We start from the raw sequence: 72,089 nt of genomic DNA on the forward strand, positions 1-72,089 counted from the left end.
GCTTCAATATGTTTCAGTATGAAACCCACTGAGTACAGACTGCTGTACATTGTGCAGGCCCCCTTTATTTTTATATTTAAATGTTTTGAAAATAAACTTAATGTGGAGGTGGTCAGTCTGTTTAATCAAAGCTCTTTGAGGCAGCTGAAGTCGCATTTGTGTAAAATGTGTATGAATGTAAGTTCTTCACTCTAATTCACACTGTTTATTATTTTTCCGATCAAATAAATCTACAAATAATATTGCTTCCTGTTATTAAGCTTTAAAAAGCCCGAAGCCCCTGGTAATTGGTTGAAAGGTAGCAGGAAATTCATTAGGCTGCCATAGACAGCTTTCTCCCTTCATTTGTATTGCTAATATGAACAACTGAGGATGGTGTGTCTTCATTTCATAATGCTCTTTCATGTATGTTACTTAATTGGTATGTTTCTTGACTCCAGAACTCTGTATGGAATAATAATACGACAAGGATATGCAGAAAGAATGATGAAAGCAAAGAGATGAGGTAAATGATAGCATCATGGCAGAAGGTCACGTCTCTGAGGTGTAAGATAATGCGGAAAGATCTGAAATAAAAATGAATTTGGAGGCTGAAGGAGAGAGAAGGCATCAGCCCTTGCCAAGAGCATGGGAACAAAAAGCTTCTGTGGATGTATTTGTACTCTGAAGATGAAAGGAGGTGGGACACGTGCTTGCCTGGGGAGATGGAAAGCGGGCAAAAAAATATCCTGTAGGAAAAGTGGTGGTGACCACGGACCAGGACTCCCAGGACCCTGGCTGGCTCTTCTGTAGTCCGTGTGGATGGCCTACACAAGCTGAGTCTTGAAGAGTGGCTTAAGGACAGTGATACGGGTCTGCAGACAGTGATGGGGAGCAGCATGAGAGAGAGAGCACAGAGGTGCCTCTGGTAAAGTAAATCAAAGTATTTCTTTTCTGCAGGAGTTTGGGGATTTGATTTCCCCCATTATTCTCAGTTCCAGCAGACTCTCAAAACCAGTAGTCCCAGCAGACTTGCTGGCATCTCTCCAAATCCAAAGCACAAGTCTTACATAGTGCTCTAGTATTAAGTATATGTGATAAGGGTGTCTTGACATCTGGCGGCATTCCTGCTTAGCCTAGCTGAATGATAATTCTTGTGCATGTCATTATAGCTACCTTTTAATGATTTCCATGAAGGTGTAGGCTTAATTTATCTCATACTGGGCTTTTCTGAACTATTACTCTTCGTGCAGCTTCTATAAATTACTAATGATACTTTCTTTAGCACAGGAATGTCAATGAACTGGTTATTGAAACCAGTGTGATTAGGAATGTTTTTTTTTTAGGAAAATATATATTCTGCAGGGCTATAAGAAATGCCATGTGTCTCTTTGATTGGCTCCATAGAACTGATGAATAGTCTGCATTCTGTATTAATTTGGATATTAAATGTTGTAGGAATCTGACATGGAAGTGAAGCTGTACATCACCATAATCAAAATGTGGGGGTGTGTATTGGGTCTCAGAGATTTAACTAAAAGTGTGGCTAGGCTGTATCCTCAAGGTAACCAAGTGAAATCTTAGATGCGTGAGCGCTGTGATTTGATTTTTCCCTTTCCCATACTATGGGCTGTGAAGCACATGTTGTTGCAGCTGTTTCTGTAGGTGATGAGCTGTAAAACCTTTGTTTTCCTTGCCCAACAGGCAAGACCTGGGAAGATTTCCCTCTTGTTGCAAGTTAATTAAAGCATTGAGCTTCAAGCTGCAACACAAATCCACGTGTGGGCTTTGTGTCTGTTTGCTCTCTGGGTTGTGCCCTGTCCATGGCAAAGAGTTCAGGGAGTAAAATTAAGTAAAAGCCTGAAACTTGTTAAGGATAAAGAAATCTGGGTAGGCTCTGCCTGCTCCATATGTCACTGAGGGCAGGGACTGCTCCACCTCACGTGTGAGCTGGGATGATGGGTGCCACTCTGGGAGCTGTTCCGCAGCTTCGGCCTAAGGCTCAGCGTCCTGCCAGGTAGAACTTAGAGTGTATGGCTTGTGAAAATTGCATAAAAGGTTTGGTACCTTGGAGACTGCTCCAATAGCCACCATAAGCTAACTGTGAAAAAGAGAGCACTAAGTTTCTACAGATAAAAGCACCCAAAATGAGGAAATGCAGTTGTGTATATGCCAAAAGCAATATTGTCTTGGCAGTGCTGAGCATGGTGTATATTTTATATTACGCACAACATACCACCTAAGGTACAACATACTGGGGCATATTTAACTGGATCCTACAGTAAGTGTTCTGGCTCTTACCTACTTACCAAGAAGAAATGGGGAAGATCTGTGCCATTTTCTTCCATTTCTCTTATCCCAGTTTTATTTGAAACTAATCAGTAATTTGAACAGTTTGAATTCTGGAGACAGTTCTGCAGAGGCTCAGTGTGCAGGATACCACCTTACCTGTTTGTGTTGTCCTGAAACATTTTTCCCATGCCCACCTCCACCCCCAAGATCAAATAAAAATACATGTTTGAGCTAAGCTAGTACTATTTCCCATTTATATTCAATACAAAGTTTCATTTCGCTGTTCAAAAATGATCGTGGGGAGACTGAAAATGTGTCATCTTGACTGCAGAGAGCAGCAGGATTTTATTGTATTGTCCTAAAAGCAGCTGAGTGAAAGAGCTGTAAATTGCACCCTGTTCTACTTGCTCTTTTTCTTTCTCTGCCTTCAAACCCCACCCTGAACTCCAAGGCCTCCAGTCCGTGGTCATTCTTGTCTCCAGAAGCAAGTTGTTTCCATCTCTACTGTGGTGGATGCATTACATTAAGCCCTTACACTTTTTATTGGCAGTTGCAGATAGGACAGGCTGCAGAGGGTCCGAAGACCCCTTCAATCCTCCTGGCTGTCCAGCCCAGGCAAATACAGGCTGGGACTTTGTAATCCATGGAAAAGATGGGAGAATTTTTTTCAGCACTTACCATTTGTGGCAGACCTGTGGTACCCTGGGCTCCTGAATCCAGGGCTGGGTGCTGCTGAGAAACACCATAGGGGAATGTCTTCTGGAGCAGCCGTGTGCCTCCCAGGCCCCTGGGCATTCACCGGCACATTGGTGCATCTGTGGGCGTTGCCCAAGTTTCATGTGAGCAGCAGTATATAAATGCATTAGATCAATAAGATGGGGAGAAAGTAGATGTTTCTCTTTTATCCAGCCTTTGCTGAGGGTCTGGAGCTAGTGTGTGGTGGGCAGCCTGCAGCTGTGCTTGGGCAGCTCTGTCCATGCTGCTGGTAGCTGTGAAGGGTGGAGGGAGTACCCTGGGCTTTGGAGGAATTAGCAATAACTTGTTCAGGTGCATCTGGAGTGTTCTCTTCCCTTTAATTCTGTTTGAAAGGTCATAAACCAGAAGAGAGACTGAATGTATGCTTTAATAATGGCCTTGTTCTCGTGTGTTACCAGTGGACGTTGGCGTGTAGCTGTGCTGAATTGATGTAGTTTAATGTGCTGTTTACCTCTGGCTTAGAACCACTGTCACTACTGTATGGGGCTTAAATCAGGTCTATATGTTTGCAATACTGAGGCTGTGACAAGTGAGGGACTCCAAAGCACCTTGGCTTGGTGGGAGCAGAAAGGCAGCTGTACCTTATAGACTGGGTGGCCAGGGACTGGCTCGTGACCAGAGGCACCTGGGGGCCAGTTCGCTGCTCTCTGTACCTGGGCCGACCCACTGCTCACATCACCCCAGCACCCCTGATTTACCTCTTCTGTCACTAAATAAACTTTGAATTGCAGTTACACCTAGGGAGACCTAAGAGTGTAATGCTTAACGTCGTTGTTTGTGTCTTGTATTCTGTGCCTTCTTTCTTTATGGAAGAGATGAAAGCTTTTCTCTCAACTTCTGTGGAGCAGTAATAATAAGCTGCAGTAAGTTTGGCTAACCCGAGCCCCACTGTTAGCTCAAGAAAGTGAGATAAAGGATATAAATCCACCCCCTCTGAGTTTTACAGCAAGGGTTGCTTTGGTTTCCTCTCTGACTTTCCTCCTCCTGCGTGGTGGCATGCAGCAGCTGTGGTTTTCTAATTAATGCCCAATGTCTTCTCTATTTTTTAACTAATAGATATAGATATAGAAAATGAGAGTGGTTTATCATTAAAAAGCCAGAAGTGTTTTGTTGAATCATTCCTGTCAGGGTGACTGTTCTGGTGCAGTGGCAGTTCTAATGACAGCAGATCCTTTTTTCACTGAGACTCTTCCCAGGAGGGGATGCCAGGAGGTAGATAATTGGACATATTGGAACAACTTAGAAACTTTAATACCATTTTCAATTTATTGAGAAGATAATGACTGTTTCTGTCTTTAAGTGACTGAAAAGCTGTAGAAAGGCAATATGCAAAAGTACATTAAAGTTGGGTCCTGTGCACCTCCTGCGTGAACGGGCAGCCATTTGCCAGAGGCTTCCATGTAAATTTGGGATAAATCTAAATGCAGTCCTAGTTGCATCCTAATTTTGTGTATTAATGCCTGTGGCAGCCCAGGTTGCATGCAGAGTGAAAGCTTATCCCTTATATTCTGAGCAGGAGCATTGCATTTCACCAAAAATAGAATTAAAAAACAAAATAAATTAAAAAGTCACGATCTGGAGTGGCTCAAGAGCAAACCAGAGCCTTGGTCAGTGGTCAGACCCAAACTCCCTGGGCATGTGGGCCTATGATACAGGACAGTGCCGAATAACTGAATATCCTGACTCCATCATGGGACTGCATCGAACACTCATTGCCCCCTTTCTCCCAGCTGTGTTGGTTTTATGCTTGTCCCCTCCTTTCTGGTTGCAGTTACTGAATTAGGAGTTATTTGCCATCTGGCACATTTTTCATTCACTTTCTTGTAGTGTTCATGTTAGCAGCCAAAAGCAGAATGATTTTTCTTTTGTCAGGGAGAAGTGAAAGGTAAGAAGAACATGCTGCTGAAGACAGGGATGCTGTGGAAGTGAGGTCTGAGGAGATCTGAGTGGATCTGCTCCAACACATTTGATATAATTATTTGCTTTGCTCTGCCTGCAGAGCTGTGGACAAATGCCATTCCAGGCAGCCACTGGTTTACTGGCATTAAGCTAGCCTCTAGTGAATATTTTTTCTCTATCTCTAAAATGACATTTTCTTGGAAATGCCAAGGACTGAGCTGTGCAAGACTGCGGCCGAGATAGTGGACAGCCTCGCAAATCAAAGCTCAGGTTCATTAGGCAGCGGGTGCCCTTGAATTACACCAGTTATTTTGGTAGCCAGGCACCATAGCGCTTCTGCCTGGTGTCAGGTTGAGCTTTTGTTTGACTTTTATAAATGCAAGAATTCCACCAGATCGCAGATCTGTCCGTGAAGTTTTCCTTGGAGATCCATCATGATCAAAATGCCCTGGCTTCCTACCTCAGTCAGCTGAAAAACCTTACTGTCAGGGATCTATATAAATCCCAATCGAGGCTGTTTCCAGAACGGTGCAGCTCTGCTAGTTCCTTTGTGTAAGTTCCCAATACTGTGTTCAGTGGGAATTCTTGTACATTTTTTTATTTATCTCTAGGTTTGGGGTTTTTTACTTACACATTTATGGGGATGAAAAGATTTTTAATTGACAGTGTAGTTAAATGTCTTGTAAGTGCTGTAATGAAACTTTATGACTCACCTCGGCTGGGGAGTTTGCTGGTCATTTGTCTCCGGGAGATGTTAATTGCTGATGTGCTTTTCAGTTACAGTCCTGTCTATTACGGGTCTCGCTTCCAGTGTAGGCTCATTTTTGTTCCCTATTTTCACAGTAATTGTAATGACTTTTTTTCCCATAAAAAGTCAGTTTGTACCTAGGGCATTGAAGCTTAATGATATTTGTACATTCTAGCTCTTTGTTTGAAATGCCAACTTCATAGATAATGTTTAGTTCTTTTTGTGATTTTTAGATGTTACTTAAGACAAAACTTGGTAGAAGTATCGCACGGAAAGCTTCTATAGAAGCAACAATATGGTTTTGAATTTGTATGTGAGGTTATGTGCATACACAGCGATACATAAATGCATATGAAAAGTTGTTTGTCTTCTCAGATTGTGGATTTTCTTACATGCTGATCATTAAACATTTGAAGATACCGTTACATCTGCTTTTCTCTTGGTGGTATGTCTCTCTGCTCTGGGGACTTCTTTGTCTTTGCCCAAGCTAGCCATTAAATTAGACTTAGGTAATATATATTACAGTTCTATATTCTGTAGCACTATATTCTATGTATAAGTATATAGTCCTATAAGTAGTGTATGTATATAGTGCTAAGCTATATATATTATATATAAAAAATACACATGGTGTATCATCTAGTACGGTATGTGTACCTTTAGTAATGTCCTGTTCTCTTGTCGCTCCACACACATCTGCAGATAATAGTACACTGAGTAAGAAATCTGCCTGCACGTCTTAAAAACCTGGTAGCTCTGAGGCTGTGGATGATACGATCACATGAAATAGAATGAGATAATGGAGTGCAGATGATGACCAGGAGTATATCACATGGTGTAGAGAGGCTTTCCTTCTGCATAGATTTAGCTGGAAGTAGAGACCTTTGTAGATGATAATAAAAGGCTGTGACAAAGGTAATTTTTTTTTCCTCTGGAGAGGGATTTAAAAGGAAAGAAGTTGTATAGAAGATGTGTGGATAATATCAGTGGATGGCTTTACAAAATGTTATGGAGCCTCTGTAAATAGTTCTGTCAGGGCTTCACAGAAAAATGTGGCTCTCAGCATTTCTAAAACACTTTATAGATTATAGGAACAAATGACTTTGCTATGGGAGAACTGGCTCATGATCCATCCAGTCTCCTGTCTTTCATGGTGGTCAGCCCTGGTAGAGCAGCTTCTCTGGTAGCATGTGGGTTTAGGCAGCTGTTTAGAGGTCAGGGAGCTACACCAGTGATCCCAAGTGACTGGTGGCAGTAAGCCGGGTTCCCCCCCTTCTCTAATGTCAGTATTATTTCTTCCTCCTCTTCCATATTTTCATTTTTTAATATACAGAAAAGATATTGTTAGAAATTAATTCAACTAATTTGTTATAATGTATTTTTTTCAGTAACTTTGTCACTTTGTCTTGGGACTTTAATTTCCAGTTTTGTTTCTGCGTTGGTTATCTGTGCCATTATTTCCCTCTTCAGCTATATCTAAACCTAACCTAGTTGAAGATGTCCCTGCTCATTACAGGAGGGTTGGACTAGATGACCTTGGAAGGTCCTTTCCAATCTAAACTATTCTATGATTCTATAAAAGGGGAGTGAGCTCTTCAGGGCATGGACCACTTCTGTCTGTGCCTTGCCTAGTGTATGGCAAATACAGGACTGTGGCCTTTCGCTTCGGTTCCAGTCATTACGTGAGTAGAAAGGAAGGATGAATTAGGCCACGGATGTGAAGGAAGGAACGGTTATTAATTTCTGCATGTCAGCTAATGGCTAATGCTGTCATTCTCATTTCTGCAAGTGCTGTTTAATAAGCCAACATGCTAACTTTCTCCATTTTTCTTTTCCATTTTTTCATTGTGTAAGTGGCACATACAAGAGAGGAAGAAAAATAGGCAAAGTCAAACCAGTCCTATTGTACTGGGAGTGCTTTTCCACCTGACTCCCATGACAGGAATACGTATGTGTGATTTATTGCTATTTTGCATGGAAGAACACCATCTTCCTGGGTAGAACTGCAATTAAAGCAGAAGGAATCTCATCAGTCATCCAGCCATGTTTCTATGACATGTACAACTTGCAAGTCAAACATTGAAATCTTTATTTAAGCAAAATTGTCCTTTGTCACAGTGAAAACTGTGTATTAGCAAGGAGTTAATTTCACAGTTACTGATTCTAATGAGGTGCCATATTAGGATAGAAGCTGTCACAGTAGCAGTGGCATCAGCCTGATTTTACATTTTGGTGTTTGGTGTTTGATTTATAGCAAGCATGTTGGCATTCGTCGCTGACATGGACAGTGGGATTGAGTGTGCCCTCAGCAAGTTTGCCAATGACACCAAGCTGTGTGGTTCAGTTGATACCCTGGAGGGAAGGGATGCCATCCAGAGGGACCTTGACACGCTTGTGAGGTGGGCTGATGCCAACCTTATGAAGTTCAACCACGACAAGTGCAAGGTCCTACACCTGGGTCGGAGCAATCCCAGGCACAGCTACAGACTGGGCAAAGAAGAGATTCAGAAGATGTTAAACAAGACCGGTCCCAACACCGAACCCTGAGGGATACCGCTCGTTACCGGTCTCCAGCCGGACATGGAGCCATTGACCACAACTCTTTGCATGCGGCCATCCAGCCAGTTCTTTATCCACCGAGTGGTCCATCCATCAAATTGATGTCTCTCCAATTTAGAGAGAAGGATGTGGGGTGGGACAGTGTCAAATGCTTTGCACAAGTCCAGGTAGATGACATCAGCTGCTTTACCCCTGTCCATCAGTTCTGTAGCCCCATCATAGAAGGCCACCAAATTGGTCAGGCAGGATTTCCCCTTAGTGAAGCCATGCTGGCTGTCACCAAGCACCTTGTTGTTTTTCATGTGCCTTACCATGTTGTCCTCAGGGGAAGTTTAAATTGGATATAAGGAGGAAATTCTTTCCTGTTAGGGTGGTGAGACACTGGAGTCGGTTGCCCAGGGAGGTTGTGAGTGCTCCATCACTGGCGGTGTTCAAGGCCAGGTTGGATGAAGCCTTGTGTTGGATGGTTTAGTGAGAGGTGTCCCTGTCCATGGCAGGGGGGTTGGAACTTGGTGATCTTGAGGTCCTTTCCAACTCTAACTATTCTATGATTCTATGATTCTGCACATACAGATGCACAGCCCGCTCTGCCGTGAGTTTGTTACAGTAAATTTACATTAACAAAATCTGAACAGAGGAAAAACATGGGAAATGTAAAGTTACAAATGAAATTTATTACTCATGGACATTAAAAAATGTACATGGAACTGCTTCGTCAGGGACACCAGCATTTGTCTGTGATGCGTACCTTCTAATCCAGGTGTTAATTCTTCGTAAAGTTTCTTTAAGCCTTGCTTAGTTGTGCTTTATTGAACTTAATACAGCAAGAGTGGCTGAACTTTATTCCTGCTGCTGTGGGAAGACAGACACGGTCCTAGGCTCTGGTCCTAATTTCCACCAGTGTATATTAATGTGTTCTTCATGTGCTGTTAATGCCCAGAAAAATCAGTACCTATTCCTCCCTTATGTTGTTACTCTTAGCACTGGAGTTAACACAACCCACTTGAATGTCTTTGGCCTCAGTCTGTTCCCTTTCCGTAGTCTTTCTTTCTCACCATGTTCTCTCCTCCTTTGCTTGTTTTGATACCTTAATGAGAAAGAGGCTCAGGTTGACTTACATATTTTTACTTGAGGGATCAAAACTGTGATGACTCCAGGTACATACACAGGGATAGATACAGGCTGCTGAAATTTAATGTACTCCTAAGCACTTGTGTTGATTTTTTTATTCACCTTGACCCACGGTTCTTTTTCTGTGACTGCTTCTGTCTCTGAAATCCCTTCTGTCTTTCCAAAATGCTCTAAGTGTTTTCAAGGCCTATCAGGGTGTCTGGGAATTATAGCATATAGAATGTTATATTTTGTTTTATATTATATGATACTAATATATGAGTGGGATTTGAAAAGCTTTTAGATGTCTTAAGTCTGTGGGCTATTAATGCAAGGGGACAAGAATTAGGCCAGTGGTTTGTTCTTGAGTCCACTCTTATGAGATGCCTCCTCATCCTCACGTGTGATAAATTCCAGGATCACAGGATGAGTAAACACAGGCTTGATAACTCCTCAGCTTTTGGTGTTTCATTGTCTTCATAGCCCTTACAGTGACGTGCCAAGCCAGCAGTACAAGCACTCTGTATTACATTCCTTAGTCATAGAAATGTGTCTTCCTCCCCTTGTGCTCTGTGCAGACAGGTGTCTGCAGGCAAGTGGCAAGACTTAAGCCAGTATCCATATTTAATTTTCTTTGTGATCCCATTTCTGACATATATAGCATATACTGAATCTTCAAAGAAAGATGCTGTTTAGACATACAGTTCTGCTCATTAATAATTCAGCTACAGGAAATGCTGTTGTCTCGTCGGTGGTCACGTTACTCTTGAATGGTGAATGGTTCGGGCAGAAATCCCCTCCTGTTTATATATTAATTGGTAGGTGAACAAAGAGTATTTTCCTTGTGCGCTGCCCAATTTTGGTAGCATTACCAAACCCTGGGTCAGTCCTAATTGGTTTTGCTGCAGAGCATGTCATGGTGTATAAACCATGCCATGAAAATACAGTGTTTTCTCCCAAAACTCTGTCTGCATAGATGTGGCAGTAGAAAACAGTTGAAATCAGCTTTGTCTTTTTGTTTGTGTGCCAACTGCTTATCTGAAGAGATTAAAGAGAAAAAAGAGGTGAGCACTGGGGAAGCAAAGCTGTTGAAGAGCTCAGTCTGTCTAACAAGAAGATCAAGATGTGATTAGGTTGCAGTGTATGTCTGCAGAGGGGAAGGTGTTGGACGCTGAAGGACTCTTTTAGTCTACGGGGTTTAACCTGCAGAGAGGGAGGGAAGACGACCCTGAACATGCTTGTTGCACACACTCTGCTGTTTCATACTTGAGGTGTAAGATGGCAGAAAAGGCCCCAGCAGAGCCTGCTTTGGCAGTTCAAGGACAGGGGAGCAGTGAGTGATGCAGTCACTTTGCACCCACAGGGACAAGGATAAAGCCCATTGTCCAAGATGCTTAAACAAAAACACTGTCATTTTTCCACGCTGCTGTGTTATTGACTGTCTCCTATATGTAATCAATCTGGAAATTGTCAATTTTTCACATCATGTAACTTTGCTCCCTAATGGCAGCTTGACTCCTCTCTTCTCAATGCACACTGAGCCTATTTATGTTGTGTGCTGCTAAGACTTTATTTCTACTAAATGGGGAGGTGGTGGTCATTATGAGACAGCCCTGGTTCTTCACCAGCAGAACTGTAGATCATACTGTTACAATATAAGCTTATGCTCCCCATCTATCAGTCAGTTAGCTTTTCAAATAAAATGCTAAGGAATCTGTTTAGCTCAAGGTAATTGAAGTAAATCAGGGACATGTATGCACTTGCTGAAGATTGAGAGGCTGGAGGTTTTCCAGACTTCATCGCCTGGATGAATTGTTGAGGATTTATTTGCCCTTTTGTTTCTTGACAGCTATTGCTTTCATTCGTGGCAGAGGTTAGAACAACCACACAGACCTATTTGAAAAATATTAATGATTTTAAGTGTAAACTGTTTTCCCCACTCAGAACATTAAGGAATAAGAAAATGAAGAAGCTCTTCTCTTTGAGGAAATGAGACCTCGGAGGTCTTGCCTGTCTCTCTTCAAAAGAAAAATGGAGGTGGTTTCCAGAAGAACCGAGGGTCTGAATCAACTTGCGAGAATTGTAAATGGTTGTGTTGTAGGAGCTTCAGAAGGAAAATAAGCTCGCATGCTTGCCTCTGGGGTCATGGAAAAGTACGTGCAGCAGAAGAAAGTAAGACTTAAAAGTGCTAGAAAATATTAGGGTTCTTTTGATGAGGAGACCTGAAATACTATTAACACTTTAATACCATTTTGGCCAGGTTGGATGAAGCCTTGTGTTGGATGGTTTAGTGAGAGGTGTCCCTGTCCATGGCAGGGGGGTTGGAACTAGATGATCTTGAGGTCCTTTCCAACCCTAACCATTCTATGATTCTATGATTCTATGATTTATTCAGTGTCTTCTATCAACCAGTGCTGATAGTTTCTATGCAGACTTCACTATATAGATAAGAAAACTTGATATTATATATACTACTTTTGTTTTGCATATGATTGAATTATTAAATAGATTTCTGATGACTAGCTGCAGGCAAAATAGTCAAAGTGTGTGTTTTATCTCTGGTGATCATTTGACCTGTGCTATTAGGCTTGTGTTTGCTTACTGGATAAATGTGAAAGTAGAATCAAGAGAAAGATTTGTGAAGCTGCTCTGATTTCAGTGTGTCAGAGGAGAAAAAGGTTCCTTGCCTTTATTGACACAAGGTCCTGTTCTTTATGCCGGGATAACTGGAGTGTTTGCCTTGCTGCGGATCTTTAATAGAGACAAGGCAACAGCCCTTTCTACCACAGCAGCACAGGGAAGGGCAGAGCTGTGCCTTAGCCTGATGCTCACCCATGTTTACCTTGAAGAAGAGTTGTGTACTCTTTTTTACAGAGAGGCTAAGTCAGTGTGCAGTGTCTGTCCAGGATATCAAAATATACTTTAATCAAACAGAGGGAATGGGGCAATTGACAGAAGGAGGGAATGATACAATGAATTTGTTCTCACAGCCTTTCTCTGAGGCTTATATTCAGAATGCTTGTATAGAACTTCTTTGCTCAGAGTACGAATTTTTATCATAATTCCATTTAAAAACTAGGCTATCAGCATGACTGAGTTACACATGATGTTTTCATTTAGCTTTAGATAGTCAAACATCAGCTTAGATCTCGACAGAACAAAAACCAGGCAGTGGTTTCTCCCAGGAAAAATAAAACAAAGTTTTGTTAAAATTTTGGAAAGGGGAGAAAGATACTGGAAAGGCAACAGGAAGGGACTAGAAGGAAATAATGTGCACTTGTACGTGGTTTGTAATGGGGTTTTCCCAGTCTCACTCTGTCAAGGCAGTTTCCCATATGAATTCTTGAAGACAGCTCAGGAAGGCTGTAGAAATGAACTCTTACCTATGGAAGTCATACAGTTGTTACTGACCTTAAGATAAGGATTTGAGACCTTGTGTAAATTCAGTTCATACAGTGACATGAAGGAGAATGAATCACTGGGGAAAGCAAATTAACTGGAAACTCTTTTGAGATAGGATTTTCAAATTGCTCCAAAGGAAATTAGGTGTCTGGGTTCCATTAACATCTAACTGAAGCTGGAGTGTAACTCACCCAGTCTTTTCTGATAAACTTAGTGCAGAAAGGTAAAAAGCTCATGGTGGCTGATAACCTTGAACGTTCATAGTGCCACTCTCAGCTTCAGCCTTGACATGAGAGAGCTTGGAAGCCACAGAAACCACTTCTCTGACATTAGTCGCGTGTGATGTGCGACAGCAAAACTTCACGCTGGGGGAGGATAGGAGTGGTACAATAACTGCTAACGACATCGTTTTCCACAAAACCAATTTTAATCTGCTGCTTAGGGACTTGCAAATGGCCTTAAATAGCTCTTGCCATTGAAGAAGCTCATTGGAAGTGCTGTTCAGCAACGCAGTTAAACATCTGCACCTTGGTTTAATTGTTCTCCAAGATATGTTTAGGTCAATCTTCAGAAGTTGCTGCGTCTGATATTTCTGCTCCCCGTTCAGCAGTAGTGGAACAGGGGGAGGAACAGCTGTGTGCTCTCCCGGGCTTCACTCTCACACTAAGCGTTGTTCAGTAGCTGCACAAATGTGAGGCTGTGCAGATGCTCCTGCTGTGATTCTCCTATTTTCTTGTGTATTTTGATCAGCAGAATATTAGGCTGTGGTTTAGACTGCAGTGTACATGGATTATGACACAGTCTCCTGGATTATGTATTGGGGTTCAACTCTGTTTCCTACAAAAAGTGGCAGAATTTTGCTGAACCGATGAGTCAAAGCAGTAAGATGATATTGTCAGTAATATTTATCAATGCCTATTTCTACAAAGCCATGTCAAAACAACCACATTTTTGTTTCAGTAAAGGAAGAGCAGCAGTAAAATTGATAACCTGCTGTATGCATGTAATCCGTTCTGGGGAGATACAAACGGCTAAGGCAGAGTGCAAGTAGAAATGTTCCCCCACTTGCTTTTTGATTTTCCTGCCAGTGGCACAGTGGTGGAAGACATCTCTGCTGCCGCTGCTGTATGTTCTTTAATTTCTGCTGATTTCTGTCAGAATGGATTTTTGCCTACACAAGCAGAGATATCCTCATAGGTCCTAAAGGGCTTTTTATAAAGCAGTTACAACCCAGGGTTACCTCTGTGTGTCACAAATGGCTACAATGTACTAAGGTATTGCTGTAGATACTGTTTTGGTTTAGCACCAGCTCCTTGAAGAGAAGTTTGTTCTTTCTTTAAAACAAACCTACCAGGAATATCTAATATATTTTTCTAGAAATCATGGAAGATTTCTTGCAGAGACATTTTCTTCCTAGAAATCAGGAGCATTTTGCTATTCCATTTATGGAATGTTAAATGCTGAATCCACATTTTATGACCTTAATCTTCAGATTATTGCCAGGCTTGGTAACTGAATACTTGTGGTGCAGGAGCCACATCCTTCTGGCTAGCTCCTCAACAGGGTAACATTAGCAGTATTCCCATCTTGCTCTCATTTAAACAAGAGAAATATTTCTCTTATACCAGTCATGCTAGAGAGAGAGGGCACAGAGCACAGGAGGGAGGACAGAGAAGGGGAAACTGTGAATGGTTGTCTGAGAGGACCTGAGTAAAAAGCAGTGGGGTAGGTGAGCAGAGTGGACCTGGCTCTGGGCGGGGTGACTGTGACTTGGGAGTGTTACGAGAGAACAGGAAAAGCTCTGTAAGGACAGGAGTGGACTGTGGCCAGGATGGGGGAGTATGTAAAAGCACTCCCTAAAGCAAACTTGTGAAGTCCAGAACCTGGCATTGCTTCATGGTGATGGTTTTCTGCCATTTCTGTCTGTGAGACCAGCTGCCCAGCACCCCATCTCTACTCAGTGCTTGTCTGGTGTGAGCAGGTACTGCCACAGCTTTTGTAGAAGGGTTGATGTCTCAGTTCTGCTGATTCCTGTCAGCACCAATGGAGATGGAAAGTCTGCTTTGCAATTTTTGATAAGCCATTGTGTGTGTAATGCATATAAGCCATGTAGTACACAGAAATCAAAGAGTTATTAAATCACCAAAGTTGCACTGGAGGAAAATGCTAATGGCAGTCTGTCTAAGCATTGTCTCTCCACTGCTCACTGTCACATCCATGTTGCATGGGACCATCCCATTACAGCACTGCGTCACAACTTTTCAGATGGGTTCTTTCCCAGTAAACCTGCCCAAGGTATAAATAAAGCCTGCATGGAGAAGGGGGCTGCTGTTGTCATCTGGGCCTCTGCTTCGTGTCTCAGAGCTGAAGATGTGCAGGGAGTGAGGCTGGAAAATGCAGGACAAGGACATTGCCAAGTTTCAGGAGGGTGAATGCTGCTCCCTAGAAATGGGCCCTGACCTCCCACCAACAAGAGCTCCTCTGGGGTGTGAGGCAACTCAGTAAAACTTGGCCTTTGTTTATGAACAGTGTGAATTATATCCTCCTCATTGGCTACATAGAGGTGCTATGGCAGCTGTGTTTGCACATAAAATACTCTGGAAAGCTCAGGATTCAGAGAAATTAGATTAGGCACCCAAACCTCTTGGCCTTAATCTACTTGTATCGTTCTCCTTTTCCTGCAGCAGTATTTTATAGTTAAATTCAGTTGCGTGTTTGCAGAGTGTTTTAATAGGTAGCATACACTGAAGAGCACCATCCCCTTGAGGGATGGTTTGCTGCAAATGAGGCACTGGAGAGCTCTGCAGAACAGCAAGGAGAGAACAAAATATTAAGCAGTTGACTCCTGAAGCTCCTCAGAGCTCTTCCTCTGGAAAATGTCAGCTAAGGACTGTGCCAGCACATGGAATGCAGCAGGTATATCCACGTTTGTTGAAGGCCAGGGTCATGCCACACTGAGGACATACACAGCCTCCTGACTAAGACATTGTGTTGTATGGAGAGAGGTGCTGTGCAGCTTTTGCTGTTAGTGTGGCTGCATCCAGCCCTATTCACAGGGGACTGTTATTAGTGTGCTTCTGATCAAATTCAGAGGAAATTAGGTAATTCTTCTGTTTTGGTGATAGAACAGAGGTGATGGCTGAGGATGTTGTGTTGCTCTGTTAGGAGGAAGGTCTCTTTCCTCCCATGGGAGTGCTCAGAGTTGAGGCACTGCTTTGCATGACTGATGAAGCAACTGAGATTTTTAGCAGTTACCAGTATATTTAGCATCTGGGCACAGCACAGATCTCCAAGAGCCACCCCAACAAAAACTGCTGTACCTTTTTGACAGAAATAGGGTACAATGTGTAACATCCATCCATCATCTGTTACTGGTTAGGGACTGTGACTTCAGAGGTGCATGGCATAGCAGCTGCACGGCTATGTGAATGATGTGTCACAGTTTAAACCTCAGGTGTGTGGATTGGGGTGGTTTCTTCCTGGCCTGGCTGAAAGCACTCATTCCAGGCTGCAGCAGCTGGCTGTACATCTGTATTCTCTGGGTGTGCTTTGATTTGCAGTGAAAGACAAATGTGTAATTGAGTATAGGAGGTAGAATCTTTTTTTTTTCCTTTATTTTTATAATTATTATTATTATAGAGAGCTGTCCAAATGGAATATGAAGGATAAAAGGATAATTTCATACCTGAAACAAAAAAAAAGTTTAGCTATGAACACTTGTTCATGTTTTAGAGCAATGGGTTTGTAAATGACTGCATTATTAGTCCTTAAACACACTGCAGTCTTTGGGGTTGTGCACATTAAATCACCTCGTTCAAAACTGAAAGCCATCGAAGCTTCAAGTGATGTTTCATCTTTATTCCCCACCCTGATCTTTTCTGATACATTAATTCTTGCTTGGAATTAAGTCCAGAACAGGCCACAGTAGGAAATGCTGCTGTTAAAGAATTTTCACTCCAGCTGTGAGCAGTAACCTGGAACTGCCGTTTTTAAAGATGCAGGCCTTGTTTAGATCACTGCAAATCAGAACAGGATTTACATCCCCTTCCCCCCCATCCCCCTCACTGAAATAAAAAGTGTGATTTTGAGTGATTTTTGGAGGGAAAGAAAATCCACAGAAAGCCTTTTACAGCTGCTCAATGTTTCAGGAAAGTGAATCCAGATGCACCTGAGATAAATCTCATTTACCTGATTTTGAACCTAACGTACCACTCAAATTAATGAAGCTCTTAAGTCATGTAGTTGCTTTTGAAAATTTCACTTACTGATCAGTTCCAGATTTTCCAAAGTATTTATTTTCATGTATTTCAAAACCTGTTGTTATGATGCTTTTATTATGACTCAGCATTCCTTTGGTCTACTTGACATAAATATACAATAGTACAAATTATAGGGTAAATCTTTACCTTACTTAAAAGAAAACTTAGTCTTTTGTTGTTTTCATACCAGTAGAAAACAGGGTCATCATGTGCTCAGGAATAAGGGTGGACAGATAACTGAAGCAGAGACATGGGAAGACATTCATGGGCTTTACTAAGTGGAAGCACTGTGCCACAGCAGTGAGTGGGGAGGCAGCAGGGACCCGCTGCCTGCTGAATCGCATCCCTGATCTGACTCTTACTGACAGCCAACAGCAGCTGAGGTCTCCAAAGGGAAATGGCTGAAAGAAAAACAGGGTAAGAATCAGGTGAAGGAGAAAAGGTTGGTAGAGAAAACAGGTAGCTGTGAAGTTAAATACAAATTAAGGCTTTTAGTGTAATCTCTTGAGATCTCACGATGACCAAGGCTGCAGAGGATTTGCCCTTGAACAGGCAAGTTCAAGGTGTGGGGCAGGGTGAGACCAGGGTAGGGCTGACTGAAGAGCAGATGTACGGAAGAGAGGGTGGATACAAGCTCTCAACTGTAAGAAACTGCAATAGTTGGAACGAACAGAAAAGGAGAAGATAAAAAGGTGGATGGTTCAGGGGAAACAGAAAACATTCCCTTCTGTGTGACACTGCAAAGAAATGTTACCTAGGGGGGTTGGCAGCAGTAGGTAGTATCTTCTTTTGCCGGTATTTTAAGGTCTCTGTGTTAACAGCATTTGATATCCCCAGCGCAGGCACTCCGGGTTTTCCTGAACAAAGTTCAATGGTAGCACGTTCACCTGCCCTTCAGCCTTGTGCTTTCTATAGCTGCTGGGGCTGCAGCAGTTGTGCTCTCAGCACGGTGAGCATGGGAAGACAAATTCCAGTTGCAGCAGAAATTCATGGCATTCGATTCGGTTGTGGCAACAGGGTCACAGTGTAACAAACAGCTACTCCTGGTGTGTTGGGTGAATTGTGAAACGGCTCCTTCCAGCACTGGTCCCAGGTGCCTGTGTGCTTTTCCACCATGATTTGCCCTCTGTGCATGTGTCCATCACGATGCTTTCCAGGATGGTGAGGTGTTTAGGAGATATGCTCCAAGTGAACCCTGTTTCCATACAGGGTGCATTGGCAGTACTGCAGTAGTCCCAGCTGCTTATCCCACTTTATTTCAGGAGTTTCGTTGCAGTGGTTTGTCCTCAGTCTTATTTTCAAAGTTGCCAGCACAAAGCAAATGGAGTTACCTGATTTGGACAAAAAGATGCTCTTTTTATCACTTAGATCCCACCTGGCCAGTGGCAATAGGGCAAGTTTATGCCCTTCTCACTGGATCTCCGCTGACCTGTTTCCAGTTTTAACCCATTTGTGAAACCAGTGGTTCAAACTGTTGGCCTTTTCTATTCATAACCTTCTTTTAGTAGCTAAATGAGCATATATTCAGGAGGCAGGGCTGGAGGGCAGACCATAGGTCTATGAAAGCATCAGTGTATTTGTGCACTTTATTCCAAGACCATGACTAATATTAGTCTTGGTTCATGGGTGAAAATATCCTCTCTCAATCCAATAGGATATTATGACTTTGGTGAGGAAATGAAAAGTGAATTTAGCTGGAATACTGCATACCACATTTGAGTGAGCTGTTTACTCTTCAGGGGACTGAAATATTTTATTATTGGGCAACCAAGTGGAAGTAACACTGCAGAAGTTTAGTTGGGTATGAAATATCTACTCTTACACAGCATTTCTAAACTGTTAGTCAAATGAAAGATAACAGTGGGTTTTCCCCTACTGTTTTTAAAGTGGTCAATCTCAGTCTCTGATTCTCAGCAAACCAGGGATGTTATTTTGTCTTCAGTGAGTAGCAGATGCAAATACATCTTGAAGGCAATTAGAGTAGTTTTATTTTTGCTTACAATGAACTGCAAGCACAAAATGGGCAGCCCAAGGTTGAAGGTTATTTGCTAAGATTATATGCCACATGTGATTCATCTCTGGCCCACTTCTTTTGATTTTATTAGCAAAACTTTAAATTTCCAGGGGATCTCTACAGTATTCTCAGGGGTCAGATGACAGGGCTGAAAATACTTCTCACTGGTGGCTGTGTGCGCAGAATACACTGTGTTAACTAGGCACTGTTCAGGTAACCTGCATCCCTCTCCTGGAGTCCCAGCAACATCAGCTACCCTGACATACACTGCACATCAGCACATCCTGGAGAAGTGCATGGCAGGCCATTTCCTCCTGCTGTTCTTCAACAGCATTGCTCTAAACAGATAACAAACGACATAAAGCCCCCAGACAGGTCTGCAGGGAACAAAAGGCCTGTTATTTCCCCAGTGGAAAGGAACATGTTAAACACTGCTTTCCTTCCCATACCCCCCAGCTGCTGTTGATGATTGCTGATCAAACTCAGGAGTGCTGCTTTGTTCTCCTTCTCAGTGTCCTTTACTCTGGAAAAGCAGAGTGAATCTTCACTGCAAAGGAGATCTCAGTTTTAATTCAGCATGCCTGCTGTAATAATAAAGGCAGTTTTAAGGATAGATAGCATATAGACAAGATTATAGTTATTGCTCTGAAGCTCTTCTGGAGAAGAGGAGGAAATTTCCCATTGACATTAAAAACAAATACAGGAGAAGGTGACAGATAAATGCTTCCACTATGGTACTTCTCCATGATCAAGACACTTGCCTAATCCCAACATCTAATTGTCATATGATTAAAAATGTATTTGATCTCATGAATATATAAAAGATTGTGTGTAGCAGCATAAAGTACTTGATTTAAATGCATAATTAATAGCTTCATTTAGCTTTATATTGAAATGCAAGATCAACAAGGCATGTATCCAAGAGATGTACTGAAGTTTTTGCACCAAAGCAGCTTATTAGTGAAACTGTGCTGATAACTTTTTCACTTTTAGACAGTTATCTGAAGGGGAAAAAGAAGTCTGAAGCTATCTGTAAGTTTGGGGGGGGGGGTGGAATCTTTGATATATTTGAGAAGCCAGTGAGATAAAAACTTCAAACAATCCCAAAGCACATCCATTACTTTAACGATTAACTTTTACTTACCAAGAAGGTACTTGGGATGTAAAAACATTTTAAAAGTTGCCACTGACAGTGGTCATAGAGCATAGAAAAATCTGTGCTTGCTGATTAGTATTTAGCATAAGTGTAACTCAGGAGAAACCCACCCTGCCTGTGGCTCGTGTGCAGTCTCTGGAGAACTTCATGGGTTCAGAAAAGACAACGTACAAAGCTTCTGTAAATTATGCCTTTATATTATACCCAGTGCACACATAGAAACACCACCACTTTCTGAGTTCTGCACTCTGACCATATTAATTCCATAAAATATCTAGAGTACTGGTTAATTTTAAGCCTGTAAAAAATACAGTTCAGTAGTGGAGCCAAATGTAATACTTTTTGTTAGTTTTAACCATCTTGATTTCTACTTTTGAAGGAATATTAATCCAATTCACTTTTTCTTTTTTAACGTATATTCCAGGATTCAACTGTTTTATTTCAGTTTGGTAGCACTGAGTTGTTTCCCTTGTCCTCACTGATTGTAATGACAGCTAAATGTCAGCTTCATTTTTATCTTAGCTCAGAATATAAACAGAAAAGTGTACAAAAGGAAGATGTTTTGTTACACACTTCTGGAATGATTTTTGATGTGTACCTTATGCCAAACAGTTTTGATTCTGCATGTGATTTAGAGCCCAAAAGCCATACAGATACATATGTCTGATTAAACTATTTTCAGCATTTTGCATCTAGTGTAGAGGAAACACTGCCATTAAAATAAATGCATACAAAAACCAATTGGAACTTTGTTGAAATGTAATTCCATCAAGAAAAAACCCCCACAATATTTTTATATAACATTTTGGATATATTTGATGTCAAAACATGATCACCAGTCAAACCAGTGACAGCTAAACCCAGTACATTGTTGTGACTTCTAAAATAAAAAACCAGAACAAAACTAAATTTATTATAGCTCTGCCTTCATTCAACACCATGTGTTGGTGATTTAAACACAACAAAACTCTAGTATTCTTCAAAAGTGTCTACTAAATAGAATAAAAAGAATAAGAGAACAATTAACATTTAGTCTGTTACATTAAAAAATTGGATGTACATATTCCTATTGCCTGTTAGCTTGACCTAAGCTTTTCTCAACTACTACAAAAATAAGAATAAAAAAAGAAAACCCATTGTTCAAAGTCAAAAACATTCAAATCAGTTGATACAACATTACAGTACAGTCAACTAACATCATTCAAGGTCTCATTTTCTCAGTGTATGAGTCCTTAGACCAGTGTTACAAACCTAGTTCAATGCATTTTCCAAACTGTATGTTAGCGTTGCAAGATACTGTACTCTACTGATGGCTTCGGAGGAATGGGGTTGTGCTACTTTTGGATCACAGGGTAACCCCAGCCTCTCATTAATTGTATTCAGCACTGTAGTTAGACCAGCATTAAGTTTAGCACAATAACTAAAAAAGAAAAGGAGGAAAAAGAAAGGAAACCAGGATTGGAAGCCAGGTGAAACTGCCATTTGTGTCAGACAATTGCGATACGCTATACTAAAAAATCCTGAAATATCCACCTGTCCTCACTGCTCTGCCACGAACTAGCAAAGTCAAAAATACAAAAGTCTTCAACTTCTCGTTTTTGCAGAATAAAGCAAAAAAGTCTTTGTGCTCCTTACTACCAGAAGCAAAATATCCTCTGAGTTACCACATGTAATAGCTTCTGGATGTGTCGACTTGGGTTGGCTTGGTCTCTGCAGAACCATCCTTGTCTTTTTCACTGTCGCCTTCCCAGAGATTAATAAGTGGAGGGTAGAGCTCATTCAGGGGGATTGAAGAGGTCTTTTGCATATATTTTTTCAATGAGTGGTGGTAGTTTTTTCTCTTAAATCGTTTTGCAATATAAACAGAAATGGAGGCGAGGCTGATGACAGCAAACATGGACCCCATTACTGCTGCGAGGGCAGTGCTGGTCTCTTGGTCTGAAATATCTAGCGCAAAAGCTGCGTTTTTTGTTGTAACATTAACACAGGATTTCTGTGTTTGCTGATGGATGTTTGACACAGTTAGACACACTTCATAATCTGTAGATGGTTGTAAATGTGTGAGGTTATATTCATGTACATCAACTGGGACCCTAGCAGTGTATGTGATGTGAGGGTTGTCAATCTTCATAGTGGCTGATGACCACTTTAAATTGGAAGTCATGACGTTGGAATTAACTTTCCAAGAAACTAAGATGGAATGCGATTCTGCTTGCTTGACAAAGATTTTCAGAACCTGGGTACCATCCAGAAGTGTTCCGTTCACCCGGATAGTAGCGACCCTCGTGTCAGCCCCTTCTATGTTTTGGGCAACGCAGGTGTATCTCCCGGAGTCTTCAACCTGGATGTTAGAGATTTCCAAGGTGCCTTCACTGCTCAGCTTGTATTTGTCAGACAGACTTTCGACAGTTACTTTATTGCCGAGAGGAGTGACCCAGTAAATTTCTGGCTCAGGTTCCGCCATGGCCCGACAGTCTAAAAACACTGTCATGCCAATGTCCAAGTTTAAGTGATTTGGAAAGGTCTCATGAGAGATCATTGGAAGACATTGTTCATTTGAATCCTGTATTAACACTTCCTTCACCTGCTGCCCTCTGTATTCTGGGGGCATAGCACAAAACATGGATAGAGGTTCCATGAAACGGATATTGGTTTTGTTTGAGTTGATCCAGTGAATGACACAGTCGCACCTGAGCGGGTTACTGTGGATACTGATCTCACGCAGGTTTGGAAGGGATTCCACTGTCTTTTGGTAGACTGCATTCAAGGCATTGTTGTTCAGCATCAAGCTTTCCAGGGCAGGAACGTTGCGAAATGCCAAACGATGTATGTAAGACAGCTTTGGATTGTTGGTGGCTTCAAGCTTTGTAAGTTCAGGCAAGTTGTCAAGTGCGTACCTATCAACAGAAACAAGCTCTCCCATGTTATTGATTCCAAGCTCTTTCAATCTGAGCATGTTCTTAAAATCACCTTCCTGAATTTTATGAATCGGATTTTTGTTGAGATCCAGGAATTTTAAATTTGGGACTTTCTCAAGTGCAAGCTGAGGAACTTTTACCAATTTGTTGTCATAGAAGGAAAGACTTTCAAGACTATCCAAGCCTACCAAGGCATTGCCAGGAATGTCTGTGAGATACATACCTGCCAAAACTAAACTCCTTAAATTTGAGAGTGGTTTGAAATTCATATCTAGTATTCCAATCACTGGATTTTCTCCAATCATGAGAATCTCAAGGTTAGGAGTAGAATCAAACCAACGGCTGTCAATAACCTTTAATTTGTTGGAGTTGAGATGTAATCTCAAAAGGTTCTTCAGGCCAGAGAATGCGTTTGCAGAAATGCTGCTGATCTGGTTGTGATTTATATATAGCTCCTGAAGATTGCAAAGGTCTTGCAAGCAGTAGTCAGTCATCTCCGTTATCTGGTTTTCCTCCAGGTGCAAAGTAGTAAGTTGACTGAGATTCGAGAGCCCCACATCTCTGATACTTGTGAAGTTATTTTGTGAAAAATCCAGTTCTGTTAAATTAAACAGCTGTTGGAGTTCATCTGTGGTCTTTGCAATGTTGTTGCTTTGTAGGAGAAGGACTTGAGTGTCACTGGAAAGATTGCTGGGTATTTTTGTTAACCGAAGGTCATTGCAGTCAACTGTTGTGGCTTCCCTGTACGTCGACTGTGGTGTAAACCATGGCCTGATTTCACATACACAAAGCTGTGGACATTCGTTACTCTGCATGGAAGACTCAGCTAATGAATTCATTAGCAATTCTAGCACCAACTGGCAAACAGTTAAAGCAACTCTAACCTTCGCCATGCTGGTCAGTGAGTGAGTTCAGTTCGCCAGCCCCTTTAAACAGCAAGAGATTGAGAGGGTAATTGGTTTTCAGGCAGCAAATGTAAAGCTTAACGTGAAAGGCTTGGACATCCGGAAGGTGAAAAGATTGTTTTGTGAGTTTAGAGAAGACAAGAAATAGTCTTGGGGACTTTCAGCTGCTCCTCTGTGTTCCAGAATCTTCTGCAAATCAGTGTCTGAAGATGTTCCTGAAAACAGATCAGGGTATATGTTATGGTCATGTCACGTACGGTTTATGTATTATTTAATGTCTTCTTCCTTTAAAGAAAAATATCTGAAAACAATCATTATTACCACATTTGTCTCTCTTACAAAAATCCTGACCTGGTGTGGTTAAGTTATGTAGGGTTTGGAACTATCTTCTACTTGGGATTCACATGAGAAAACTCTCATCTCAAGTGAATGACTGTAACAATGTATGCAATGAGCTGAAAAGAAAACTTTTGGGTATCTTTCAATTCTACTCTGCCATATTTGTTTGAATGGCATGAGAAATGCTAAAGATGGAGGATACGCTGGTGACTGCAGCCTAGGTCTCAAAGGACTGCTCAGAGCATCATCCTGATGGGAGGCAGGGTGCCAGAGCTGTCTCAAGGCTCAGATTTCATGTGAGTGGAATTAAGTAAGGCTCAGGAAGATGTTGGCTTATAAGTTTCAAGCTAAATACATACAAACTTTGCCAAAATTCATCCGAGTTAATCAAATCAGTTCCAAATAACAGCTTAGATTTAATCCAGCTAAGCACCAAACAATAACAGTGAATTTGATTAAATTAATGTACTGTCCTTATTTTAGCTTTGTCCTTCATTGTGCATCATGTGAATTGTTCACCACAACTCATATCATTTTAACCTGAAGTTATTCATGCAAGTGTAACTCAACAGTTGTCCAGTGTCCGAAAATCTGTTGTGTCATGGGTCTTTAAACGTGGATTCAGTCTAAGCTCTCATCACAGAATGGTTTGTGTTGGAAGGGACCTCAAAGCTTGTCCAGTTCCAACCCCCTGCCACAAGCGGAGACACTTTCCCCTAGAGCAAGTTCCTCCAAACTCCATCCAGCCCGGCCTTGAGCACTGCCAGGGATGGGGCAGCCACAGCTTCTCTGGGCACCCTGTGCCAGTGCCTCAGCACTCTCACAGGGAGGAACTGCCTAATGCCTAATCCAAATCTCCCCTCTGTCAGGTTAAAGCCATTCCCCCTTGCCCTGTCCCTACATGCCCTTGTACAAAGTCCCTCCAGGTTTCTTGTAGGCCCCCTTTAGGTACTGGAAGGATTTTCTTGGTAAGATCTTTCTAGTTATCACTTTGTTGAAAAAATAAGCTCCAGGAAACAGTTTTTATCTGCAAACCAATCTATTACTGCTGCTGTAAAAAGCATTTTTTGAGAGTTTGTGTATGTGTGAAATGTGCAATTCAGGCCTGTGCTGTTAAGTACAGGGACTGCCTCTTCCTTCCATTCAGAAGTATGTTGTTTTGGTGGTGGCAATGCTGAATGAACTGATTCTCTCCAGCCATTGCCCATGGTGGTGATTTCACATGCCTGTTTTTCTCTTGGCTCGTTGTGCACATCAGTATTGGCAGATAAAGTACACCTTTGCAGTATCTGACAGTGAAGGTTAAGCAGATTAGTGAACGTGTCCAACAAGCTTTGAATTAAATACAAAGTGTTCACTAGCAAGGCATGTGACGAATCTGAACAAGGCTTTAAAAAGCAGACCCGTTGAAATTCGAGGTGACACCACAAAGCTCATGCTCTAATGATTGTATCTTTTTCAATTAGAAAGCAGGGAGGCCTCAACCTAGTCAAAGCCTACCAAAGATATCACTATATAAAATAATAAAACTAAATACAGGTTTTAAGCAAAGTTTCAAAATAGTCATGTGCATAGTGGTGACAGGAATGCTATCTTCCGATGTTTTTACTTCAAAATCTAATCAGCATATTAAATAATGAAATTACAGTATTTTAGTTCAGAGTAGGATATAATAAGTATATATGTGTTATAAGTAGAACACAATAGTGTTTTTATTTTGGCATGTTGTTATCTGTTCTGTGGTTGTATTTTGGAGGAAGGGAAACAGGAATGTTGGCCAGAAAGCACTTGACCCTGTTGAGTTAGGTACTCGCTCTGGTAACTGACACATGAATGAGAGCTGAGAAGAGTGTGCTGGAGGCAGAATAAGCAGATGCAGAACAAACATTCCTTCTCAAATCACTTTCAGCTGATGGAAAAATTAAATAAGACATAAGTGCATTAAAGAAATAAATCCTAACGGCACCGTAATAGTGAGGAGTATATTAACATAGAGCGATGGGGAGGCTGGGATAAACAGCTATGGTGACTTCAGTGGATGCTTCTCTCAGTGAGAAGATATTTGTAGCTGACCCAAACTAGACAGTTCTGGGGATACTGGAGATCTGAAGTTTAACTGATGTAATTCCAGATATTCGGAATTACAGCATTTGCCAGTTAATAATGCAGGTAGGGGTCTCATGCCATAACAGTTTTAGACCAGTTCTGGAGGTGCCATAAGCTGCTGTCACTTGGGGGCTCTTCCTTGCACAGGGAGATGTCTCTGGTCCTGTTGTGCAGCTTGGCTCAGAAAGGAGCAGCACCATGAAGGGCAGCAGATGCCACTACCAGAGGCAATACTGCTTCTAATGTTCATGCCTTTGGGTACCTCCTGTAACTTTTTTCTAAGCAGATGAAGAGAAAGAAGTCCGTGCCTTATAAGGGTATGGGCCCTGATGGTGGTTTGGTACTGATTCTGATTTCCATGAGGAATCATGTAATGCTTTAAAATTGAAACTGCCAAAAAAAGACTTCAAAGCTTCTTTAAAATATGTCAGAGCTCATCTCGATTTTGAAAAAAAAATCTAATTCGATCCTTCCTTTGTTGAATACTTGCATCTTCTTACTTGGACATCTCATCCAATTGGTCATTGCTCATCCTTGGTAAGAAGGCATTTCTGGTTTTATTGAATAGAGTTCTGGGGTTGTGATCACTAGGAACATACAATTTGACAAGTTAGTAGTGATTCTTTCTCTTCTCTGGTTATTTTCTGCTGCAAATGGATTTAATTTTCTTTAACTGGAAAAATGTTCTTTAGAAATGACTTCCACATTTACTGTCTCCAATCTCCCCCAGCCCAGGGCAGCTTGGATGAAGCTACAAGTGAAAATCCAGTGTAATCAAAAAGTAAATGCCCATGTCCATTTTAGTGCTGTGCTTATGTGAACAGCAGCCCAGAGGTCACAGCTGGAGGGCAAACCTGAGTCATGGACTTTTGCTTTGGCTACTGCTTATGCTATAAAACCCCATCCATCTCCTTGATAAGAGCTAGAGAGGGGCAGCCGCTGTTAGTGACAGTGCACTGCGGTTTTACAGAACTAAGTGGCTGTTTTGCTCTGCTCTTTGTATCTATGTATGATATGCTTGACCATCTCAGCACTCACGTTTGCAAGAAGCAGCTGCCAGCTCTCCGCCTCTGCTGAGTGGTCACCAACAGCCATCCCTTCACCCCTGGATGTCTTCCCAGCTCTCCAGTTGGCAGGACTGGCCCCAGACACCTTAGTGTCCAAAGGAGTAAAAGAGCACAATGTTTTTCACCATGTTTCTCAAATGTTAGACTCCTCAGGTTCTGAAGCCCTGTCTGGAATTATAATCACATCTTTCCTTGTGAGAACTAGACCAGAGATGTATGTGGCAATCTTTATTTTCTTTGTGGATAAGCTGGAGGACAACCAGATTTTGAAAACAAAATCTGTGACATTATGTGATTCCCAGTGAATAATCACCAAACCCATGTGGATAAACAGGGAATGGCTTCTGGGAAAGCTCCCAGCTCTCACTGGAATCAGAGAGTCTGAATTGAGAATTTGAGTGTTACTGTGTGCCCCTTTCCTGCTTGGCATCTCAGCCTTTCACCCAGTGAGGTCCTTTTGTATTGTTTTATTATATCTAAAATGACTACCGTATGTCCCTGGTAGCCAAGTGCAGACCAAGTGAAAGACAAGACAGGGGAATCAGTTCAGAAGATTTTGGCTTTTGAAGGCCAGGGAGTTGTTTCTTATAGAAACACAAGTACCAGAGCAGGGGCAGAGCAGTAGCTCCAGGCTTTTTGGATTAGGGGAGTATATCAGACCTCAAAACCTCCCTTAGAACACAGTCATATCACAAAACACTTTTGTCTTCTGACAGTGGTATTCAATATGGGTCAGAACACTGCTGGCAGTCCTTTTGGTTCTGTGTGAGAAACTTCTTTTAAAAACACCGGGTGAGGAAACTTCCCCTAAACAGTAAGGGGTGGCAGGGAGGAAGAGATAAGGACAGCTTTTAGCATTCTCTGCCTTCCCTCTGATTCATTAAATTCATATTTGCTAGTATACCAAACCACAACACCACTCACAGCAGCTGTTAACTTGACACCACCAGAAATAATGGTTAATTTAATGCAAGAGATATGGAGGGAATTATTTACTAGTTGCTAAATAAATGCATTTTCCATGGGACTTCTCAGTACCCAGTGCATAAAGAAACCACATTTCTGTCAGTGAGCAAACCCACAGCAGATGTCTGGGATCTTGGCTTGTTTGTGTTTCTTGTGTGCAGGGAATATGAGCACCTTTCCTGCGCCTCCCACCCTGGAAATGCAGGGGGGAGGTTTGTGTAAGGTTTCCCTTTCCAGCTAGGTTGTGAAAAACTGCATAATATTGAGAATTTGTTTGGCCCAAGAAATCGTAATGGTGGGTATTTGGTTATGGAGCAGGAGATGCTTCGTATCAGCTTGCCTGTGGGGTGGAAGGAGGTGTGCGCTGGCAGCACAACTGCCTGCCTGCAACACACCTCTCCTGCTGAGGGCTGGCAAGACTTAGTCTGGTCGTTCAGGTGCTCCAAAGAAAAAGTACATTTAAGCCCACAGTGCAGTAAGAGAAGAATATGAAGGGACAATAGTGAAATAGTGTTCATGAAAAGCATTCACAGTTAACTTGCCAACTAGACAAGAAATAGATATTCAACATTTTTTTCTTGGTAATAGGAAGACAAAGTGTTGTCACTTCCTTGACAGCTTCCTTGTCACTATTAACAATTGCTGAAAAAGAAACAATAGTTTGCACATGGATACTTGGACGTCTGTTTTGAAACAGCAATGCTGCCACAGAAAATCTTCTCTCCCTACAGTTAAGTGGTTCATTCTTGCAAAATTTCTTTCATGTTGCAAGCAGCATCAGCACAGATTTTGGTTGGCAGCCGTATGTACTAGATGTGCCCAGGTAAAAGTTTGGGGGATCGAACACATGAAGAAAACTACCTCAAGCTAAACCAAGCAATTTATTTTGTACTTGCTGTGAGCCAGAAGCACACACTGATCCACAGAACTTACCCATCTCTCCACAGAAATATTTGCATATACTGAGCCTAAGTAATGTAGCTAGTCTTTTGGAAAATTATCTGTTGTGCTAATGTTCTGCTAATGACTTGTGCAGCTTTCTTGTTTTCCCGTCATCATCATTTGTGAAACTACTGCCATATAAACATCCTCTGTCATCAGTCAGTTCAGGAAAACTTACCCTGATTCAGGTGGGTCATTAGGAAAACACACATTATACAGCCCAGCCACTCTGCCCAGGGATCTACTGTAGTGACAGACTATTACTGCCAAAGCATAAGGAGGGGTGAAGCTTCAGCTGGAACAGAGTGATCAAGAAAACCAAATTCAGACTGGGATCAATACAAAGTGTTCCTCCATAGTCAGGGAAAGGAGGAGCTTGTTTAGATAGGGGGTACTGAAAGAGGTTGGCTTGGTTGATCTGGCAAAAAGCTAGCTGGAAGAACTGCTTACTCTGGAAGTGATGCTGGAGATGAATTGGCCTGTAATGAGCTCAGACTGAGTTCATTAGTCAGTTAAGACAGTTTGACAAGTTTAAGGAAAGGTTGCTGTGTGTATGTTGGAGGTAAAAAGTGTCTTGCTTTACTTTTGAGTCTCAGTAAGGCCTTTGTAGTTCTATATCCACCCATCTTCTTTAGAGAGAAACTAAGCCATTGATGTCAGACTGAAGGTGAACGATAACCTCTGATAGTGTCCTTTAGGAGAGAGAAGGGTATTGAAATACCACAACGCAAATACGTACATGCACCCACTAAATCACACAAGCAAACACAACACAAAACCTGGTATAAAATGCTGTGTTACTAAGATCAAGGCTTCCTCCAGTGAAGAGCATCAGTGACCTTGTACAGTATCGAGAAAGGCAGGACTTGGACTTTGAGTCCATTTAGAGAAATATTGAGGAATTGTGCTTGATAGTAAGCCTTTTGTATTGAGGTTTTTAAAGTCTCTGATGTCATCAGGATATAAGATATTTACAAGCCTGAATTGCGTAAAATACAGAAAATTCAGGCTGAAAATGATGTGAGTCAGTTGAAAGAGCGTATCGAAATCTGAAATTGGGAGCTTGTTATTAAAAGAAAAGAGAAAAACAAGGGCCTATAGGACATATAATAATGCTATAAAGCTTCAAAACACATCCTCAGGGATTTATAATATTTAAGCTTTGGAGGTTTTTTCCGTGCAAATAACACCTACTTTTTGTTCTTGTCTGTATACACATTCCATCAAAATAAATTCAGTGTTTAATTTTAGGGAAAGCTCTGGTGGGAATGTGATTTGCTGTATTTCAAGCCAACCTTAGCATGCTTTATCTGTGTTCTTTTGAAAAATACTACTCTTATCTCCACAGACGAAATTCAAAGAGCATCCTATTCATAATGCCTGTGCTGCAGGAACAGCATATTACATCTTAAAAATTTGCAATTTATTGGGATTTATTCTTAAGACTTGCATCTGATACAGTGGTTTTCATTAAAATATTAAAGTATGTTTGCAGGAGAGAGAAGAATTATTTTCATTCAGACACTGATCTCGAGTACAAGAGGCTAGATACCACGCAGAGTACGGTTACTGTGTATTGATGGCCCATCAAATCAACCATGGAATTGCAATCCAGCTTCTGTCATCTGTTTGAAAATCTTTTACAAATTACCATTAACAAGTCATATTAGAAACATCAGGAATAATAAGTGCTTTCTAAACAGTGGGTTGTCAAATTATATAGTCTATTTAAATGTAAACCTTTTACAAGCCTTGAAAACCCGAAAGGCAAGGTATGTTTGTACAGTAGTAATAGTCTTACACGGTAAACCCAACTTATTATCTGCTTTCTTAACTATGTTTATTTTCATAGAATAGATTAATCTTGGGACAATATGGGCTGGTTCTTTCAGTGTCCATGACTTTAGTTTTCGTGTCCTGCTACACAGGGTTTGTCCCTCTTCAGTGCAGAGGCACTACTAAAGCTTTTCTTTCATTCAGTGGAGAAAAATCACATCTGTGATCATTATTCTCATTCTATGTAATTACCAGATAGAATTATTTGACTAGATCAGCTTTCCTGACAGCCAACCAAGTAACTTCCACTGTCGGGTTAAAAGCCAGTTTCATGAGACCTTCCTTGCAGCTCTTCCCTTCTGCAACCAACTGCATCTGGATAGGCGAGAGACCTCTGGGCCCATCTTTTCATTTCCACCTGTACATGCTGTTATGCATTCACAGCCTTCAGTATATTTTAAATGTGAGGGAGAATTTAAACCTAATTGGTTTCAGCTTGTACAGTGTCTAAAATCTATACTAAAATAATAACTAATTTTTGAAGACCTATTCCAACTATTTTTTTTGCATTTAGTCTGTCTGCTGGCTGAAGAATGAAAGAGGACCAAGACTAAAGAAATACTGCTTCATCTTCTAATCATATTTAAAGAACAGAAATGGAATTCAGTCTTGGCATGCTTGGGAACTTAGAATCACATGGAGGGATTCAAACATCTTCTTACCCATGGGGGCACCCACCTCATGAGGATTTCATACAAGAACAACTCAAATAGTAAGAAACAGATTATCTATCAAAATCAGTGCAGCTTAAATGACAAGGGGTGGGGTGGGGGGGAAGAGAAATAGCTCTGAAAGAGGAACAAGGGCATTAAGACTGTGTTGGATTTTGAGTAGAATCTTCTTTTTGTTTTTTGATTACTCTTGAGAGCCCAGGCAGCTTTGCCAGTGGACATGAACTATTAATAATAATGAAGTAAGGAGCAAATGAAACATTTTTAACCACAAGAAATATGGATGCCAGAACTCCACAGGATTTTAATGAAACAACAGAAAATCCTCTTCCTCTCTTTTTGCTGACTGCCTTTCTGGCAGTGTGATTATTTTGCTTCCTACACAGTTCTAGATCAAACTCCAGTTTTATGAGTCATTCAGGATCCCCCACAGTTGGGATAGACCCCGGTGTGTAAGAAGTTGTTACTACCAGAACGGATGCCAAAACATTCTGTGCAAGAGATGGTAACCAATAAATAAAAAATTAAATGAGTCAGCATCTCAGTATGTATTTATAAAGGCAGCATAATAGCACTGGCTATAGGAAATACATAGGACTTGTTATTAAAAAATGTATGTACATCTGTGTGTGTATGGATATGTAATAAGCCAGCCAGTTGTTTATCTTCAAGCAAGAAAAGAGAGTTCTTTTCTGGTCCTTGTTACAACTCTACTTTAATAATTCCTTTTCCTGTGGCTGTACTCTGTGTTTTCCATTATTAGTGAATAAGTACTAAACAGTGTTTTACTGTTAGCCTACAACTACCTGTAGTTGTAGCCTACAAAAACCTGTGCAGTTAATGCATGTAGCATGCTTATACAGATCTTCAGCCCTTAGCATAAGAGAGTCTTACTGAGTTTTTTTTCTAGGAGTTACAGGCTTGCACGATCCAATTATTTCTGAGCTACATTCACATGTAAATGTTAATAAAATCATATATTGAATTGACTGATACAGACACACCTTACTGTTCACTCAAGGCTGTGAATGTACCAACAATAATGTAAATGCATTTATCGTGGGAAGTGCTAGGATCTAACAGAAAGTCTGTTAGCATCAAGACAAAGATTTGGAACTCAACCAAGTTGAGACAGGATAGAAGTAATTCCATTAAGTGGCCAGAGAGTTGGGTTTGGTACTGCTCTGACCTAAGGCTTTACTCTTATCTAAGAAAAAAGTTACTTTCTCTCCATTAGGTTTTGGGTATTATGTGACCTCACCAGCCTTTTTCACAAGTTTTTCTGCACTTTTGAATGGGCTTCTATGGGAAGTTTTGTAATCGTTCTGAAGACCTCCTCCTTCCACTCACAACTGATAACCCATTACACTGGGCTGAGAAAATACATACTTTATGGAGTATGTTTTCCATCACTATTTCATTCTAAAACCGTTTTAGTGTTGTGTGGAACGTGGAGCAGGTCAGCTGCATGTCAGCAGGAAAGGAAGGCTTGTTCAGCTGAGAATGGTGAAAATGTTGGTAGCCCGTATTTAGCTATTTCTCTTTATCTCAAGTATCACCTACATTTTGAAACTTTGTTTCATGCAGAAGACAGATCACAATCCTGCTTTGCAAAGTTCATGAGATGAAGAGAAAAAGAGGAAATCCATCATGTTTAATGTATTTGTATGTTTAAGAACAGACCTATAAACTGTCCTCTGACTTTAGTCCTCAGTCTTGTCATGGCAAAGTCAGCAGTTTTTCCACAGATGGGTTTATTTCATAAGTGCTTACAAAACACACAAGTCCCAAAATTGCTGCCTATTGCAGAACACATAGGAGACGTTCTTTCTCTCACAATTGATGTTTCCTAGATAAAGTCTTTACCTAATGACGATGATTCTTTTGGAGACAGCGATGTTTAATTTGTACATACTAGACTTGTTTCACTTGAAGGAGGCAGAAAGATAAAGGAAAACCTATTTGTCACTGGATTTATAAAGAACACTTATGCCTTATACTATGATAAAACCATTTTAAAGACCTGTTTTCAAGCAGCTATTTAAAAACTTCTTTTGCAACTGGTTCACTTAACTGATGGTTCATCTATGGATAAAACAAGTTACTTTTGCCCATTATGAGCAGGGGATCCTTGTAATTATCAATATTTACTCAATTTCTGTTAGAATGATGGATCATCTGTAATTTGAAAATTTAGCAAAGCCAATCAGTAGTTCATCTGCATCCTCGTAATTACATGCAGCACATTAGCAAGGTATGCATTTACCAGGTATTTTTGGACTTGCTTAATCAAATAAATTATATGATGCGTGAAATAACAGAAAATATGGGATTCATTACATCGATGATAAATACTTTCAAATTACAAAAAGACAATCCAAGCTTTGAGTCATATTCTATAAAAAAAACCCAACAGACCACCAAAGCACAACATAAAATGCTGTTTTACCAGATTTTGAGCAAGCTCAGTAATGCTCTCCAAAAACCTTCCATGTGGTTCTCAGAAGTTACTTGATTCATCACTGTGGTGCTGGCCAAACCCTGAAAACTACAGAAAATCTGGGCTTAGTCCAAGTGGACCAAGTTTTTGGACCACATGGAGACAGGGGGGGTTTGACTGCCCAGGGAGCTGAGTAGAAGCTGAGGTGCCCTCTGCAGAGCTCGTCCTGCTGCTGCAGCTGGGGGTTAGTGAGGAGTTTAGTGTGAATCCAGTCTTTGCATACAGACAGACTCTAAAGATCACATTTTTCTTGATGACTGAAGTTACATCAACTGTACAAAAAGTTGTTATAAATCCAATAACATTATGCGTGGAGGAGCATGTGATACATCAGACTCCAGACATCCTGCTTCTCTACAAAAGCAACTCCTTAGAGATGATGCAAGTGACTCCCAGCTGATGATGCTGGTCCCAAAAGTGGGGAAACTTCCCTGCTGGTGGTCCCTGGGAAATGGGGCTGTGCTGTCCCACCGGGACACAGACAGGGCAGTGGTAAACCCCACTGTAGGCCTGTTCCTGGAGCATCATGCATAAAGAGCAGCACACACCCTGACACCAGCCTAGGGTTTTGCTGCCTTCTGACATAAGAAGAGCCCTCTCCGCACATTGCCCATCCCTGCCTCCTCCCCTGCCTCATGGGACATGACTGGATGCAGGCGAGGGGCTGCACCTCACTTCACCATTGGTGGGAACAGCTTGCTGCCACCCTGGCATTCAGTAACACTGGAGCAACCAGAAAAGGGCAAACCCTGCCAGATACCTTGTGGGGGGCTTGGCTTCAAAAAGCGGTTGGGACTCCTGCTCTAATAAAAGGTGATGGATGGATAAATTGCTGGAATCATCGGTTTGTTAAATTAAATACCTGGAAACGAGATGCTGACAATCTCTAGAATTTCTAAACAAAACCCATGAGCAATCCTTGCCTCCAGTGTTAAATGGACCCCTTCAGTTTGTGAAGTGGCCAGGGAAAATACTGCCCTGTATTACCACAGAGGACTAAAGGGCAGTAGCTTAGGTGAGAGAATTACACAGCAAGACCGCGGTACCCAATAAAATAAGGGAAAAAGCTGTTTCTCTATGGCACTTTTATAACTCCTGTGCATTCTCAGTACAGCATCCTGTTAAATATTTCAAGGCTGTTACTTACAATTGCTTTGCCCTGCTGTTCTCTAAGTTAAGAAGAAAAAAGCAGTAGGTATCCGCTCCATCTCAGACTTGACCTTTAGAAACTGTGGTCCATGTGAAAACCAGGCCCTGTTCTTTTGATAATTCAGCCAGCTGGAAGTCAAGAAAATGCTGGTTTGTATCACCAGATGAAGATCTTATGAATTAAAAGGTGAAGTTATAAAAACATTTTGCAGTAGAATTTAAGAGCAGAGTCTAATTCTGTTCCCAGTGATGCCAAAGACTTCTGCTGCCTTCAACAGGAGGAGAATTAGGCCAATCCAAAATAGGCCAATCCAGTATTTTCCTTCAGTGCCATATGCAGAAAAATGAAAGCATCTAAATAGCAAAACGAATTTGAATAAAGTTGCAGGGCTTTAAGCAGCAAGGAGTAAGAGAATGTGGTTTACTAGGACTTTAATCTAGGTGCCTCTTAAACCTGCATGGAAGCGTGTTCTGTTCCTGACCTTAGGAAGTCCATTAGCACAGGGCTTAATTACTCAGCTACAGGAAAAGAATGAGACTGGGGAAGTCACTGACCAAACTCAAGCACAACCTCAGTAGACTTGTTTCTTACCAAAGGACTACTTTGATTTCTCTTTGCAGAATTTAAGTACTCCAGCTCTTAGAGAAACACTATTATTTGCTGTGTTTATGACATACCAACAAAACCAGTTTCTAAGCCAGCTCCATGATTTTCTTTACTCTTGCCCATCTTTCCTCCTTTAGTGGGTATGTGTTAATTGGAGAGACAAAACAAGAGTATGGGAATACTTTTCAGTGTTCTTTCTTGGATTTGTGCAGGTGCTTCTGACGGAGCAGGCGTGGTGGGGACTGGCTCTGCTCTCCGGGAACCCAACAGGCATTGCCAACCTGCCTAACACAACCAGGAGAAAAACTAGCTTGACTCCAAAGTTCTGTTTTGTGGAGACCTTGCTGTGCTGAGAGTTATTTCTAAGATGTGGTTTGTATTTGCCACAGTGTTTAAGGCCTGACCCTGCTAATAACTTAAATGCTCTTGACTGAAGCTTGGAATTTATGGTTCCTGGGAGCATCATGCATCTCCCACAGTGGTATTTCCAACTGGGAGAAGATGCAAAAATCAGCTGTCGTGAGGCTGAAATGCGGGTTCCCTGTTAATCAGCATTATATAAACAGATAGGAGGAGAAATGGATTTATGTGCTTCCAAAAACTTTACACAGATTTTCTTCAGTCCTGAGTCTACAAAATGTCTGCCAGGAAAAAATCTGGAGCTTGGCAGGATGAAGCCTCACACGTGTATTGTTCGTGTAACTATGGTAACCTACAAATGCCACCAGTGTTTCTATTTCATACACAAATGAGGGGACAGCTGTGGAGCCCACATGTCTGCCAGTGGAATAATCTATGGGAGCTAGGATGACTTGGTCAGAAAATTACAACTCATTTATATTAATCAGGGCTTTAAAGAACAGCCTCCTCCGTAGTTACGAAGTGAGAAGGAAAAGAAAGTGATTTTTGTTTCTGAAAACGTTTGGCTCTTCAGCGAGTGTTTTCAGCACCTTGATACTTTGCTGGTTGAAAAAAATAAAGTGTAAGAGACGCTGCCAACAGCCAGTACTCTTCTAGAAACATCACTGAACTTTTCTATGCTTTTGTCTTCTGCTGATGCCTGATCTGACTCTGAGCCTGACACAAAGCCCAGCCTGGGACCAGGCATGCTCCAAGGCGTTTGCCTGGGGAAGCAGCAGTTCCAAGGGAGGCAGAAATAACGTGGCACAGGGCTCTCGCCCATCTACCAAAATGAAAAAACCTTATTGACTCATTCAGATCATTAACAGAAATTAAAACTTCAGAACAATTCATACAAGAAATTAAATAATAATATTGTTTAAATAAACTACTTATTGTTGGGGATGAGATAAACTCCAACAAAAAAATCCATACGCACAATAATGCAAACAAATTACGTTTTCAGTACACGTTACACTATACAAGCTGCAGTACCAGTAATACTTGACTGGGTTACAACTCATCCCAAATGCTTTAAGTGTCCCTAGAAACAAATCAGGAGGAGCTGATAGCAGCAGCCTGCTGATAGACAGATGCAGTAGGAATACAGCAGGAATACAGCACGCTGAGCCGCAAAAGTTTTCCCTGGCTTCTGCAGTGCCACGCTACTGTGTAGAAGTGAAACAAAAGGCTGCAGCATCACCTCCGCGTGGGTTGCCGCCGCACCGCATCCCAGCGGCAGTTCGGATTTCCTCAAGTACCGAGGGGTACTTTATGATAAGGCGATAAAAGCTTTAACTAACGCCAGGCTTTAAGTGATTGTGTTTTCTCCACGAGTTGGAATCAAAAGGCTGGCTTTAAAGCAGGGCTCTTCTAGCATCCAAGCTTAATCTGTGCCTACGCCATCGTCTGAACCCTGGTACATCAGACTGAGCAGAAGTTTGTTTTTGCAGTGTGATGCTCTCAGCATTATTCACGTCAATAAAGGGGTTCCATAGTTAAACATTAAAAAGTTTTATTTTTTTATACAACTTGATGCAAAGACCTATTGCCTTTAATAATCGGTATTAATCATGTCTGTTCTAGGTAAATGGAAATTACTTGTTAGTTGTCACAGTAACTGGTCTATTTAAGTCCAAAATGCCTACTAGGATGTATGATTTTATAGGGACTACATACAGTTCTATTCAGAGAACTTTTTACCTGTCGAGGCACAAGTTAAACCATGTCCCTAGCACAGCCCAACTTCACCAGTTTTGGGCTGCTGCAGTGCTGAGGGAGCAAGACACCTGGAGGCTGCCTGCCCAGGGACCCCAGCGGGGAAGAGGCTGCTGCCTGGTCTGGGGGGCTCCTTGCGCTGGTTTCTCTCTCTTGCTGTGTCTGTCTTAATTTAAAGTACAACTTGCAAGACTTCTGGGCATACTTTGGTGTGGCCTTTGGCCAGTGGTTGGGGCTGGTGCAGCATGTGACTCCAGTCCCTCGAAGCCTCTGTGATACTACCTCACCTACATCTTAACTATTCTCCAGAAGGGTTCACAGTCTTGTTCAGAAATGCCAACTCTGATTTACAGGGATCCTTTAAGTCTGCGAGAAAAAGGCTTAAAGGTTCACAAACTAGTTTTCATTGAGGAGATTCATTACTGGGAACTATCACGCAGCTCCAGGACAGGAAGACAGGCACCCTGTGCATGAGCCGCTGCCTCTGGACAACGTTATTTTCTACTTTCGGTGGGATTCTGTTACTTTTCATTCCGTCGCCTGGTGGGAAAACCGCGCCGAACCAGCACTGAATGACTTGGGGAGGAGGTGACATGGCAGGCCGACATCTGCCGCTCTCTCCCGGTGGGACGGAGCGGGCACGCTGCGCTCCCCCTTCTCTCACAGGCTTGACGAGCCCCCGCCGCTCAGCCCCCCCCTCACCCGACAGCGGAGCCCCCCAAGGGGCCGCTCTGGGTGCCCGTCGTCCGCTCCGCTCCTGCGCAGGGAGAGCGTTTGGACCGCAGCCGCGCAGCGCTTCTCCCGGCGAGCGGCTCCCCGAAGCGCGGTCCCGGCCCCGCCGTGCCGCGCTGGGGGACGCAGGTGCGAAGCCGCCGCTCCGCGGACAACGACCCCGGCCCTCGGGGGACGGTGGCGGGGCCGCGGAGCTCACACTGCGCCTTTGTGCCGCTTTCTTAAGAGCCATTGTTCCTCTGAAGACTCCTTGTCTTCCAGACCCCGCCGGGTGAATGGAGGCGGCGAGACATCTGCCGCCGCCCGCCCCCATCTGCCCGCGGGGCCGAGTCCGGGAGCCGCCGGCCCCACCGCGCAGCCGGCCGGGCCCCCCGCAGGTACGGGGCCGCCACCGGGACACCGAGCGGCAGAGCTGGCCGGGGAACGGCAACCGGCGCTGCAGCCCGGCCGTTCCGCGGTCCCGCCGTCCCCCGGGGTGCGAGTGAAGCGGCCCCAGCCCCGGCGCGGTACGAAATCGCCACCCGCAACGGGAAACCCCGGTGCCCGCTGGAACTTCCCCGCCAGCGGCCGGGACAGCCAGCTGCCGGGGGGGCGCGGTCGGTGCCGCAAACTTTGCTCCCTTACGGCTCCGTGGCCAGGCCCCCGGGGATCGGCACCACCGCACCGCCCCGGAGCGAAGCGCCCCAGGGCCCGGCTCCTTCCCCCGAGCGCTGCCGAGGCACTTACCAGCGGCCGCGGATCGCTGCCCGAGCACCCGCTTCTCTTCCCCCGGGGCTGCCCGCGGGGGGCGGCACATCCGCCGCTGCCGCGGTCCCGCCGCGCCGGGCTGCGGAGCTAGGCAGCTCGGAAACGGGGCGGAGGGAGGCGGGATTCCTCCTTCCTTCCTCCCCTCCCTTCTCTCCTGGCTCCCCGGGAAGGCGGAGCGGTGCGGATGGCCGCGGTGCCGGTACCCGCTCTGTGCCGCCGCCGGCGCGCACCTGGGTAGGCGCCGCGGGTCAGCTGACGGGCTGCGCTCCCATTGGCCGGGCGGCACCATCTGCGCGGGGCGGAGCGCGGGGCCACGCCCCCGCGGAGGGCGGCGCAGGTGCCGCGGTGCGGGTGCCGCGCTGCTGTGGGGCCATCGTTAGGTTTCGGAGTTAACAGCTCCTGAAGAGCATCGGCGGGTGAGTACCAGCCCCTTCCAGCGGCTGTTCAGAGTTCTGCACACAGGGTGTGGGGTGAGCAGTACATACACTGCAGGCCGTTTTGGCTGACCTAATGAGGAGAGATGTCACTATCATGGTCCATAACACAGCATCCTGAGGCACAGTGTGGACCCATTGGGCAATGCTGCCTGGTCACTTCCCACCAGCCTTTTGAATCCTGTTTCTAATTTTGTACAGACTTCACTAGAAGTGACACTGTGGATTGAGGTGTCATGCCAAAGTACTGTGTGTTGCAGTGGCATCCCAGGGCCCCAACACTTGGGCGTCTGGCCTTTGTCGAGGGGCAGTGTGGTGGTGCAGTGCTGCTCGCAATTGTAGCTGTGGTACTGAAGTTATATCCTGCATGCTGGGGTAAGCACAAGGTACTGCCAGTTGAGGCATTTAGAGATAGGGAAAATCTTCCTGTAGTTAAGTAAAGCAGCAGTACTCCTTTATGCCTGCTTGAATGAGAGATTGATGAATTAGCTGGGAAAACAATGGGCTGTGACTTCCACCCTTAAAGTGATTTGCGCCTGAAGTCCAAGGATTTAGAGCAGTCTGTGTAAGCCCTATATTCACCTTGCCATTCACTCCCACTTTTCTGTCTTGGCTCTTTTTTTCTGTTATCTTCATTTGGAGCTACCACAATGCACATTTCCCTGCGTTTCCTTGTCCTCAGCTCAGTCTTTGCCCACTTCACTGGCTGTGTTCCTGCTCTGTGCTGGAGATGTTCTGCAGCAGGGTGTCAGGGTACGATTCCTCCAGTGTAAAGACTTGGATGCTGCCTTCAGGGGCTTCCCTCAGGTATCACAGCATGGCACCCAAGCACTCACACAAGGGCACAATGCCCACAGAAATAAGGGTGCTCTGAGTACGTATCCTCTGGTGGATACATCAGATCTTAAGAGCAAGCAGCCTGTGTTAGACAAGGAGTTTCTGACTGAACACCAAAGGCTGGCTGAAGTTAAGGTATGAAAGTCAGTCCTCGTGGCATATACCAAAGTGATACCTCCTCAGGAAATGATTTCAGAAAGTGGTTTAACAGTTTTTAATGAGGAAGACCCTTAATATGAGTTAACAAGAAGTTAAATATGTAGCAAATATCATCTTTAGTTAATGCTTGAGATTTCCTCCTGAGGCAATGCATTTTTTTTCTGAAAGCCCAAAAGGTCATTTGGGTAACATTAAAAGTGAAGTTTTTCACATTTAAGGAAATTGAATTTTCAGAAGGAACTTATCAATGTCATCCAGAAAGCCACTTTTCCTTCTACAGAGTCTGTTCTCCTCAGTCCGGGTGTTACGTTCCCCATCTACCGCTTATTTCTGATGTGGAAGTAATGTAACACCGGATGATTCTTGGAAAATCCGCTGCGTTTTGAATGGCTTCAGTCCTTCTGTTTCAGGCAGGGAATTTATTCTCACTTTCTCAGTGGAGTAGATCCATCCTTCCGCATAGTATCAGAGGCATGCAATCATCCTGCATCTCTCTGCCAAAATTGCTTTTGCCCCAGAGACAGGAAGAATCAGCAGCCTCTAGAAGCCGTGTTCCCCCTTGGTTTTTTAACAGGGAATAGTGTTGTGAGGAATCAGAGAATCATAGAGCAGTTTGTGTTGGAAGGGACCAAGCTGTCTGTGCTTTATTTTTTACACACACTAACAATGCCATTGCTTGTGGAGCTTGTCTGGGTTTATCAGGAGTGCTGCTGAAGCCGTCCTGTATGCATTCCGCAGCAGAAGGGAGCCGTAGGTTTGTAAGAGGCTTGCTAGGGGAAAAGTGGTTTCTGTATTTAATTTTCATGAGCAGGTAAACATGTCTGTCATTGCAGGTGATGCTGTCTCCATTGCAGACTTTCACTATTTTAAATTACACACACAACGGACCCCTTTCTCTGCCAGGATTCATAAGGAACTTGTGAAATGATCACCAATAAGCTTCTAAACCAGAGCTCGCACCTTCGAACCGCAAGTGGTTGCCACCTGCGTGCACTTGGTGGGTGCAGAGCGGTGCCGTTTTGGGATGAGCATTACCTTGCATTGCCTGTGGGTAGGGATGGGACTCCTGTGCCCAGGAGTGAAGGGGAGAGGAAGCACAGCGAGGGCTCAGCCATAGCTGAGCTGCCAGCCCGCTGCCTGCGTGGCCCCGTGTACATCACCCCTCTTGAAACTCCTTGGGACCACAGAAGGGCAACCTTCCTTCGCTGGGCAGGAGATTCAGGGGGTTCCTGCTGGGGAGATTGAAGGGCTGGGCTTGCTGAACTGTCTGGTGCAGTGCAGAGTGAGGAGATGCAGTCTGGTGTCATGGGCAGTGGTCTGCTGTGCACATGGAGGGTTGAGCCTGGACAGCGGCTGTAGTGCTCGAGGGAGAGGAGATGAGGCATAGTGTGATGAGATGGGGGAGATTGCTTTAGAAAGTTGTGCTTTCTGAAATACTAGCTTTTTTCCAAATGAGACAAGTTCTGTGGGTGGATTTACAGTGCTGAAAAGCTGCTATGGCTGTGCCATGGCAAACTGTCCCCTTGGCTCATTGTGGAGCATCCATTCTGCACAGAACTGGGCAGAGTTTCAGGACCCTGCTTCCCAGGGTGACCTCTGCAGCTTCTGGTACTTGTCTGTGTGATGTCAGACACGGCCAGCAAGCAGAGGTGCAGCCCCACAGAGACCAGCTCTGCAGGACTGGGGACATACAGCTGCACCCAGATGTTGGCCAGAGCAAAACATCCACAAATTGCCTGGTTTGGAATAGCACCTGGCATGAGGAGAGTATCAGGTACAATTAACTCATCACCACACAAGCCATATGCTAAACTCTGATAACGGGTCCTGTGAAGTCTGTACTCCTACAGTGGTTATTTGTAGTAGTTAAATCCCATTCCCCGTCTTTGACCTCCAAGGTCTAAGGAGTCCCAAAGTGCTCCCTGTTCATCTTCCACAGTGGACCCTTGCCTGGAGTGAGGTGGTTTGGGAGGGTGGGGCACAGAAGGCCCTGTACAGCCATGTAGGTACCCCACCACTGCACTGACCACCTCATCAGGCTGCCTGGTGGGGTCCGTATTTTGGGAGTGCTGCAAACCCTTGTAGTTTTGTAGGGATACTAACTGGTAGTTCATGTCTTTCTTGAAATTCAAGCTTCTAGAATGATACTTACTAAGAAAATGCCAGCCTCATTAAAAGAAAAAAAACACCCAAGAAACAAGGCTTCGTTCCTTCTGACTGCATTGAAAAGCTTAAAAGGCATAAATCTGATGGATCTAAAACCTACATGCAAACAAAAAGGAGGCAAAATATAGTAAGCATTAAAATTTTACAGTCTTAAGCTGGCGTCTTTGTTTCTAGGCAGTTTTCACAACATTAAAACACTGGGAATGAGAATAATGTTGGGATGGAAATTAAAAAGTCTTTCATTCCTACAGACTGCAAATGAAGGTTTTTGTGCAGTAAAGAGTAGTACAAGTGTTTTTTTCCCCCAGCCTGGTATTTGTAAGGTAGCAACATCTCCAGGAGGAGCTGCTGCAGGACCTCTTGGACTAAGGGGAAGGTTTATACCCAGGGAGAAGGGGAGCGGGTTTTCCTCTCTGTGTAGTCTCCCATGTGGACTGTTTGAGGTACAGTCTATGCAAGTACTTTCCCATCAGCAGTATTGAGGCAGAACTGAGTACCCTCCCAAACACTCCTCAAATGGCCTTGAAAAAGAAGTTCCCAGGAAAATACGAGATTTCCTGCTGTTTGGACTGGCCATTGTTCTTTCTGGTTACCTCTTTGTCTTCATCTTCTCTCTTTCTGTGCCCTCTGGCTTCATCCCCTTATTCCTCCATTCTCTTTGCTTTCCTGGTTCATCTCCATCTCCAAAAGTATTGTGAAACAGGTATGATGTTTGCTGCCATTACTGTGTTCTCTCCCCCTGTTTACTGCCCCCTCAGTACACAGCAGCTCTGGGACAGAGTCCAGTGTGCTGGTTTGTATCTGTATAGTGCCTGGCACTGTGGGAACCAGGCCTTTAAACCTTGGAAAGGGTCTAAATAACTTAGGCTGGATAATAATAAAACAATACAGCTCTTGGTGACCTGCCATGCATGTCACTGCCTTTTTTCTCCAGAGCAGGCATGCTACCATTAAGCTGCTTAATGTCCGGAGTGTCTGCATAATCCATTGCCCTGAACTATGCTGCGGACTCTGATGTGCCTTTCCATAAAGAAGTATTAACTGGGAAGTGATACAAAGTGGGAATGACAGGTAGAAGGGGCACCACCAAGAAGAAAAGAGGCTTGCTACTGGGCAGGTGAAAATCTGTTGCCTTGTGTCCCAAGTAATAGCTCCTAATCAGTATGAAATTGAAATTTTTGGAGGAGAAGTATGATTATTGCTGAAGGCTTATTTGTGAATCAGGTGGAGACAGAGGTTCTACACTTTGCATTTTGGGTCACCAGGTTTCTTAGCTAGGTGACACTGTCAGCCGCATTAAGCACTGCTAGGTTCTCCTTACACCCAGTGATTCAGATGCTGTGCATGTGTTTTCAAAACTGCATGAGTGTGCTGGATTTATTCAGAAAGGTACCAGCACTGCACATGCAAATTGCCAGTAACTGTGTAAGCCAGTGACCAATTACATCAATAACTGGTTATTTGCATAATGCATTCCCATTTATATGCATGCAGATATAATAACTGCATGCACAAATGGTGTAAGTGATTGCAGGTGCAAAAGTGTGGATGCTATCACGTGTATACGGGCTACAAAAAGCAACTTGGTGTGAACGGCAATTGCACCAGTCACCATGGTGCTGCTACACAAAACCCGGGAATTTGAGTCTTCGTTTTGACCTGGAAGGATCCTTCTACCTGCCGATTGGAATAGCACGTTGGTTTTTTTTCATGAGAGATTAATTAGCTCTTCAGTAGCAAGGATTACTGTGATTCACCCTTCCTTCTATTGACAACTGTCAATCTGGAGTCAGATAAGAGCATCTGGATGTCTTCATGTAGGGAATTCTATAATAAGGAGCTGAAATGACACCAGGCAGTGTTTTTAAAGCAGGTCAGTCATTTCACACACTATTCCATCTCCCTTCTCTTATGTATTATTAATTCCGAAGCTTTTCCTGTCGGTTGATGTATGTTTTCCCACATGATCTGTTGTGTGAATGTTTCATGAAGAGGGACTCTAATCTCATTTCATCACTTTGCTAGGAACCTCCCAAAGCTTCTTAGAAAGCTGGAGTGCCACAAAGACAATTGAAGACTTTCGTTGCAAGCATATAATTTGTATTTACTCCAAGAGTAAAAGTGATAGGACACAGAGCACAAAATCCCTGTCCACTGAATTCCTGTCATGTGCTAATGGATGAACATCCATAAAAACATTTATTTGTGACTTCTGACACAAGAAGTGATGCCCTGTATTCAGTCAGTCAAAAACCTGCTGCTCTCAACTATCCTGGTGCAGAGGTCATGTACAGAGAGGCATGAGCATGCAGGTTTCAGAGAAGTAGGGTTTGCACAAGTCTTAAAGAGCTGAATTTGCAATTCTATATGAACAGGATGTGAAGTAGTTGTTTCTGTCTCTGGGAGAAAGGTTGGAGTGTCATCATCTAACTTGAGGACCTGAATAGATTGACATTTTATGCAGTCTTAAGCATGTCTGAGAGACAGTTCTTCTTTACCAGAGTAATAAAGTTATTACAAAAGGACTCTCATAGAAAAACCTATTGTGGCACTCTGCAGAAATACCAATGTTGAAGAGCTGCCATAGATTTCACATGCGTCAGAGGAGCAGTGTGGAAGAGAAACACCCTGATGGTGTTTTGTGCACAGCTGGGTGAGTGGCAGTGACCAAGCTCAGGGGACTGGGCAGAAGCAAACCTGTGTTTGAATCCCAGACTCGCAGCTGAGGCATTAAAGGACTCGTAGTACAGCCTATGCTGTACAAACAGGCTGACATCGTTCTTTCCAGTTACTGCAACCGAGTTTGCGTTGCTTCTGGTTTGCACCTATGAATAGACATGCAGCCCATGCGCTCAGTCCAGCTGCCATTGATGCCACTGACTTGGGTTTGGCAGGCATGTCTGCAGCACCTCCATAGCAGACAGAACTTCTGGGTCCATTTCAGAGCTGCTTGTGATACCAAATAACATAACTAACTATTCCTTCCCACCTAGCTCAGCTGCTGCTTTCAGTATGCCCAGATTAGAAACCACCTTCTTTCCCCTTTCCCCCCCATCTAGTTCTCTATGGAGAATATTTTGGCCATGTCACAGAATTCAGTATTTCTTTTAATGTGCATTTTTTTCCTGTGACTTTTTAGAAACCTGCTTAGTGTGCAATTAACTTTGAAACTCATGGACCTGATGAGGTATTGAGCTGACATCTGTAGCTCTAAAGACCTGTTCTATTAGAGAGAAATCCCCAGTGGGATGTTTTTTGACCAAAACTAATATTTCTTTCACTCAATATTTCTGTGTATTAACATCTGAATATGGCATCTCAATTATTGTGGTTTGGTTTGGTTTTTTTTTTTCCTCAAATCGATATAAAATACATGAAAATACTCTGCAGTATGTAAACTCTAGGGGAACCTTTGAACATTCAAGTGGGCAGTGATGCAAAAGCTCAACTGTGTTTGCTGTATAGTGGCATGTTTAAAAAAGAAACAAACAACAAAACCACCCTTTATTGCTCTCCATCTACCTCAGAGACGTAGGTTTCTATACAGCAAAAAGCAGTTGGTGCCCCGGGAGTGCCCTGGCAGGGGTTTTGCTGGCATCCCCGCCGACCCACATAATGGAACTGGCTCTGTGCAAGTTGTGTGGGGAAGACTGAACCCAGTGCCGCCTTTGCATCCTGCAGGAAGAAGTTGCACGTGTCTGTCTGGCACTTTTTAGTAGGACTGAGCATTCAGTCTGCTTGGAAAGTGTGAAGGTAAAGCAGGTTGCTTTATCCTTCCCACGTGTGGGGAAAGATCTGAAGCTGCTGTCAGTTACAGGCTGCATTTTACTCAAAGAATCTGTGACCCACAGCAGAAATCCTGTACTCATCATCAGCTGATATAATGGCAGTTTTGGGATCTGTACACTATATTAATAAATTATGACCTTGTGTGTGTTGGGGGGCTGAGTAGCATTCTATTACAGTAACTACAGTGATATATCTATTTTTAATAGAAATAATTTTAAATTCAAATGCCATCTGGTTTTAATGTTAAAAAGACTTAATTACAAGTATGGTATAAAACTATATGTTCTTTATGACAAAAGGAGGCGAGGAAGGTAGAACTGAAGATGCTGCACTGCATTTGGTTGAGCATATGTTGACTGAACTAACTTAATCCTGGAGATTCAGCTCCCCCCAAAGCCAGACTGTGATTCTGAGGTCCCTGCAGAGAAGATCACTTACGTTTCAACATTACATGTCAAAATGAAGAGTGCTCCTGGGGTGATGCTGGCAGAGGTGCTGTGGTTGCATCGCTACTCTGAGAAAGATGCATGCGAAAGGCACATAGGTATGAAGTGTAAAGTAGGTAAGGTAAAAAAAGGCCAGTAACAGCATTTCATAGAAAACCTGCAGTCCCTGTGTAGGTGATACATACCCACTGTCATTGCTGTGCTGCTTCATCTCCACGGCAGAGAGTTTCTCCCTTGTGGATATGATGGGTGACATTTTTTAATGCTCACATTAGTGCAGCGATGGATGGTGCACCAGGGGTTCCATGTGGCTCAGACAAAACAGCATCTGGTGTCTCAGGCTCCTGAGTTTGGTAAATGGGCAAGGGATGAGCACAGAGGAAGATAACAGAGGAGTGACCTTGTGGTTTTCCTCTAGAGCTGTGATTCAGGAGGTGTTGGTTCCAGTGCTGGGTCTGTTACAGACACGGACATGACTGCAGCTGAGCTGTTGAGCTATTGTGCTGCTGTGAAATGAGGATTCACAGCCTTTGAACTTCCCTCTGTTGCCTGTTAGGGTTGTAGTCCCTGAAGCCTGGGAAGCAGTGCAGGGAGCAGTCGGAGAACTGTATTTTGCATGGCTTAGCTTGAACTGGAGCTCTATTAATACTAATATAAATATAATTTAAATAGAGTTTGACCTTAGGTGACAGCTATGACAAAGCATGGCACGTTTGAAGTCTGGATACAATTATTTGGAATTGCTAAACACCATACTTCAGTCACGACCTTTAGATTGCACCAGAGCCAGGGGAGGTCCCTGATTTTAACTTCTGAACTGCAGTTCACCTCATCGGAAAGAGACTTCAGAAGCTATTATAATCACAGAGAATATTTTAAAGTGTGAAGAAGCTATAAGCAAAATATTTATTTTACACACTTGTCTGAATTTAATCCATGAATCTGTCTACTACGATAGTGTTTTTCTGGTGTAGATGCTGCAAGTAAGCTGAGATCATAGCAGACATGTCCTGTAAGGCTTTACAGAAAATCATTGCTTTTTAATCCCTTTATCCCTGTTATTTCCTACCACTGTGAAAATCCAGCGGCAGGGAAAGCTGGCACAGTGTAGGACAGATGCATAATATGTAATGCTAAGCAGGCAAAAATCCTTCTGTTTGTCTAATACTCCAAACACATTATAAATGTCAATGTTAGTGCTGTGTGTCCTACATAAATAATAACAGCATCAATATTCAACTAGGTATTATACATCTTCAGGCTAACCTCGATACACGTGCTGTCTTGATATCAGTGACTTATCTTTTAATTAGAATTAGCCAGAAAAGTTGAACTGGGATGGGTTTGTAGCAAAGCAAGTACAACCCAAGTGGCAACCTGGGTATAAAAATGAGTTGGGTGCTGCGTGTTACACAGCATCTAACTTCAAGCCTTTAATTTATCTTTTCTTTGTGCATTACATTTTCTGTGCACAAACACTGCAAACATGCTTAGACAGTAGAATTGAGCTCCAATGTCCAGAGGGCATCTAGACATTTTCAGGTGCATGATTGCTTCCTTGATCTTCACATTAAAGCATCCTCCTGTCTGTAGTACAGATTTAATCAGCTGAGCTACATCCTCTTACATTGAAAAGTCCAGGAGCCCTCAAGTAGGCTGATCACGGTACTGTTTTGGACTGTTTCTACTGCAAGGGTGAGAATGGATTTAGTTAAAGGGTACGAGAAGTAGCCCCAGTGGAAGTGAGACATTGCAGTGTGCCAAGTGTTTGGAGAAGGGGGAATGCTTCGTAAGAATTTCTTATACGTACCTTACATGTGCATTTTGAAAGGAGAACATTTAAAGATGAACCTGGCAGTGAATGCAGTCCTGTCAATGAAAGATTTGTGTAGTAACAGCAGTAGTTTTCTCCCCAAGTAAATCACACTGATTTCAGGTCATCCTGCCTGGCTGACACCAAGCAAGGACAGAACCTCTGCAAAACACCCAACCACTTTTTCACTGTCTCAGGCTGTAATTAGAGGCACCCCCAATTGTTTGAAAGTGTTGAATTATAAAGATCCAAAATCCCGTGTTTCTCTCCTGCTCTCACAGGGAGGAAATTGGACTGATAGGCTTTGCCAACATGCTGGGTGTAATTCAGTTCCTCTTGGAATCAGAAGTTTTATATATACTCAACAGCAGTTCCACAAGGCCTGGGCTTTGCTCAGTGTTGAATCTCATGCCCATCGCATTTCCAGCAGGACAGCCTGGTCCTTGCTCACTCACCCTGGCATACTCTGGGTCCATCCCTGTGCTGCAGGACACCGGCACACCACGGGCACCCGGCCCTCCTGCTCCCCACTGCTTCTCCTTCACAAAACGAGGCTGTTGCTATTTATTAATGCAATTCAGGGCTATCAATGCATGCACAACCTCTTCCCCATGTTACCAACCACAGAAGAGCAAAGCCTTCTGAACCTCCTTCTTCCTTTCACACCGTGTTAAAATGCCATACAATTTCATGGCAGAGCAGCTCACAGCTGGTCACTCGCTGGAGCATGGGTCTTCCAACGTGCCAGCTGTAGGGATATAACCCCAAATGGATACATTTGAATATATGTGATCTTTTAATCTAGAGCAGAGACCATATGGAGCATCATGGCAGAGTCAATTTAAGACTTTGACAACAAAAATATGGGTTCTTTCAGCCATAATAATTTGAAACAATGGTTTATTTTTCTGCTGTTGCTGACATTCAGTAGGAATTGTGGGAGAGTGACAGGTTCTCAGGCTGTTCTCATCCGACTTTAAAAACATCTGCCTTAGGAAATGATGATGTACCTAACGTATGAGCATTTTTCCAATTATTTTACTAAATAAATGCAAGTATTCTGTAAAAAGAGCTGTTAGTCTTAAGATATTTTTTCCATAAGGTAAAGTCAATTGAAGAGAATGTGCTGCTTTTAGATAAGTGTTCCAGGAATGAATGCAAGGAACAGAGCTGAAGGGCTGCAGTGCTGAAACTGGGAGCAGGAGGAGCCCTCCAAGCCACAGCTTGCTGTGGTGGACTCCAGATCTCCTCTGCCCCTGGCTAGCCATGGCTCCTGCAGCTTCCTACAGCCCCTCCACCTCCTGCAGTGCTTACCATTTAGTTAAGGTTTTAAGTTTTTATTTAAAGGGATAGAGGCAGTTTGCACTCCATCAGTGACTTTGTTATATGTATTTCAGCATCATACGTGAGAGCCAGAGGCTGTCTTACTTGTGGTGAGCAAACACCTCTAGAGTAGAGCACATATTTGGCCAACTTCAGATAAGAAGTTGTGGCAGGGCTGGGAGTTGAACCCAAAGCTTTTGAGATGCCAGCCCAGGACTGGTTAATCACCCATCCCCGCTAGTCTGCAAAGCACATTTAGTATGTTTTTAGGTCTAAATGAAGGTGTAAGTGAAAAGACTGACTTTCCTGTGCATTTTTAAAAGCATTTAGTAGAACTTAACAGAGCATTTTGTCTCTCACTAAGGAATTAAAAGATGGCTGTAAAAGCGGGTTCTGTAGATCCTGCTCCTGTAAAATCTAATAGGTTTCCTATCTATTAAATTCTAAAGGCCTTTCTTTAAAGTTGTGGGGTGTTCTTAAAATCAAATAATAGATTTATTCTTGATGTCTTGGGCACATTACTGCAGCAACCTCATCCCTGGACCACAGCTTTGGCAGAACACACACATCCATAATGAGGGACTATATGTTCTGTGCAGTTTTTATTATGAAAGAAAATGAACAAGTATATTATGAAGAAAGGGGGAAAATAGAGAAGACTACTTTTTTGGCAAAGCTTTGTGTTGCAGATCTCATTTCTCCGGTTGCAGCTGCCTTTAGACACCCAGTTCTGTGAGCTGCTATATTGAGTGTAACTGTAGATGCTTCCCAAATTTGCTCTTTGGTGAAACAGGCATTTGTGCAGATTCCCCATAAAAATGACTGATTTGGGTTCTACCGAGAACTCTGGCACTTTCCCAGACAGGATTAGATTTCCGGAGAGATTTATCAAGATGGGAGTAGTGAAACAAATATTTTACATGTCCAGTTTAATCCTCTCTCTTCCCCCAAATGAGCCTATATGGGCAGGGTTTGAAATTAAAGCTTTCTGAAAGAAATACACTTCCCTGTGGGACTACCCGGCTTTCAGTCCTGTTTCTGTGGGAAGGTAAGAGAGCTCTGTTATCATTTACTATTTATGAGATGTGCATTCATATTGCCAAGTGACCATAGGACTCTGTGCTCTTCAGAATCTGCAAATGAGATGAAGCTCATTATTTTTTAATGCAGAAAGCATTATTGCAGTCTTGGCGTGGGGCTATGTAACCTCAGATGTGAGTCTTGCTGTGGGATATATATTGAGGCTTTTGCTTTAGGAAGCCAGTAAAGTACACACAGTATTTTCCAGTCATTCTGTTCAGCACATAAAAGCAGTATTTATTAGAAATAACACTAAAGGGACTTTTGTTGTTCTTTAATTGCAGACCATGACTTGTAGGAAATTGCCCTCCTCTTGTGTGCATTTTGCTTGACAGTGTTGAGATAAATGCAGGGCCATATTCTCAAAATGAAGGTTCTCCTTAATAAGAGAAGATTCATCACTACTGCCTCCACACACAGGAGCTGGTGTCACAGTCCTAGGGGAAAACAAACTCTGATAAGTAATCCCATGTTATTTTTTTTCCTCCCAGTAAATTAGGATTTACTTTATAGGATCATGTTATCAGGTGCCAAGCCATGGCCCTGTAGGTTAACAGCGACAGGCTCTTTGGTGTTTCTGCAGATGAAAGCGGTTGTGTATGTGTCTGCCTGCCTGGTAGTATGAGTCTCTGATCTGGGACATGGGCACGGTATCTCAGGAGGAAAACCACTCAGTGAGAGACCTGCAAATAAGACATTAACCCTGCTTATTGCTCCGGCAGGTACAATAAGCCAGCAAGAAAAAGAAAGCCATTCACTTTGCCTTGGTGTTTGCCTGGCACGGAAGCCATCAGCTGTGGTGTCCTGGGCTGCTCCCTCTGATGAGGGCAGGTCCAGTGCTCATCCCATGCTGGCCAAACGCTTCCATACATACTCCTGCTACCTGTGGGATGTTTATAATGCCAGTCATTACATGTGCAGATGGGATGCTCTCTGATTCTTCAGATCATTACACAAGTTACCCTGAAGCAGGTTCGTCGCATGGAGTTGTACAAGAACAGTTGGTGGAGGACAGCTCAAATGCACCCTAAAGTGCCTGTGCTCTGCTGTGTCTGGGGTGCATGGTCCTCTTCAGTACTTCCATCTGCTCCATTAAAATAGTGTTGCAAAACACGGGAATGGGCAAGAGTGAGGAGGTTTAAGAGTGAAGAAAGTCTGGATATGTTTATTAACCAGAAAAGCTGGATTTTCACTGATGCTTATTACTGTACCTTGGTTTTGTGCACTCGTATGGCCCTTATTTTAAATAACTTGTTAATAATGAATGTAGTCTTGCAGTGGTTCACAGAATAACTGGGATAATGGCACATGAGCTTGCTGGTTTTACTTCTGTCTGGAATGTGCCCTGCACACATCTGCACATTTGCAGTCATGCAGGCAGGCTGAGTCTCACAAATCCCATCTTTCTTCACTTCTGCCCTGTAGCCTCACCTTCCTGGTGCTGGTCCTGCTGCTGCCTGGCTGTCCTTCAAACACAAGTTCAACTCTCTCCTCTGATTTCTGGCTGCTTTGCTGATGCCAGCTGTGTTTGGAGCCTGGCCTCTGCCACACAGCCCTTCCTGCAGGTCAGGTCGCACACAGGTTTTATGCAGAACTTGAGTATTTTTCAAGCCTATCCATGTGAGACAGGTCTGCCAACAAGTAGAAAAGGCATTACGCTTTGAGGAGAAGGTACCTGGTTTAACAGACAGTTCAAGATATTACAGAAAATAGTAAATATAAGGGAAAATATCAGAGCTTTGCTGTATGGGGGAAGCATCAAAGGGCATTAAGTAAGTAACCAGCTGCCAAGCACTTTACAGAGCCCGGGGGACTGACACACTGCTCCCATCAGCAGGCTGGGGTCTGCAGGGAGGCAGAGGCCAGCTGTGATGCCCCTGCATGTCACAGGCACTGCTTTGTCTCCAGAACAGAACAGGGTAAAGGAAGGCAGCATTTATCAAAACATCCTTAGGGAATTTGGTGACCAGCTCTCTGGGAATAGAGGCATTTACAGACAAACTGCCTTGCTTCACTGTGTTCTTGCTCTGTTAAGCTCATGCTCCACACATGCAGTAATTGCAGGCATTTGTTTTTAACAGTACAAGCCTGAGCTCCAGAGCAAATTTTATTTACTGCAATTATATCTGGCAGGTAATTTCTAGTAAACTCAAGCAGATGATAAACCTCTCACTAAATTCATGAACAGAAAAATAGGGCGAATTGATCAAATAAGCTGTTTCCTCCATAATAAAAGAATTATTATGTGCCTAGCATCCTGGAACAGAAATAGCTCTGATGAAACCATATAAAGACAAGCAGGAACTTGCCACAGGCGTCCATGCAGGGGTTTTAAATTTGGGTTTACTCCTAGCAAAGAGTCTAAGAATCTGTTTAACTCCAAAGCATGAGTTGCTGTCACCCATTGCTGGTGGTGGAGCTGCTTGCACATGCACCTGGACCTCGACCCTGCCCTGTAGAGTGGTGCTGGGTTATTTTGAGCCACAGCCTTGGCAAGCCGGAGCCCCATTTCTGCTCTTCTCATGGTTGAGTGAAGAGCAGCCTTCCTACAGGAGCAGGGACCCTCGCCTCCTTTCCATATTTATTGAAAATGAAACCAGGCAAAGTGTTCAAAATATAACATGTGAGATGTGTTCCACATCTCATTTAACCGAATGTGTGATGTCACTTGATCTAAATTTCAAATAGCCAAATTCAGGTATGGGGTTTTTCTGAAATGAGCTTTTAATAATTATTGAACTTTTCCATCTCTGCTGTGTGGCTTAATTTACATTAGAAATTTGAATTTCATCTGAAATTCTCAATCTAGCAGTGTTAACTCCTCTCTGAGATAAGTAAATGATGGCTACAAATGAGGTCTGGGCTTGGATGCCACAGCTGATTAACATCACAGAAGGACAATTAACAGCATTTTAGGAGAGGAGGGGAAGAAATTATCATGTGCAGTTGGAACTATAAAGAGAATTTTAGGGAGGTATGTAATTAGGCAAATTAGGCTAGGGTAGTGGCTTTAACATTCATACCCTGGTGAAAAGCATTTAGGGTTTCCCTAAGGACTATATAGGTTCTTTAAAGACTATAATCCTACATCTCTTCTAAAAGATACATTTACTAAACAATTTAAGCATCAGATCCTTTCCATATTAACATCATACCAATTCTAAATGGTCTGGCATCACCAAGAAAATTATTGAGAGCTTCCTTGCCTGAACTCTGAGTTTCTTTCTCATTTGAGTTTGAATTAGGGGAAAAGACAGCTTAGGAAATGAGAGCATACATTTAGACAGGTTAGAGAAAGCTTAAAGCAGAAATGGATCTTTTCAATTTCCACAGCAATATCTGTCTGCATTCCCATCTGATGCCATTTTTAAAAACTATTCATGAGGCAGTGGTTGAAGGAGTTGCCATAGACCTAGGAAAGTTATGTAAAATAATACAAACAGAGCTTTCCCATTTTCCAACTTAAAGCATCATTATGTATGACCTCGTGTTACTTTATGCTTCATTATCAGTCATCATCCAAGGGCTGAGGAAAGCTTTATCTGCAGCCTGGGTCATGAAGAATGGCAGCAAATGGAAAATGAGAAGGGGTTGGTTATTGTTCATGGGAAGTGCTCTCCTTCAAAACCTCTGTTGTGCTCCCCAGGCTCTGTGTATAAGCCTAGATAGAGAATCATGTTACTCAGTTTTCCTCATCACTTGGAATAACGGTAACCATGAGTGACAAGCTGTGCGCTGCAAGTTATCCATCATGTGGCATCTCCATCCTCCTCCCAGTGCACCGCTGGTTAGTCTGGACACAGAGGGATTCCAGTTGTCATGGTAGTGCTTTCTGCTTGGATTGATGTGGGGAAAATAAGGAGGTGTGTCATTTTGGAAGGGCTCGCCTATTCTCCAGGACTCTTGGGTTTGCTCTTCCCACCCAGCATCAGCCTGGCTCTTGAGTGTCTCTCTGTGCCCTCTGCAACATTGGTGGGTACATGGTAGGTAAAAGGTGGGTATGTGGTGGGTGCATGGCAGCAAGTGCTGCTTTGCTGTATAGGTTTGAGGGTTTCTTTCTCCTTCTTGTCATCTCCCTGGCATGGTTTCCTCTCTGAGCTTGACTGATACTTGATCCCTGTGAGTTTTCCAAACGAAGAAGAGCAATTACAGTCTCTGATTAAAAAGCCTGGGCAGCACAGGTGTGTGCAAATCAAGATAACCATTTATCTGCAGCTCTTCCCTGTTTGCCTGTGGCGGTTTAGGCTCAGCCTCCATTTAGGTTGCGGAGTGTTTGCTTTTGCTGTGTTTACAGCAGCGTGGGATGGTGAGAGGGGGCGAGGGGAAGGGGATGGCTCAGGGTCTGCCGAGGGAGATAAGGGCTGAGGCATGGGGAGGGAGAGCTGAGGCTCTGGCCTGTCATGGGCTTTGCAGAGCACAGTGGCAGCCAAAGTAACCATTTCTCTTGCATTGTTTGGCTTCAGGTTGAGGGCAGCCCATGTGCCAGACTGCATTCCCTGTGTCACATCCCTCAGGGCATCTGTCACCGCTCCTGATCGCACTGGAAAGATAAAGCAGATGTGGTTTATTTCAAGGGGAGCACTCTTAAATACTGCTAGGGCTATCAACATTGCTATCAGAAGCTGAGTACTTCCTTGGGCAGTAAAATGAATCACTTGGCTAGAAGAAAAATATCTTCAGTATCATTCTTAAACAATGCAGCTCTCCTTTGGCCCTGGAAGGTTTGGAAGGTTGTATATATTTGTTTAACTCACTTATATACTTTATATGCCTTGGGAATAACGACCTTGATTAATATAAAGTGCAGGACTGAATGGATCAGAATACGAAACCCATGTGTTCTCAAGCAATACAGCTGTTGGAGGTGAACATCCAAGGTATAGCTTGAACCCAGTATTGAATGTGCAGCACAGAACTGTTCTGTGTGGCAGAGGCAGTTTTGTGCTTGCTGCTTTCTTCATGTCTGGCAAAGCGGCTGTGCCTCTGGGGAGGACAAAATGGATGTCTGACAAACTTCTCCACTTCTTCACATCTTCTGCGGCCTTGCAGAAGAGTGTGCTGTCTGTATCATGGCAGCCAAGAAGGCCACGGGGTTGGCCAGGTCCCTGCTGGTTGCACAGGGACCAGTTAGTCCCAGTTAGTTGCTTTCATGGTTTGATCCATCGCCTTGAGGTTGTAACACCCAAGATGTATGGGCTGTATGTCAGTATGGTTGTGGAAGCAGAGATCCGGTTCTCCTGGTACTCAGAGCAGCTGCCTCACATCTAAACAGTAACCCTTTGGGTTCTTAACTTGCTTTGGCAGAGCATTGTGGCCTTAGGTGATAAATGCCACACTGGAGGAAGCTTCCAGAGCCACCACCATGTATCTGTCTTTTATGACTTTTAGACTTTACATATTTCTCAGTATTTCTACATCAGAGTGAATATTGTTATTAGCATTAAATGTATCTCGTACCAGGTTACTACAAGCTCTATCCTTTTAAATGCTTGACCGAATTCATCATGAAATAAATTCCATGTATATTGCTAAAGTTTATTCTGCTGTTGAAACACTGAACAGAAATCCTTTATATGTCCTGGAATGTCAAATAAATCTCTGCTTCTTTTATTTTAACCTTTGAAATGCTTTCCATCAAAATGAGTGAAACAGCAAGAATAATAGATGTTGTAGGATTTGTATCCAGTATAGTTTCCTGCTTCTCCAAATGCTTTTGGAAATGCTGATTGATTTGTAACAAAGCTTGAAATGTCACCAGGAGGAATGAATGAAAAATACGCCACTCTGATGTATGTTGAAGTTGAAATTGGCTCAAAGTTTCAACCTTTAGAGATGCTTTTTCCTTTTTTTTTTTTTTTTTTGAGATTTTAACTTTCCAGAGCAGTCAAATAGCTGGGAAGATAATTGGGAACAAGATGTATGTGGAGGAAATTAATAAATTATGCTCTTACTTTTGGCACACGTACAAGAGAGACGTAGTGAAACTCCAGTTCAGTGACAAATGACTGGATTGCTCTACTTCAAATTAAGTTCTTTTTGGTAAGGAGGGATGCTGCCCTGGTGCGTTCTGATGGATGTGTGGCCTGGCTGCATTTTGCATGTCATTTTCTTGAGAGGGGTGCCCACAAGCAGACAGCTCTGCACCCCCAGTGTACGTGGACAATGCTTCCACCTTTGAGGTGGGCAGGGTGATGGGGTGGCATGGGGCTTTTAAGCAGGATGGGATCAGTCGTGTCTTGGTTGGTGGTTAAACCTCTCTGGGAGAGCAAGAGCGAAGCCCTGGCAGAGTTTCCTCCCCAGCTGGTTTTGTTGGTTCAACTGTAAGTGCAGTGTATCAGTGAACTGGATATATGTTTGTGGATGAATAATGACAAGGGCTCTGCCTGCTCTAGAATTTGCAGTAATTGCAACTGCAAAATTAGGTAAACACTGTTTGAAATCCAGCCAGTTTCTGATAGAGCAGGAAGACCCTGCAGTGACATTAAGGCTGCTCCCAGGCTGCCAGATCATTCGTATTTTGTCCTCGCACCCTTTCCTTGCAGGTTGTGTTCCAGTCTGCACTGTGCTCAGTGTTTTTTACTCCTCAGGTTAGAAATGTGCCTTCTGGAGTTTGCTTCTTTTTTTCGTGATGAATTTACTCACTGGATTATAGAAAATAATAAAAAAAGCCTCGGGACCCATCTCACTGAAATTAGTCTGTGATTGCTTCTGGCTGCTGGAAGATTTACAGCATCTGGAGCTGCAGCACTGGGGAGACTATTGGTGATTCTCTGTGCCGCACACTCCCCTGTGGTCTTCCTTCAGTAACCATTGGTATTTGGGCAGTGCAAAAGCAAATGGAACCTAGCAATAAGCTGGAGCTGAATGCATCTTATAGTCACTGAGGACTAGCTTTGCACAGGTGTGCACAGGTGTACACAGGTGATCATCCTCCCTGCATCGACAGTAGCCGTGGGGTTACATCACTTGACATGTTCTAAATGCTGACAGCAGGATTGTGTAAAAAGGTTTCAAATGTGCTGCATCTGCTGCACAGGATTCTGTGGGAGGAAGCGGGGGGCCTTTTCTTCATTCAGGTCCTCTTCCTCTGTACCAAGGGCTGTTCCAAGAGCCATGATGATGGTGCAGTGGTGAGGAGAGGAAGCAAGAGGTACTGAGCAAAACCAGAGAAAAAAGAGGAAGCAGGTTCTCAAGTTCCAGTTTATGCCTGTGTTGAAACTCACTGTCCCGCCAGAGACAGAGTAACCAAACCGCTTACTGCAGCACGTCTGGATGCTGATGTTTGGAGGAAGGTCAAGAGGGAACTGCATTGCAAATGAACAAATCTCCTGCAAATGGCCTGGCTTAATCCTGGGTCTGTAATTATAGGGCACTCTCGTCTCGTTTCTTGAAATTTCTTTAGCAGAAGAAGGCTCGGAGTGAATCCACTTGTCTCATTTCAGCCTCATGGTATGTTTGTTCAATGTGAAAAAATCGATGCTGAAGTAGAATTTTATGGGAAGGAGAAGATCCATGGAGATTACATTTCTCTTTCAGTGCCATTTCATGTTTACTGCTGCATAGACTACCGAGTTAATAAGGGTATCCTTGAATATGAGGTCCATAATACATTTATTGCTGTGCTGGTATGTAAAAATCAATCCTTATAATTCCTATTGGTGACCACATGCTATCCTTGGTGTCGTTCTAATTGTGTCTGTCATTGATTGACAGCAGCCAGTAATCAAAACCATGTTGTAATTCTGCTCCCTCCTCAAAATACAGAGGGCAGGGAGTGTCCTTGAGCCTAATGCTCTTCTCTGGCTATTGGATGATTTGTCAGAGCCATTACCGGCCTCTTGACTTTCATGAAGAAACTTGCTTGGCGTTGAGCAGGGATGCAACTGAGATGGCAATGGAAGGGCTGTGCGGAGGCAGAGCATCACCATCCTTCTCCACCAATAACACCATCCCTTTGGTGTTCATAAAATCTCCTTTCCCTGGAATCTAACATGAGTCCATTGAAGCACCTGACATTAATGCTTCCTCTAACTTTGGATTGGGTTAATGGGCAGCTGATGATGCATTTGTACTCAGCTGGGGAAAGGTGATAAGGAAAGAAAACGCATCCTTCAGAGAAGCAGCACATCCTTATCCCAGATCTCTGGCTGGGCATTTTATCTGATCTGGAGAATGAAAAGGAGACAAATGAAGCTTAATCTTCTTGAAGATCTGAGTGGGGTGGGAGCACACTGCTGGAAGGAGATCAGTCCTGTTGGCTGAGAGACTTCAGCGAAAGCCAGGGCAGCTCCTCTGCATCGGACCAGCTGCAGGAGCTCAGTCCTTCATGGTCTGAAGTCTCTGTGAGTTAAGTTAGTTACAACACTCAATTACCTATTTAGCTTTCAGCATCTGATTAAAAAGGTTTGATTATTAAATTTGAACTCAGAATAATTTTGTTTGGGCACCAAAACTATGACATGTACATGAATTAGCTTTAGATATCAAAATCTAAGTATGACATACAGTTTCCATCATGTCTTTAATATAAAATACCTACTATATATTAGACTTGTAGAAACTCAGTTTAGTATGTAGTGCTCATGCAAAAGAAAATTGGTTTTACCTTCATACATTAAATTTCTCCTCCCTTGGCTAATAATCCTCTGCATGTTAGTCTCATGACTGCTTTAAAGATTTTTGAATTAATGCTGAAATTATTCATTTGGGTAGTAGAAGCATCTGTTTCAGTATTATATCCTTGTCTGATATTTCATTATATATGGGATGATGCACTAGAAAGGCACTTGAGCTGCAGGATATAAAAATACCACAAAGGCACAGAAAACATTTGTTGGAAGAGTGCTTTATGAATTTGTATGCATTTCTTTTAGAAAAGATCACATATTGATGTCTAATATTTGTTATTGCTTCTTGCCAGGACCACAGGGATTAACGGGAATGGCAGCGAAGGGATCAGTTGCTGGTGGCTGGTTCTGACATGACTGTGGGTCAGTGGGAGCTGGGGTTCAGAAAATGGGGAGTGGGAAAGCTCTGTTCCTTGGAGACTACAGAACTGGCCTAAGTAAGTTTGGGCTGTCCAAAGGAGTGAGGTCTTAGCTCAGTTGTACAACATGCAGGGCTCACTGGGCAGCAGTTGCAGCAGTGAAAGGTGTAAAGGGAGGTACCCGGAGGAGGTGAGGGCTGCACCTCACCAACTGCTGGCGGGTAAACCTCTGCTCTAAGGGAGTCCTGCAGTTTGGTGGAGACTGGACTTCTGGTTATGAAATGGGACAGCTGGAGATGGGGGAGTTTGAGTGTGCATTCAGTGGTTTAGGGCAAGGGCTGGTACCCCCATGGGTGCACACGTTATGATCTGTGCTGTGGAATGGCTGCATAGGGACAATAAGATCATCACAGCTCCAGGCTTAGAAACCAGTTTCTTGGAAAGCCTTCAGTTAGGATGAAATCTTGTGTCCCTAAAGACAAAAGGCTTATACTGACTTTTATGTGAGCTATAAATCATTGGCCTATCATTAGGGCTGAGGTTAGGTTTCAGGTTAGGGTTCAGACTAGTATCCTCAGGAACCTATTTTACTCTTGATCCTCTAAATCCCTGCTGGGGATAAAAGGCTTACAGTTTGTTATCAGGTGATAGTGATGGCTCCCTTGACTGTTTTGAAGGCCAGGTTTGGTGCAGATGGTAAATGAATTTTCAGAGGAACACAGTGCTCAAGAACTTGATTCATGAGTGGATCTTGTCCTATGCTTTATAGGTCTTCAAGGAACCACCAGAAAACCGTTTTTTTCCTGCTGTTTGTTTTGAAGCCTAACCCTATGGTACATGAACTGTTGGCATAAACTCAACTCAGAAGGAAATGTGAACCATTTGTCAAGGGAAGTAGCAGCACATATTTTAGCCCTACAGACCTGCAGGCTTTCAGATATTACCCAATAAAACAAACTAGTCCATTCTTTCTTTTTGAAACCCCAAATCCGGTTTTAAGTCTCTTTTCTCCTTAGCGCTCACCCTATACCTTTTCTCCTGGAAGACCTCCTATCCCCAGGAGCCTTGTGTGGTGGGTGATAATCCTGCCCATATTGCCCCTTTCTGAAGCGGATTCCTAAGAAGCTCCTGCAGTTTAAGCCTGCCAGGCTCCCCGGTGGGAACGTCCTTCTGCCCACTCCCCTGTGGCTGCCCTTGTGCTGCAGCTTCTCTTCTGCTCATCCTCAGTACCTCAAAGTAATTACAGGCTTTGCATGACTTTGAGGAGAGGCAGTTGGGTGCAGGAAGTGGGGAAGAGAAGAAAAAACAAGGAGGAAACAGGAGGAGTGTGAGAATGAAGGCTGGAAAGAATTTCAGGGGGATTTCTCCTGTTTCCTGACCTCCTGTGGTTGCTCCAGGTCTCCTCAAGGATGCACACTTCACCTCTGAGAGCCACTGATCTCTGCAGCCTGAGGTTTTTCTGGCTTGAAATATTGATCTGGGCCAAATTCCAAGCACTAACTCATTTAGATTAGTAAATCTAAGAGAAATTAAAGATGAAGATGTATTAGCAGAGTGTTTAGCTTCTGTGTAATATTGGTGCGTGCATATGATTTTGTCATTACATCAGTTCTTGAGAAGTAGAAATTGCTTTCAGTAACTTAATTCTTACTCTCTTTTATTGCATTCTTGTGTTGCTTCCTTGACCTCATGTCTCTTCACTGAGTTATAACAGGATTTTACAGAATTTCCTTGGATATCTATGTTAAATAACTGAATGGCATATCCATTCTCTGTCACTTGTAACTGAACATGAAAACTGGGTTTACATGTAAGCTTATAGAGCTTAGGGCTGGACAGGACCATCTGATCATCTGTTCTGACCCTGCCTGTGTTACAGGCAGTGCATGTCTGCCTCCTGCCCTTCTATTGACTGCAGTAGCTTTGTCCGACTAGAACAAATCTTTAGTGAAGGCAGCCAGCTTTTATTTGGAGCCTGCAAAAGATGGACAACACTTGGCTTTCCAAAGTGATTTGGTAATTACTAGCATTGACAAGTGTTTCGGCTTTATTTTTGGTTGGAGTTTAACCTTCTTACAGCATCTTCAGATTCTGTTTCCTGTACTCCTTCATTCGGTGTTTTCTTCAGGAAAACAGACTTCAGTAATGGAGACCTCTCATTGCCTCACACAGAACCAGGCTGCCTGCACCCGGGCGTTGCTGTCCTCCCCTGGAAGATGCTCTTTCCAGCCACAGTGACAACCTTGTGCCATATTCCTGCATTTTCCCGTTTTCTCAGTTTTGACATGTGTGGTTAGGAGAACCATGGGGTGCACACGGCATGCCAGTGCTGCAGGTGGAAGAGTATTGCTGCCTGCAGCCAGTGCTTCACGGGTACCTGCTGGGACGGTGCCTGGGTGAAGCACAGGCTGATGGCTGGGGTGGCAGCAGTCACTCCTTTAAAGCATCATCTTTTAAAGCAAATGGGATATTTTACCCAGCAAGTGCTAACTTTCATTCATTTGGCTTATCCCAAGCCAGTGTGGTTTGGTTCAAAGCAAAATACTCTAACTGAATGTTGGGGGGGGGGGGGGGGGGGGGGGCAGTGTTGGGACAGGATTTGATGTTTTAATGATCTTGAAAGTTGGTTTCTGTGTCAGGTATGGATGATAAAACAGAGGCTGGCTCACATGCTGTCCTTAAATAGCCTCTTCTGTTGCCGCCATTGAAGGTAGAACAGTGTGTTGGAAGGGCCACAGGGCCAATCCAGAAGAAATTTTCTTATGTTCTTATTTTAGGATCTAAGATTTGCATTCTGGTGACTCTTCATGAAGTAATATGGCTTCCTCCACAGCAGCTTGTGCCAGCTTGCCCAAGGACTGCAGCGTTCGCTTTAGCTGGACTTGCTTTGCATACTGCCTTTCGTCAAGTGTAATGTAGCACCACAATTAATTACACACTCCACTGCCAGTGTTTGAGCAGAGCTGAGTTCATATCCTGAGTTCTGCTTCAAAGGAAATCATCACGGGAAATCATGTATTTTATACCACTGTCCTTTATGTAATGGTTCATACCAGTCATTAAACTTCTCTTATATTCTGTCCTTTAAACAGAAGGATTTAAAGATTAGCAGCCCATTAAAAATCAGCCTCCCTTTTAGAAAATAAATACAGGCTCATACCTCTTGCTGTGCAGTTCAGAATGGGATATTTGATGCTTCACAGTTTGTCAAGAAATGAAACTGTAATGTGTCATTAAGCACTTCTCCATCATGGGTAAGAGTATCATCGTGAATGTTACCCAGGATTATCCTGTAATCCCCACAGGCACACCTGCAGAAATCCTGAAGCAATATCGAGTCTTAAAGGTGTTGATTCAGTGAAGGCATTTGTGACTGTGCATAATGCAATGTGAACATTTGTGCTGTGGTGTCCTTCTTAGCGTGGAACTGAATCCCAGCTGTTTGTTGTAAGTCTGACCCAGCTCCTGCTCTTCGTCTACCCAGGCAGCATCTACGTTCCTGAAGAACCAGACCCTCCTCCTGCCCAAAAATACATGTTAGTCTGAGAGTCCCCAGGCATTTCCCTCTGTACTGGGTAGGTGAGATGCAGGTGGCTGGTGGTCAGTGACACTCTCATGTTGTCCATTTTTGCACCTGAAGACTAGGCTGGCAACATCACATCTGGCAGTTGGCATTGCAGCCTGTCATGTTGCAGAAAGGATTACACATCTGCACTGGCGTCTGAAATGTGATTCTCTGTGATGCAGCTTTGCAGGGTAAGGGCCCATCAGCTGGACATTTGACATCCTCTTCTGCCACTAACGCTGCTTCGTCTTTGGATGCACATGGAAACAACGCATGTGGCAAGGACATGGGAGGGACTTTGCCTGGGAATGTAATGGCATCCCCAAGCAAGTCAGACATGGAGGATTTTCTGGGGTTTTCAGTGTTTCTTATGTAAAGCAAATTTTCTTTGACTGTTTGCAGAAGATTTTTAGATTATGTAGGAATATTGTTATAGGAATTATAGGAAGCCTAGGTGTGTTTAAATGCACTTTGTAAAAGCAGTCTTGCCGGCATCTACATTCCTGATGTCTGTGAGAAATCCTCCCAGGTGCTCAGATTGCAGTCCTGGTGATATATTTTTTAGCTTGAAACTGCGAGTGATCTGTAAAGAATCTGCTGGATTCTTTACATCTCACATCTGGTCCCCATTAAGCGAACACTTAACACTGCCCAAGCTGTATCAGGGCAGCACCTGCACATAGGGGTATAGCTATAGCTGTGAGGCAGCTTGATTCCCGGCAGAACAGACCTACAGACAGGGTGAGTTATAATCCCAGCAGCTATTTCTTCATACTCAGCTTTGGCTGGGTGTTGGAGGGTGCTTGACTTTGAATATCTACTAGTGTCTGGCCAAATGATGAAGCAGTTGAGAGATGTGGAGTTCTTTTGTCCTTCTCCATGCGTGCTGAGGTGCTGGCTCTTCAAAAGCAGGTAGCTGATAATGCAAGGTGAGACTTGAAGCAGCTGAAGGTTACTGTAATTTCACTGTGTGATCTTGCTGATAATAAGTAGAACAAGTTTGGTTTTTCCTGACAATGAAACAGCCTAGAAAAGCAAAAGGATGGCATTAAAAATAGTTACAGGGAATCTGTTGTGCTTGCAGCTTCTGCATTGTTATGTTATTAATAATGTACTTCACACATCCATAGAGCTTCTTCTGCTCCTTCCTCCAGCAGTTGCTGTGAAGAAATAGGTAACCTGGTGTTATCAAACCTGTACTGTCATGCAAAGCTTTAATAGATACCCATGTGTTTATGTGCCAGCAGATAGGTATGGAACTATCAGGCATTCTATGCAAATATAGGGTTATTCTGCTGTAACGTTGTCAGTTCATTCAATTTTCTGCTTTAATAACTCCTGAAAGAGGCTTTTAAATCCTACGTTGAATTTCAGGTGAAAGCCCTGCGTTACAGGTGCTGTTTTTTGGTCTGTGTCTGCACTCCAGCCACCATGCTGCTATGGGGAAGTGTGCTGCTGGTGTTTGCAGTCTGCAGCAATCAGTTCGGAGATGCCTTGGTGAGCGGTCCCTCATGGTGAAATCGCAGTGTGCTCTGTGCAGCGCTGTTCCTGGTCTGTGTGTATGTAATCATTTTGGTTAAGTAGAAAAAGTAATATTCTATTCATTTGAATATTGTAACATCTGACATAGCTGCAACGCTCTGATATTAATGGCTCACTTGAGGCCAATTCTTCTACTCGAAAGGCTTTTTCCATTGCAAATTCATCATGCAGGCATCAGGCAAAGAGTTACTCTTTTTTCCATGAAGGACAGATATTGATATTCTCCCAAGATGTGAAAATAGATCCCCTTATCAGTATTGCTTAGCATACAGGCTGTGTGCAGAGGCAATAGTGTACGATTGAGAGGCCCCATGTAGCATTGGAGAGCTCTGCTTTCCCGTAGAGCAGTCAGGGATTGCCTGGATGTTACATCTTCAGCTTAAAAGCTGGATTTTTGTTGAGTTTTATGTTCTTCCATCACTGTGTGTAGCAGGATACATATTTTGGTCTGGGTAATGTGAGCTCCCGTGATTTGAAATTGCTTGAATATTAATTGGAGGCAAGGACAGATGTCTTTGAATAGCCCAAGGCATTGCTTGTACAGTGGGGAGGACCTGAACAAGGGCTGCTCCTAGGCTGGGGAGCTGGGTTTAACCTGCAGCTCTTCTCCAGTCTCCCAGTGAGACTTCGAGCAAGTTGCTGAGGCTTCCATTTTTCCTTGCTGAAATGCACAAAATAACAACTTTCTTTTAATGTGCAGCTCTCTCATGTGCTAACAAGGAACACTGTGGGACAGAAATCCTTTTTAGCATGTATTTCCTTGTATAGCGCATCTAGCGCTTTCCTGTGGCTGAGGTCTCATCTGCAGCACGGCAGCGGTGACATCCCTCAGTCAGCTGCCAGCCTCCCAGGCCTTGTGGCGTGGCATGGAAAACAGACTGAAATGCTGTTGTTCCTGCTCAGCTGTGTGCTGGAATTGTACGTGGAATGTGAAAACCTCCTAACCTGCAGGTTCTCGCAGGCTGTGAGCAGAGCATCCAGCCTCCCTGCTTCAGGAGCCAAACATGCCGGAGGCAGTGGTATCCTGAAGCCTGCAGCCCAGGCTTATCATTAAAAGCCAAAGTCCAAGACCTTTCTCCTATAGTTCCATCCCAGTTTTGCTTGAGAAAATATCTAGTAAATGCTGGTAAAATTAACTGCTTTTGGCTGGTGAGCTTCCAGTGATGGGTGATTTGGACTAGCAATGAACATGCGGTCTTGATGCTGCCAGCTGAGGTCCGAGCATTATTACATAGGGCAGAATTGATTGATTTCCTTGTCTAAATTATTCACAAGCTTAGTCATTACTTTTGTAGCTGATAATTTCACTTGGAGCTTGGGACCTGCCATATTATGGCTTATGAAAGTTTAACCATCCATGAACTCTTAGGCAATAAATCACTGTGGTGCTGTATTGCTCTTCAGACTTCATTGGAGCACATCGTTGGAATGCCATGAGAAGTGCAGAGAATTGCAGGGTACAGTGTTTAATGCTGAGACATCCCCCTAAGTTTTGGGATTCACATCCTGATCTGCAGCAACCCTTATGCATGGGTATGATTTTTAAGCCTGCCCTCTCAAAGTCTTATCCCATGGTGTTCTGCAAGGTTCAAATCTGCCTTTGCAGATGGGCTGGTGGCTGTTGTTTTTCTGCAGGTGATGTGCTTGTCCCAAACATTTACAGAGAGGCCTCTGTTGACTCTCAGATGAGAGCATTTAGCTGTGATTAGTGATTGCCCAAGGGTTGTGTGGTTGGCCTCTACAAGCATGAGCAAAATGAGGGACTGTCTGCTTGGGACCATGGGTGGATTTCAGGTGGGGTTTCAACAGAGCTCTGCCAAGGCGAGTGTTCAGTGCTGGTTGTTGGATTTTTATTATAATGGTTTTTAATTTAATCCGGCTATTTTACTGCTCTTTGCTTCCAAAAGCCATGTAGCTGTCTGCAGAGAGTGCTGACAAGTACTTTGAGATGTCTGAGACAACAGAGCCTGGACTCTAGAAATGTATAAATGAATGTATATTTGTAATTCCAGTGACTGCAGTTTTGTACTGAGAAGCACATGCCTGCTGCGCTGGGGTTGGGGTTTGGTTTTGGGTGTGTTTATTTAATTGTGGTTTTAGTGTCTTGGCTAGACTTTAACTAGCAATGGATAAAGTTAGGTGCTTATTTAAACGCAAGGCATGCTTAAGTCTAGAATTGCCTGAAGTAGGTTTCATCTGGCATGGCTCTAAGCTGATTAGATCAGGTTTGATTTCTTCAGTTTTAAGAAGCTCCCTTTAAATGTAATTAAAGCACTTGGCAGAAAAATGGAGATCTGAAAACTCAGTGTAGCTGGGTTCCCCGATTTAGTAGGGCACTGTGGGTGTGTTAACACGTGCAGTCCCCTGTGGTGACCTACCTTCTTCATTAATGGATGTGCTCATGACACTGCACATTTAATCTTGGGGGGAAATAATGGGTTTTTTCACTCACAGGGTGGTCCCTGTCCCTTGTCACAGCCCCTGCAAAACTCTCCTGACCTTCTTACCATGGTCAACAGGTATTTTTTATTAGTTTTATTTGCTGAGAGGGAGGAGCAGAAATGAAATGCAATTAAAGCATATTCTGTAATCTGATAAGTAGTTTCTGTGCTAAGGCTGGTAATTTTTGGTTAAGGTTTTACAAACCTGCATTACAGGTGCGTAACTGCATGGATAGTACAAGAAAGCATCATTACTTTTAAGAAATCAGGTTTCCTTCTGACAGCAGATCTGGAATCAAGCGCCTCGCAGGCTGATGGGAGTGAAGGGGGGATGCCATTCGTTTCTTCAGAAGTTATTGCAGCGTGTCAAAAAATTGCTATTTTCTCATGGCATACGGAGTGGTACGTGCCTGCCTTTATAACATGACCTATATAAAGACAGTGTCAAAGCTGTCGTTGCTGTGTGCCGGAGGTTCTGTGTTTCTGGGCTTATTCAGAAAAAAAAAATCCATTTTTAATAGCAGACTTGCATGAACATGGAGTGCAGAATCTGGCCTCTGCAGCCTGCTGTGCTCTGTGAGGATGCGGGTCAGCTCCTGTCAGTGATACCCTGCAGCTCTGACTCCATGCCGGGACAATTGTAGCAAAAATAGTAATAGCAAAACTAATAATTTTTAACAAGACTAAGAAAAAGAAAAATAGCAGCCATTAAAATTCAGGTATTACTGCTCATCTGTCACCTCTGAGCTGGCTCACCTACCCAGCACCTCCATTCTGCTGAGAGCTGTGAGACCCAGTTCATTAAACCTCAAGTCCATAGTAAACATCTTGCCGTAGTAAACGTCTTGCCAAGGCCAGCTGAAAGCTGCTAATGGTGCAAAACCTCCTGAATTCATAGAGCAGTTTTCCACATGTAGCGTGTTCCGCATGCTCCTTAAGGAGAGTGCAGATTTGTACTAGCACATGGTCATGTGGAAAGCAGCTTTTTGATCAGAAGAGTCTGAAACAGGAACGTGGTGGTAACATTTCTAAAGGACTTTCTCTGACAGAGGCACTTATTTGCCAAGAGGCTTGAGTCTGACATGTGCTGGAGGTGGCTGTTGCACAGGAGTCTGCTTGGGATGTTGCTTTGCCTCATCCACACGTCAGCTGGGTCTGCTCCAAGGCCCAGGATGGGCTGGAGAGACAGGAATGACACTTTGGGTTGATAAAGTGACTGCTAATTGTGTATGCATTTGTGTGCACCCACATACCTATTGCATACAGGCAACACATGGTTAGAAATGTCTTTCTGTTATCACCAAATTCGTCAAGTAATTGAAATTGCTGTGTGGTAGCACTTGTGAATGCCTATGACATGGAGCAGTTGGAGGGATGGAGATGGTGGAAAGGGTATGGTGGGCTTGAGGGGGCAGCCTCAGCACCAAGGGGGAGGTGGGTAATCACAACAGTGGTGCATGAAGGCAGCAATAGATCAGCATCAGCCACAGGCTGCAGAACAGCTTCCCACCTCTTCTGGGTTTGGGATATCTGCTCTGCTTGTGATGCCGTCCTTCCTCAGCTCTGCCAGGTTAAGGGCATCTGCCCACACATTGGTCTTGTAAGACACGATGCTCTGCTGCTGGCAATAGCATAACATTGGGCATTAGGTACCGCTTAATTCACATCTTACAACCGATCTTTCCAATTGCCATGTATTTATTAGTATAGGAGGCTTCTCCCGACAGTTTAATGATGCTGATTCAGCTCTCTAGTCTGGAGGAAGCCTGTTTGTTCTTTCTCCAGGGCAGATCTGCTCACTGGGATGCGGTGAAGTTTTTGATAGACAGGGACTCTTTCTGGTCAGGAATCAATTTGTGGAGAGCTTTGCAGGTCTGCCAAACCACTGGGAAATGTTCTAAAAAGGGAGAGAGGGTATTTTTCTAGCATTTATTTGTGTGCTCAAAGGGAGGAAAAATCATAAGAAACTGAAAGTTAGCATGTTTTCTTACCACCCATGGAATTACTCTTTAATATTAGAGTTTATTATGTAAATTACCAGCACAAGAGATGACTGGGAAACCTGCAGCTAAACTCCTTCACGAGGCTCTGCAGCCATCCATAAATCTCCTGAATTGTACGCTCTAAGCTTATGATGTATTTAGAGCCCTGTGAGCAAATTACAGATTTGCATTAATTGCATATAATTTCTGTGTAAGCACACAGTTGTTATTTGTTATGGTTTATTATAAAAAAACGTTCTTTATATATAGAGAATTAAATAGTGCTAATTAACTTTGATTCTGGTAGTGGTACTGGGTGGGTCTAATTTCACTTACATTGAGAAATCCTCCCCTTCCTTTCCCATTCCTGATTCTTGTATAATATAGCCATTAAACAACACGCAGGGGTCACTGCAAATTCATCACCATTCCTCTGCTTTAACTCCTTCAGTTCTGTCTTGGTCCCCGTGACAGTTCGTGCATCTTTGTGTTAGTTGGAGTTACTGGAGGCATGCACCATCCATCCTGGCATGACGTATTTGTATGGAGCCTTGAAATACTTTTAGCCCTTTCTTTATTCTTTCTGTTCTATCTACATAATTAAAGCAGTTGAAGTCTGCAAAGATGGACACTGAATCAACCCAGAGAGATAAAGATGTCTACTTATATTTATTTCTCCTGCAAGATACATTCTTTATAAATCCTTCATGGCACATTAAATATTGACTCTTGCTTGTCTCAGTGAACAAAATAATTGTGCATCACCAAATTCCTCCTTTGAAAGCACAGGATGGATTGCTGTGGCATTTTACTCAATATTTAATTAAATTAGAGTTTTTAAAAAGATAGAGAAAAACTCGTTCTGATATATGAGGAACCCAGGAACCTGCAGTTGGTTTAACAGCAGCAAGCAGTTTCTTCAAAGATGCTCTATGAAGCGTGGCTAACACAGGCTGTTAGGAAAGATAGTTAGAAAAGGCATCAATATTTAGCAACCATGACTAAAGAATCTGATTTTTACAAAAATCCTACCCATAGACAATGAAAGTGTATTGTTGAAATTAACAAGTCTGGATCTTAAAGCATTAACCTTGCTTTAATTGCAAGTGCTCGCTAGCCATGGCACAGCCCTTGTTTTATGGGCTGGCACTTAGCATGTGATGAATGCTTCACGCTTGCCTGCAGTAATTCCCCCGGATGGCTGGGAAGCCCCGGCCACTCTCAGCAGGACGTTTGCTGAACAGAGAGTCCTTCAGAAGGAAGGAAAAAGTGATTTTTCTAGTGCTTGAAGGAAAACCTGAGCGCACACTTCATGCTGCAGCTGTGTCACCTTAGATTTTCCTTTAGGTGTTTTTGAGTGTAGGTTGAAAAATAACTGGTCTGGAGAGAATGCAGTTTTCCAGGGATGCTTTGGCAAGTGGTGTACGTGTAGAGAAAAGTGAAGTAATAGGACCTAGACTTGCAATAGGTTTGCCACTCTTGCCATTCTCTCCTTCGGGCTCTGTGTGCGGTAGGTTGTCCTGGGACCCTCTTTGTAGATGTGCCTTCCTCCCAGTGTCTTCCTTGGGGAAGGTAAGCCAGGAAGAGCCCCACACTTGGAGCAGAAGATGTTAATATTTGCAGTAGTTCCTAGCTCTGGAGATGACCAGCTCAGCAGAGGCAGCTTTATCCTTGTAAGCAGAGCTTGTTTTCTGCAGAGGGCAGACTCGGGAGGCTTGGGTGGTCATTTGGTTATCCTAATGAAGTGCC

At 43.3% G+C, this 72,089-nt stretch overlaps 1 protein-coding gene and 1 long non-coding RNA gene across 2 annotated transcripts; both read right to left on the bottom strand.

Moving 5' to 3' along the window:
- Positions 1–17,010: 17,010 nt before the first annotated feature.
- LOC136018063 (uncharacterized) lies at positions 17,011–20,866 on the bottom strand. Its single transcript, XR_010614209.1, has 2 exons — positions 17,759–20,866; positions 17,011–17,405 (listed from the first exon to the last, which is right to left on the bottom strand). It is a non-coding gene; the product is annotated as an uncharacterized LOC136018063 (long non-coding RNA).
- A 98-nt stretch (positions 20,867–20,964) lies between these two features.
- LRRN1 (leucine rich repeat neuronal 1) lies at positions 20,965–39,997 on the bottom strand. Its single transcript, XM_065686902.1, has 2 exons — positions 39,757–39,997; positions 20,965–24,212 (listed from the first exon to the last, which is right to left on the bottom strand). Exon 2 carries the CDS (start codon positions 23,983–23,985, stop codon positions 21,835–21,837), a length of 2,151 nt encoding a protein of 716 aa, XP_065542974.1. The 5' UTR covers positions 23,986–24,212; positions 39,757–39,997; the 3' UTR covers positions 20,965–21,834.
- Positions 39,998–72,089: the final 32,092 nt, after the last annotated feature.

The sequence above is a fragment of the Lathamus discolor genome, chromosome 7 (assembly GCF_037157495.1).
Source record: "Lathamus discolor isolate bLatDis1 chromosome 7, bLatDis1.hap1, whole genome shotgun sequence".
NCBI classification, from domain to species: domain Eukaryota; kingdom Metazoa; phylum Chordata; class Aves; order Psittaciformes; family Psittacidae; genus Lathamus; species Lathamus discolor.

Coding starts and splice junctions, on each gene's coding strand:
- LRRN1 (XM_065686902.1), bottom strand. CDS start 23,985: ATGGCGAAGGTTAGAGTTGCTTTAACTGTTTGCCAGTTGGTGCTAGAA.